Raw genomic sequence first — 72,089 nt, forward strand, 5'->3', positions numbered from 1 at the left:
ACCGGACTCTACAGTTTTCTACTACACTCGATAGTAATTTAGCATCCTTTACGTAAATCCCATTTTCGCAACAAGGCGCGAGCCACAGGGTCAGCCATTTTCCAAGAGATCTCGATCGATGTTGCGAAAATGGGATTTACTAAATTACTATCTAGTGTAGTAGAACACTGTAGCGTCCGGTTCATGGGCTGTCCAATTCAAAGGAATTCTCCCCTACCATATTGACAATATTGTAGTATCTAATACCCAAATGAAATCGGAAATATGCACTCAGTTGAACAGAACAGTTTTTTATTAGAACCACAACAATAGAATAGAATAGGATATGATCTTATAAGACCAAATCTTCAATGGTATGATCTGAAACATGAAAAACTTTTTGCAGAGCTCGAAGCTACATTTAGCGGCTTTCCATTGCAGTTGGGTGGGGTCGCCCATCAGTTTTCAGAAAAAACTGATTATCTTCATGCGAAGAACTGCTGATCCTATCAAAATGCGTGCACTTCATTTCTTTCCAATGTCAATTATAACATTTTCTACGGTAAGTTGGTATTTTTTTCCTAATGAGCAATTTACTATGATATCACTTGGTATTTCAGATAATGAGAAATTCTTGGTCATATTTTGCCGTTCTACAACAAGTTCACAAAAGAATGTGAATCAATCAAGATTCTTTGTTTTATTTATAACCAGCTGGGTTTAGCCACAATTTTAATCAATTATTGTAGTCGATTCTTAGAAATTAAAACGGATGTGCTGAGGGGGAACTTTCCAGCAAAACTGAGGGGAAGTTTTTTTTTCAAATCACCTTTATCTGTCAAGTTCAGAGACGAAATCATGTACGGAAACTCCTTTTTTCCTTATATACCCATTGTGCAGGGTGGGCAAAATTGGTGATACCCGAACTACAACTTTTTAACCCAACGAGAAAGAGGAAAATGAATATGCCTTTCATGTCGTCTTTTTTCGAGAAACTTATAATGGCATCAACTGATGCATTCCTCTTTTATTGATTTGTTTTTGAGCTATAGTCCAAAATTTAAATTTGGGCGATTTCAACTTTGGTCATTATCTCCGTTTCTGTTTGTGCTAGAATGTTGAATCGAAAACATTATACAGGCACTCTTTTGATAGCAATACAGTGGCGTACGACGGTTCGTGATTTTGAAAAAATGTCATGACGATGGCCTAATTAACAAACCACGTAACTCACATTTGTCAGTTTTCATAGGAGACACAAAAAAACTGATTATTTCTTTTATAATTGATAAAGAATTTCTATAATAATTCCTTTTTCCACATACATTAAAATATACTTTATTGAATAATATATAATAATATAATATTAACAAAACTCAATAAATATCAGAAATGCGATTTAGTTGCAGTTACGAGGTTTGTTAATTAGGCCATCGATGAGTGAAATTTCCGAAAAGGAACAATCTTGAATAGGTATAATACCTATTTCTCTCTTGTAATCGAGATAGAAATTTTAGCTGCTCAAATTTGATCTCGAGTGAAAGAAAAACTTACTTGCTAAATTTTTCCGGCTTTCATATTTTATCGCTGTGAAACGAACGTCGTATAGGAAACTTTCTCACTAGAAATGGCATGAGTGGAATAGTCAGTTATGAACAATTTGACTTTGAAATTTTCATAATACATACAACGTGTCCCAAAATTCAACGATAAGCCGGCCCCGTAGGGTGAACATGGTCATGACTACTTCAGGAAAAATGGGAAAAAAGGTACAACTCAATTTTTTATTTAATTACAGAATAACTTATGAAATTCTTCGAAAATTAACCCTCTTCATAATATACTAAGCTATGACCACAATTTTTCAAAAATTTTTGTTATTTTTTTATATCGGCAACTAAAGTAATACTGCTGCCCTCCACAATTCCTAAAACTCCCAGAATACTAGAATACTCATAGTTTTCACACAAAAAATAATCAAAAGATGTTTTTCCCCTAAAATTTCGTTGAGCCCAATTTTCCTCATTGTTTTGTGAAAAAAGTATGGACATTATTGCCGCAAGTTTTTTTAAAAATTTACACAACTAACCAAGATTCTAAAATAGTATAATAATCCAATAAAACATGTCGCAAAAAAAAATAGGTGTACCATTTCTTAAAAAGACTAAATTACTTAATTGTTCTCGTTCATAGTGACAATTTTTATTATGTGCCGAAAAGATTGTGTATAGTCATTTCTTGGAATTTCAATGGGACACGTGTGTAATCGATAATATTTAGAAATTAAAGAGAGAAAGATAGCGACTAGCGAGAGATACAACCTTAAGAAGTTCTTCGTTTAATGAGAATAGCGATGATAGAGAAGTTCCTATTCTCGGAAAAGTCAGTATCTACCAATGGGTATTATTGTTCTGTGGTCAGTTCGTTTTGCTCCTTCGTTTTCCGTAATGGTTTATTGGACTGGAATTATGTGATCTGCAAACTAAACTGACCTGGCATTACTTTGGCTTGTGATTGTGTTTTGTGGATTGGACCTTCGGCATATTCTAGACTTTTTCTACCGGGGTTGCCTCAAGGACAGGATCTATGCGACACCCATCATGACACTGGAAGGCAAAAAATCAGTCAGGCTGCGGCTCATATCAGTGGAAGAAGATTTGCACGAAGCATTAAAAGGTCATTTTTAAGGCGATGTCGTGAGTGTATTGATACTGGTGGCAAGCAATTTATAGCTATTATTACAACTAGGGAAATATATTCATATTTCCCGTGGTGTAATCAATAGTTTTTTTCTGATTGAAATAATCTGTTATGGGGAAATCATTGTTAGATTCTTGTTATTCTTGATGTATGATTAATTCATTCGATCCCCAGTCGCAGAAATATTCACCAAACACGTTATGGCCGAAACTATCGATGTTAAGATCAATGCTACATTTGAAGGAAAAAACTGATGTCAAATTATTCGATGAAGTCGAAGTATTTGTTAAGAACAAAAATAAAGGATACGTTCCTAAAAAATCAGCAGTGTTGTCCCGGGATCAGCTCAAGACATTCTTGAGTGAAGCTCCTAATGACGTTTTTTTGATGTATAAGGTAAAAGTTTCATTTTGATTTCCTCTGTTGATTTTTACATTCACAATTTTGAAGGTTGTTTTAATAATGGAAATCTTTGGCGCCTGCAGAACACAAGAGCTGGTGAATATGCTATCTTCAGATATCGAAGATCGTGGGTCGGTAATCATAATTAAAGTCTCAAAAACTAAGAATGATATAAACAGAATATTCACTATAATTGATGAAGAAGATCTGGGTGCAGCTCGTTTGGTGCGTGAGTATTCGGCGTTGCGTCCGCAAGGCGTTCTTAGGTTCTTCGTAGCTTATAGAGATAAGAAGTGTACTCTTCAGCCTGTCGGCAAAAATACCTTCGGAAAAATTCCGAGTAAGGTTGCTGAATGGTTGGGATTAGATAATCCGAAAATTTATACAGGCCATTGTGGAAGACGAACATCCGCGACTTTGGTTGCCGATGCGGGAGCCTCAATGACAACACTCAAGAGACATGGTGGTTGGAAAAGTTCGTCTGTTGCAGAAGGCTATCTGGCTGACAGTATGCTGCACAAAAATAAGGTAGCGGAGATGATAGCAGGTGTGGAGGGAGAGCCATCTGCAGCATCACAGTCTTTGAAGACCGTTTTGGGAGAATCGTCCGAGACTGCTGCTGCACGGAATGTTCTCAAGAAAACTGTAGTCTCGTCGACGAATAATTATGAACAAGATATTTCTTCTTCCTTTGTATCTGGTGGACAAACTTTCAGTGGAAATTTCAACAATTGCAGTTTCCATTTTGTTACTAAATAAAGAAATAAAATATGATTTGACGTTTTGAAAGAAATATGATATGACGTTTCATATTTCCCTAGGGAAATATGAACTGACATTTCATATTTCCCTAGGGAAATATGAGTGTGTTATGACACATGGTAACTAAGGCGATATATCTCAATATGGGTTCGATCAGAAAAAAAAACACTTATTATAAGGTCTATTATCGAATAAATAAATAAATAAATAAATACCGTTTTTTAATTAATTCAACAACAAAAACCCATTTTTGGCACATAGTTGATTACTACCAACAAGAGCAATTAAGAAATTTCATTATTGTTTCTAATAATATGGATCTTTTTGCGTCTAGTGTTCTTGAAGTATTGTACCATTTTAAAAGCTTGGTTAGTTATGTAAATTTTTAAAAAACTTGCAGCCATAGTGTCCATACTTTTTTTCACAAAACAATGAAGGAAAATGGGCTGAAAGTAAAAATCCTTCAAAATTTTATGGGAAAACCATATTTTGATTATTTTTTGTGTAAAAACTATAAGTATTCTGAGAGTTTCAGGAGTTGTGGTGGGCAGCAGTACTACTTAAGTTGCCGATACAAAAAAATAATATAAATTTTTGAAAAATTGTGACCGTGGTAACTCAAAATATTATGAAGGTTGTTAATTTCCTGAGAATTTCATAAGTCATTTTATAATTGAATGAAAAATTGAGCTGGATTATTTTTCTTATTTTTCCTGAAGTAGTTATGACCATGTCCACCCTACGGCGCCGGCTTATAGTTGAATTTTGCGACACGTTGTATATAGGTCAACGAAGGCGTAGAAGTTCCACATAATTTAATGTAAAGAGTAATTGAGATTCTTATGAAGAAAAAAATTGTGAAAATGAGTGGTCACACTTTTTTAAATATTTCTGGTAGGGAAGAAAAACCCTTGACAATTTCAAATTTATTATGTGGTATTATAAATACTGGTTTCTGGACTGAAAATCTACACAGTGTTTATAAGAAAATCATAAGTTGGACAAAACAAAACTTCAGATTTCCGAATTACAACCTAAATTTATGTTAAAAACCCTATACCTACCTAAATTCTAAACTTTCAAGTAAAGCTTGAAATGGGAGAGAATAGCAATTTCGGACTGTTTTATAGATCTAAGACTTCTGAAACAACAGAAAAAACCCATATAATTTGATATGTTGTTCAATATATTTGACATTTCTGGAATGGTAGTTACCTAATAAACTATTTGATCATGGAAAATCCGTGAACAATATAAATTTTCGATCACTTCCAGAAATGAAACTAGAAAATCCAGTCCAATCCTGAACTTTTTGTTTGAATACTCAAAGCAAATATATCGCGTATATGCAAGATTTTCATATCCCTTCTTACCTCTTGAATTCTGAGAACAGCTCACCTGAATATAAAAAATATGAGGGCGAGGCTTTCAACACTCGTGCCATCAGTTGGGTCCAGCCTCTTCGATTTTATTGCTTCTTCGAGTGTTTACCATCATCACCTCGAGGTGTGAAGAGGTTGATGGAGAGGTGGATTTATTCGTCTCACTTATTTCAGGTCTAAGATATCCGATAATAAGAACACGCGTATTGTGCTTTACTCAAAGCTTGAGAAAATCTACTTTCGAACCATAACGCCTGATAACGTTAAAAAATTCACATAAATTAAGATGTAAAAATAATTACTGGACCCAAAAATCACAAAGTATGAATCTATACCATATACGATCTATATATAATTATATGTGATAGTTGGCGGAAGACCATTTCTTATAAAAAGAATTTGGTTGCTGAAAATATTTGGTCTACCAATATTGAATATTTCACATCTTCTGATTAACATTGAGCGTATACCGAAAAAAGACACGTACTAATAGATATTCGAATTTTTATTTCTATCACCAAGCAAGTATCAAAAAGAAGTATAATTAAAACACTTTATGATAAAGCTAAATTGATGTCATCTACGCCCGAAATTAGAAATAATTAAATTGACTTTTTCTCAAGGATAATCAAAACCCTACAAATTTCATTGAAAAAACAATATTAAATTTAGAAAGAAAAATGTCTAACCAAAATCATAATAATGATCAGGAACAACCAACAAACCGTCAAGAACAACTAAATTTATTGAACGTAATTCCTTATGTTAATGGCCTTTCAGAAAAAATAAGAAGAATCTGTTTCAATATAAGAACTGTATTTAAAAAAAGAAATGACTTAAGATCTATTCTAACAAAAACTAAACCTTTGAATGAAAAACAAAAATAAAAAAATTCTATTTACAACTTTCTCTGTATTTATGGTAAAACGTATTGAGGTGAAACGTCTAGATTTAGAGAAATAAGAAAACGCGAACATAAAAATAATTTTGATGCATTTCTAAAGACCATATTTTAATTTGATTACTATTGAGAGGGTCCTTATTGGTCTGGGTTAAAGAGACTTAATTTAACAAAATGCCGACGTTTCGATTTATTTAACATCGTCTTCGGGGTTATGGTCAGTTGGTCTCCATTGTCATCTTCAGTAATAAATAATCGAAGGATGCTATGATCACAGACATACTACGGAATGTAACTCGAAATAACATAAAAATAATATTAAGAATTGAGAAATTAATAGACCACCGGTCGCAGATCATGTTTGTTCTAATACAGGAGACCACATGATGGATTGGAATAATAAACGTGTATTTTGTTGAATCAAAATAATTATTTGGCCAATTGTTCTGTAGGAGTAGATCATATTTGGATTAATTTACTAAAGAGGGAACTGTCATCCGGTGATTTCAAAATTAAATGAAACAACGTTTCTATGCAGTCTCTGTTTCTATATATTTTAGTTTAGTTTAGTTTAGTTTAGTATATTGACCAAAATTCCTCCAAAAATACAATAAATGAAGGACCCAAAGGAGGCATAAATGCCTGTACATGGGTGGTCCCAAGAAAAAAGAAAAGAAAACACAATTATTCTCCATTTAAGAAAAATCACTTGACCCCCCAACTATCTCAAAACTAAACACATCTTTACAACAACAAAAGATAAACTATGACATTTAAAATAATCAACAACAAAAAATACAATTTTTTAGAGAATTCATGTTACTATCATAGTTTTTATCGCTTCCCTTAAATTCTTCTTTAGGTTGTCACCAACACCAACCATCGACTTCAAATTGTTGGGAAGTTTATTATAGTAAACTTTGGCGTAATAAGAGGAGCTTATTTGACCTATCTTCAGTTTTGTATAGGCAGTTCAACACTTCTATGCCTGGTATTAGTAGGGCAGTTGTTAAATTCATTCCTGAGCTAGCTATAGAGTCTGGTAATAGACTTCATGACGAACACTTGTCTTATCCCAAGTGGTCTATCAGGATCACTTTCATTAACTCCAATAATCTTTAAAATCCGTTTCTGGAGCCGGATCAAGGGTTTAAGTGAACTATCATACAGACCACCCCAGCCAACTATCCCATACACCGCAACACTATGAAAAAGGCCATAGTAAATTTGCAGTACCTGCCTTCTTGAAAGTACCTTCTCAAGCCTAAAAAACACATACATATATCAGGTATTTAGCTCTACTGACTATTTTGTTAACGTGCAAGTTTCATCTTACATTAGCATCATACACTACACCAAGGTATTTATAACTATCAACTTTTGTTAGCAGCTGGTCATTAATGTTTACTGGGATATTTACACTTGGCAGGGTGTCCTTATAATTAGAGAATGGCATGAAAACTGATTTTTCGATGTTTAAAACAAGTTTGTTGACAAAAAGCCAAGAGTATACAGTATTGAGCATCCCAGTAACTGAATGAGCAAGTGTAGTCCAGTCATCACCTGACGTTGGTAGAATTGTATCATCCGCATACGCTATCAGATTATCAAAAAGGCAGAGCAGGTCATTTATAAAAAGGATGAAGAGAGAGGCCCCAAGATAGAACCTTGCGGTACCCCCACATTAGTGACAACTGGTAAACTCCTAACATTATTAACTTTGACACACTGTGTACGATTACAGAGGTATGTGCTAATGAGTGAGAGACAAGTACTTCTTATTCCCATGTTGAATAATTTAGACAGAAGAATTTCATGATTCACAGTGTCAAAAGCCCTCGAAAAGTCTAGGAAAGCAACCATTGTAGGCCGACTTTTATCTAGATTGTCATATATAAACTTACTCAAAAGAGCAATCGCATCATCAGTACTCCTCCCCTTCAAAAATCCAAATTGTCTAGCGCTTATCAACTTGAATTTAACAGCCAATTTAAATATTCTCTTAAATAGGAGTTTCTCAAAAATTTTGGCCAGATTAGAAATCAATGCCATTCAATGCTATAGGTCTATAATTGTTTAGTAGAGTTCTGGATCCGCTTTTGAATACAGGACATATTTCAGCAGATTTGAATTGCCTTGGGCATATGCCTTCAGAAAATATTTTGTTAATAATGCAAACTAACACCGGCGAGATATATGGTGCAGCCAACTTCAGAATGTATGCTTGAATAACATCACACTCCCCTGCTTTGTTTTTAACGTGACTTATAGTTTGGCAAACTTCATTTTCATCCGTAGGTGTCAGAAAAAGAGATTCCTGCGTGAAAGGTATATTTGGAATTAATTGAAGATTTCGAGGTGCCCTTAAGTTAGCTAGCAAACTATCTGGTGCAGAGCTGAAAAAGGAGTTGAAAACGTTAGCTTTACTATAGTCATCACGATACTCCTGGTCTCTTTCTCCTATAACACCTATAGATCTGTTTTTTACTTTCTGATTTAACTTGGAGTTGACATAATGCCACATCTTTTTTGAATCTGAGTTTTGAATAATCCTTTGTTCGTACCTGTATTTGGCAGTCCGAAGCAAACTCTTCAATAACCTTTCATAACTCGTGAATTGATTCTTCTTTTCAGTATTTCCCATGTCCATCTTCCATGCTTCAAACAATTCGTTTTTAGTATTTATAGAATTCAATAGAGCTTGAGTAACCCAGTTTTTCCTTGGCGTTTGTGATTTAGATTTGGTTCTTAGAGATCTGCCTTTAATATGTTGAATCTTTTTAATCAATAAGTCTAGGGCTTCTTCAGAATCTTGCACACTATACAGTTCCGACCAGTTCTCAGATTCACACAATTTAATAAAACAGCTCCTATTTATCAACTCCTTGCGTACACGCATACTTGCGACGTCATAGCCATGCAATGTGAAAATAGTCGGATAGTGATTATGTATTGACATTATATTATTAATGTCAAATAAAAGCTACAATTCAGAAGGTTTTCGGAAATTGATCTTCGTCTGATGAAGGAGTCTGATAAACTATATAAATACTATATAAAATTGATTCAATCACTTCGGGATCTAATATATTGCTCAGTGACGAATATCCGGATGAAAAGTAAATCAGTAAGAAAGGTAAATCAGTAAGAAAAGTGAATCAGTACGAAAGGTACTCACGAAAAGTACACGCCTTCAAAAATAGTCAACTTTTCGTCCGGAAATTGGTACATAAAATGTCATTTTTTGTTCAGGTCGACTAAAAATTCCGTTTCGATCATATTTGACAGACTATCAAGTGAGGGGCCTATCATCAGGAAATATGAATTGATGTAGTCGATAGTGAAAATAGTTCACCTGGTAGGAAAAGCCTAAAATTCAATGTGGCTTTTCCTGAGAGGTAAACATACTATTTTTCCGCAAATCCTTTAGAATTCGACGGATATTAATTGATTACGAAAAAACCGCGAATTATTTCATTCATAAATAAATAATGCTTTGAAATTCGTAATAAAATTGGTTGCGTTACTAAGGAAACGTATTAATGTTGAATTGTCAAACTTGACACATACTTATAAATTTAATTGCTAGTGTTTTCGAAAACAAAACAGTGTAAAATGATAAGTGATGATGAATTTTCCATTTTTGGACTACTTCAGAGATGGCTGAGTCGGGGAACACTGCTTCATTAGAATTATTGGCAAAAAAATCAAGAGAAAAGTAAGAATATACATATAAATGTTTTAATGGACTATCGCAAGATTAAAAACACGAGTTCTTTCTCGGAAAATGTTGTATTGTAATGGCATAACTGTAAATATAAAAAACTGATTTTAAAATGTATTTTGCAATGCATCGAAATTTTCAAAATATAAATTAATTCCTTATAGACAACGTGTTTTCAATCATTTATATAGAACACTAACAATTGTGAAGAAATATAATTTCCTTAAGGAAATGAATATTTCCCAAAAGTTGGGAAATCTTGACTATTTCGTTGAGAAATTTTGTCTGGAATGTCAAAATTTCTTATCAATTTGCGAAAAAATTTATAATTGAACTAAAAACTTCAATATAAGATTTTCACTACCTACCATGAGTTATTTAGGTACGACACGTGTTTCGCTATCAGATTAGCATCTTAAGGTGGGTGACGGTAAAGTTTACCTACACCACCTGAAGATCCATTCTGATAGCGAAACACGTATCGTGACTAAATAACTCATGTATATGTTACGGCTAAAGATAGGTGTGAACATAAACTTAAGATTAGCCGGCTAAACTTAGGTTTAGCTTCGGGTATTTGCTAATGTTAGTTTCTTCTATCTTTAGCCGGCTAAACTTAAGTGTAACCACATCCCATCGGCTAAAAATGTAGAAGGCTTGAGGGGCGCAAATTTTCGGCAATTAAAAGAATATAAAGAAATAGTAATACCAGTATAATCAAATTATTAATGCTATTAATTTTTTGCATGAATTTCACATATTTTAATAGCAGAAAAGCATTCTGTTGAGCAGTTGAGAAATTGGAGAATGAACATATATTTGTTTCAACTGTCTCTCAACGAATTCTTATTGACGAATATAAAAATCTGAACGCTTGATGATAAAATTCGAGACATGCTATTTTGAGTGTGAGGGAAAACTGTAGTGTTAATGATTATTTTTCATCTTGTTATTATTCAAAATCTGAGGGGAATTGAATGAGCAGAAGGAGATAAAGAAGACAAGAATGATGCCGCAGTTAACTCTATAATCTTGATTTGTCTGATAAGCTTTACGATTAATGCACTTGTATCCCCCGGGATGATTCATCAATCGTGGCGACAGGCCATATTTTGGAACCCGTATGTTCAATGACTCGGGAATAAATTTTTAACAAAATCAGCTAGAGAAAGTGTTTTCAACTATGTTCATGTTCATAGTTTTTTTTTGTTCATTTTTGCGAAAGAATTGGTTGGAAAGAAATTGCAACGTTAGAAACTATAGTTCCTATTTCGTAATTTTTCCATAAAACCAATTATTGAATGGTAGGGAAAATATACTTTTGTTTACGGAAAAATTTTTCTATTTCTAATATCTTATTTCTTGTGGGGTCATATTATGGTTTTTCACAAATTAGGCTCGGTTTGAAGAGCATTAATCTCCTAAACAGATTAAAATAACTCGTTAAACGTTGAATTGAAAACCCATGGGCGGCATGTAATACAACCTCAATACATTCGATGCTCTCTTGCATATTTCAATTCTAAAAATTAAAAAAAAAGTGGTCGTGTGTGTTCGTCCTCTCCCATCCGACCATTCATGAGACATCACCTATCTTCGTGTCCATCGAATACATTTTTAGCCGTTCCGTTTTGGGTAATGTGCACATTAGGCGGCTAAAGATTAAATGCCCTGACGCAGATGAATATTTTATCGAACTTTAGCCGATCCTCGAATATAAACCTAAGTTTAGCCGGCTAATCTTAAGTTTATGCTCACACCTATCTTTAGCCTTAACATATACATATTTAATTTTCAGAAAATACGAAAAAATCCTCAGATTTTGCTCGCCAAATGGTTCTGAATTTCGCAATAACCTTAAAATCATTATTCTGTAGCCAACTACCAATTTTCAACGTTTCGTGATTGTGTAGAGCACATCGTAAGGTAAGGGTTCATGTAAAGTAACATGTGATACTAAATTCCATTCACCACGTTGTGATCATGTATACAGGGACTCTGTTTCAATGCAGAATAATGAACTACGTTGTTGAAAAACGTGCTGGGAAATCTTTTAACATTTCAGAGGCGCATTCATAACTTCTCGAATATTTCCACTGGTACAGAAATAGGTGAGGAATTGAAAACTTCAATTTAAATCACCATAGAGTAAATTACAGCACAAGGAATTCATCTATTTTAATAAATCATACCAAATTCTTTGTCGACGACAATAATGATAAGGTGAACAAAGTAGTATATATTGAAGGAAATATATTATAAATTGGACAGGACGTTCATATATTTTCCCATTTCAATAGATCTAGAGAAAAGTGAAATGTATGAATTTCTCAAAAATAATATTCTTCTGCTAAAGTATGTTGGTTTATGGGTGCCTGGAAAGTATTTTCAAATGAAATTTTATAATATCTACTCTATGATTGTTTTAATATGTATCCTGTTTTTGGATTGTTTCTGCGCGTTCCTGAATATGCGAACGCTGGCAGATAATTTGGAGAGGTCATCGTTGTATTTGACTATTTTGTCTATCAAATTATTGGCATGCATAAAAGTTTTAATGTTCGTAAAAAATAGAGACATTATTGATTCCATAATGTATTCTCTCAATGCAAGTGAATTCAGATGGAGGAATGAAAGACAGAAAAAAATTATGAAGAATTCGTTTCATTTATATGATATTGCATTCAAAGGATTTTTTATTGTGAGTATTTTTGCCTGTATATTATTGCTCATTCTTCCTTTGATTATGGAACAGAAGAAGAAGCTGCCTTTTGATGTCTGGTACCCGTATGACTACAAAATTGCTCCTTTGTATATTGTAACTTACGCTCATCAAACTTTAACAGCTTCGTATGTTACGCTGTCTCAATTAGGAATAGATACGTTTTCAGCTGGATTGATGGCCGTTGTTGGTTGCCAATGTGCTCTTTTAGAAGATAGGATGATGAACTTTGATGAAAATATTGTCGATTTTGATCAATTATTTCGAGAAATTGCCGATCATCATGCTCAGATTTTAAAGTGAGTCTTTCAACCTATTATTTCTGGTATGGGCCGTGAGTTAACCTGATTCAGGGATCTGAAAACCGTTAAATATACGGAAAGCCACGGTTCGTTTTGTTGTCATAGGTATAGTCCATTCAAGAATGATTGACATCTGGAGTGGCTATGGAAAATCGAATTTAAGTTGGTAATAGCCCATAAGTTCAGATTTTGTGTTGCGGAATTAAGGTTGGTATTGTGAATAAACGGCGATCCACAGAACAATCTATGCACTGACCGAAGGTAATTTGAGTTTTGTAGAGCTGTTCACATTCTTAATTTAATCCAACAAATTGGAAACATAATTATATCAATTTTGATTGCTGATTAATATGCTCCGAATTTGAATATTTCCTCTTTTCAAAAACTCTTCTTGCTTACATTTAAATATTCCACTTCTGTGATTGAATCTACAGAAATTATTGAAGATCTTTTATGACCAGATTTAAGCTGCGTCTGGACTTTCAAGTCCTACTGGGATGTCAATCATTCTTGAATGGACTATATATGTCTACAAAGGTATTGTTGCCCCTGCCTTATTTTTGAATAAACTTACTTCCATTTCGTTTACACTGTACTTTTTGTTTCGAAGCTTGTATAAAACTGTCAATAATATTATCTTTTTCAACACGAGCCTTCGATTGTTAAAAGGTCGGAGAGGACATCTGTCAACCGTAAAAAAACCGTCTTTATGGACTAGTTGATGCGGTTCATTAGGTTAACCGCATTTTTCAAGATTTTGGTCCGTAACCACGCTATTGCAATTCAGGTACCTTCGGTTAACTCACGGACCCATAGCCTTCGTCTATACCATGTGTACAGGGTACTGGGCCTGTTCCGATATTGCTGGTTTTACTGGCCAGTAATCGAATAACAATAGAACTCGAACGACTGAAATACTGACAGTACTGTTCAGGAATATCGGAACAGACTGTATATATTCTTGAATAGATTCTTCTCCGATTTGGCCTAAAAAACAATATGCAGTTTTCATAATGAGCTAAGTATATGACTCCTGGAATATTAGATTAAACCCGCGACTTATATATTTCATTGTAAAACGCTAGAGAAGTATACTTAGGTATATAAGGGTCACATTCATTTTTATATTAATTCATTACATGCCAGTTAAAACTAATAAGCGTGAGTTATCTTAAAAGTTAAATATAAGCCATCGTGGACATAGAACTTATCGAGATTTACAAAATTGTACTTACGTCCAGTTTCATAATCAAATTTAAAGTCACTTTAAGCCTCAAGCTTCCTTTACGTATAGTTTCATAATCAAATTTGAAATTACTTTAAGATTAAAGCTTCCTTTACTGTTATTTTCAGTAGGGTTGAAGGAAGCTTTAAAATTGAAAGGACTCTAGGTTTGATTATAAAACTGGCGGTTAATCGTTTTCCTCTATCTTTTATAGTTTACACAGCGTCTGCCATGAGATTCTGATATAAACGGTTTTATTAACGACTTATTTATGAAAAATGTTGATATTTTCAAAATATATTCTGTGTAACGTCACTAGTTCAATCTTCGCTGAAATGGATAGTTTTGAAAGCTTCACATCGCGATACGGTGACAAGCGATTGACAGCGATTTGTGGTTGGAACTTTGCCAGAATCTGCTTCCAATATTCACGAAATATTTTCAAACATTTTTCCGTGTGACGTCACCGTTGCAACGCCAAGACACGTATCTTGAAAAATGTTCACGCCAAAATACAGCTTAAATCTTTGCTATGACACAACACATCTGTATTGTAAGTATAAATGGCGCCAGACCAGACAGTCACATAACATAGCAAATATTTAATTCAGTGGATCTTAATAATGCCAATTTTCCGAAGATCACAGATGGCAATCAATTTTGTGCGAATGTTATTGAATTTCATATGTTTATCAACTTAATAGGTGAAAAAAGTCCTCTCTGGGGGAAACAACTTTGTTTTGGTGTAAATCCTTTCATTTTGAGGTTATACATATATGCAGGTTAGTTAAGTTACCTTCTGTTCTTCGTAACCAATTTGAAATGTACAAAAACTATACCGTGCTATAAGGACGAGATAACACCATCTTATATGGTGTTGGCCTCCATCAAGTGGTAACTGAGGCTACTAGAACTACTCGGACCTCTTCAACGTTAATTGACTACATAATAACTTCTGCACCCGATCTGGTTGTGAAAACTTCTGTCCTGCCAGTCCCTCAGGTTAGCGATCATGATCTCGTACACTGTATTTTCAATTTGGCCTTCCAGAAGCCAGGGCCAATTTTCAAGACATCGAGAGATTTTAAGAATATTAACTACGATCAATTTAAATGTGATCTCATGTCTATTCCTCGGAACAATATTTACGACATAGAAACGGTTGATGGAAAAGTTGATTTTCTCACCTCTAATATAATAACTTTATTAGATCTTCATGTTCCATTCAAAACATTCAAAATTTCTAAAAATTATTCACCTTGGCTAACCGATACTTTGCGGGATATGATCAAGACCAGAAACCAGTTACCTACTATCTAAATTTAAGAGATCGGGAGAGATTTCCGACTGGAATATGTACAAACAGCTGAGAAATATTATCACTGCGGCTGTCAAAAAAGAAAAAAAGGCTTATTATAGCAAGTACATTAATTACAGCGGAAATCCCAAAACTACTTGGACACATCTGAAGAAAATGGGTATTGTTCAGCAAAAAAATAAAGTGCTCAGCGCTTCTCTTGCCGATGTTGACCGTATTAATGAACATTTCATTAACTCTGTTCCTGACCTGTCCCCCGATGACGATCTATTGTCTTTTTATGCTGACCGAGATAACTGTTCTGCTTCTTGCTTATTCAGATTCCGTACTGTTGATGAGATTGAAGTTTTGGAATCCATCAAATCAATCAAGAGTAAAGCTGTTGGTTATGATGGCATAAATATACTTACCCTCCACTTGTGTGTACCTCATATACTTCCACATATCACTCATATCCTGAATTATTGTCTGAAAAAATCCGTCTTTCCCAGCCAGTGGAAAAGAGCAGTTGTTCTACCTGTGCCAAAGGTGTCTAATCCAAGGAACTTGAACAATTTACGACCTATAAGCATTTTGCCAACATTGTCCAAAATTTTGGAGAAGATCATGTGCAAACAACTCTGGTCACATTTGAATTCTAATAAGATTATTCCTCCCACCCAGTCTGGTTTTCGAAAAAATCACAGCTGTACCACGGCTTTGCTGAACATCACCGATGACATAATTAGGGCAACTGATAAGGGTAAACTCACTATTCTCGTACTTTTAGACTACTCTAAGGCATTTGACAGTCTCGATCACAAACTGTTAGCAGCAATATTGGCACATGTTGGATTTTGTGATGCTTCGGTTCTCCTTCTTGCTTCTTATCTCGCTGAACATTATCAAGTAGTTTCTTACAATGGCAATTTATCATTTCCTCTCAAAATTCAGAGGGGTGTACCACAGGGGTCGATTCTTGGACCGATATTGTTCCTTATCTACATTTCACAGTTTGAAAAGTTCATTCAATTTCGTTTCATTCATAATTATGCCGATGATACTCAGCTGTATATATCCTTCTTTTTAAATGAATCTTCTCAGGCAATTTCAGCTCTGAACTACGAATTAAATGTTATCAGGGAATTGTCTCATCGGCACTGCCTGCAGCTCAATGTGAATAAGACCGTTGCTATGTTGTTTGGGAGAAAAGGTGACAGGATCAGATTTTTGGATGAGGGTTATTCGATAATGGTTGGTTCAGATATCGTCAATTTATGCGACAAGGCTAAAGATTTGGGAGTCTGGATTGATGTAGATATGCGATTTACGGACCATGTGTCTGCTTGTTTGCAAAAGGCATATGGTAACTTGAGAGTTATTTATAGAAATAGGTCAACTTTGACCCAAAATATTAGAATTCTGCTATGTGAGTCCCTGGTTCTTTCTCACCTTAATTTTGCTGACAGTGTTTATGGTCCCTGTTTGAGCTTCTCTGACAAGCAGAGGATACAGAAACTTCAGAACTCCTGTCTGCGTCTCATATTCGGAATACGAAAATTTGACAGAATTAGCCATACTCTACGTTTTGTCAACTGGCTCAATATGGAGAACAGACGATGTCTTCATGCTACATTATTGTTCATGAAGATATTAATTGGCCGAACTCCCCCGTACCTCTACAATAAGATTACTTTCCGCTCTGATGTTCACAACTTGAATATACGTTTTAAAGGAACCCTTACACCGCCTATATTTAGAACACAATCATTTCGTAGATGTTATTCATACTATGTTACGCGGTGCGTCAATAATTTATCTACTGAAGTCAGGGCGGTTAGTAATCTGAGTCGTCTACGAGCCTTGGTACTCAGCAAGCTTTTGGTTCAACAAAACGCTGTTTTCACGGATTGATGTGTGTAGGAATCGTTTCACTTAAAATTGTTTTTTTTTTACGTTTGGGTGGTTTCACTACTTGCTTTTATTCTTAATAATTGTTATGAGCTATATGTTGTTACACTTTTTTTTTCCTCAATTGGAAGCAATGAATCGAGGGGTTAGATCGAACAGTGCGCTGGATGAAGCGTACTGGATCTCGCCTTTTCAATTTCTTTTTACCTCATATTGTATTTGATTGATTATTTCTAATTCATGAAATTGAATAAAGACCTTTATTACTTTTATTATTATTATTATTATTATTATTATATGTCCTCAAACATTGACTAAACGTTCATTTCATCGTGGAAAATAGTAAAAACTGACATCTTTACAAGAAAGTCATAATCGAAGAGCTTTCCCCATTATCACGAGATAGATTAAGATATTTTCAATAGATAGAGATATATTTTTTATAAAACTCTTATTGAAACACCAAAATATTCTCCGTTCTTTGATGTAAACAAACAGAGGTGCATTGACTTGTTATTCACAAAAATTTACACCAGGGCGCGTATCGCTTGTTTTGAATTCCCAATTGAATCCCAAGAATCGCAGTAGAATGTGCTACATGTGTCTTGGTAGCCTCAACAGCTGAAGGGAATTTAATAAAATGCTTTCAGGTTAGCTAAAAAACTGAACAAGTTGGTCTCTTTTTACGCATTTGCTCAAATGGGTTTATGCGTATTGTTGTTCTGTACTGCCCTATTCCGTTTGTCTGTTGTAAGTATAAAAATTTCAAATAATCTCAAAATCCATTTCTCTATTTGTAGATTGAAACAACGAGTCCGGAATTTCTTGCAGTAATTGTCTACATCGTAGCAGTAAAAATCCAATTATTTTTGTACTGTTGGTTTGGTAATGAGGTGACTGTATACGTAAGTAATGTGCAGTATTTCTTGGCGCATTTTAAGAGTCGTGCGGTAGGCTTTCCTTTGATGCATTCTATAGGATCCGAATGATGTGGCAGTTCTCATATAAACTTGATGAAAGCGACCAACAAATGAAAATTAACCTTAAGGTGCATTTACACCAAACGAGCATTGTTTCCGAACGTTTCAAAACGTTTTGAAATGTTTTCAAACGTTCGAAAACTCAGAATGGGAGGTGTTTCCACAGCCCGCGCCTGTCCGAACGAGCAGTTGTTCTTGATAATTCAACGAGGACTCTCTAAAGTGCACCGACATGGCGCCCTCATTATCTAAAATTGCAATTTCTACTGAATCTATAGTAATCAGAGTCTCTGATAGTAATAATCTCTCAAATGAAAGAACTACGCCAAAGGAGGAGCCTGGGTGAATTCTTTTCTGAAAGGAAGAAATTATACCCAGCTGCTGGATGACTTGAGAGCGGACCAAACTGAACTTTTTAGAAATTTCTGCTGCATGTCATTATCGGACGAAATTGAGGAAAAAGTGTCAAGAAAGACACCAATCATCGAGAGAGCATTCCAGCGTCGGTTAGACTGGCACTAACGATTTTTGGCTACGGTAGGGTGACCAGACGTCCGTCATTGTGACGGACAGTCCGTCAATCGTCTAAGAAGTCCGTCACTGGAAAACGTCCGTCAAAATGTCCGTCAAAATCTTAAATTTAATTCAATTTTCTCAAGATTATTTGAGATGGATATTAAAAAAAGAAAGTGCAAATTTATGGAAGATCTTTCGAAATCAAAACTTGATTCTGAAGTCCAATGTACGAAGTGTTTGGGCCAATTCAGATTGCAATTGGAGAAAGAAGAGATAATGTACGGCATGTTTCAAGTTACGAACATAAAAAAAAATTCAATGCAGCAGCGTCTTCCTCTCTGACCAAATATTTGAGACATTCAAATTTTGGGGATGAAGAAGCTTCTCTAGAAACGCCTGAAGCCCTCTTCTCATTCCACAGTGTAATGCACAACCATTATATTAATATTATTAAATTTTCGTTTTTGTGTTGTAATAGACTTCTTTTATTTCTCTATTTTCAATAAATAGATTTTTTTTATCGCCATACGTTGTAGGAAACTGTGTAGCTGGAATCATATACAGGGTGAGTCTTATAGACTCGTACAAATATTTCACAGTAGAATCTTGAGGTCAAAAGAAACACTTTTTTCCTACACCGTTTTTTTCGAATCGGCTCGGTTTAAAAGATACAGGTTGTTGAAAAATATAAAAAAAAAATGTTATTTCTAGTTCTCACTAACGGCTTTATCGAATGAAATGAATTTGGGGATATAGTTTTCGAGTAATTTGAAGTTCAAAAATAAAAGATATCTGTGAAATTCGAAAAATTGGGTAATTTTGACCGAATGCAACTCTTTTTGAAAGATCCACAGACGTCACAGATTCATTTAGTTATTTTGAAGCATAGACATATAGACATGGACTGTGCCTTCCCTTTCTATATATGTATGGAATACGGTCAAAAAAAGTGACAGAGAGAAACGCACGTCGGGAATGCAGTTGTCTCTTTCTAGAATTTTGATTGGCCTACACTCACCTCTATGTGAACAAAAAAGAGACAGGTAAATTCCCGACGATCATTTCTCTCTTTCTATAAAAAAAGCCAATTTCATGCTGACATTGCTCAGTCCATGTCTCTATGTCTATGTTTTGAAGGTAATTTGTTTTTCCAGGGGTGGCACAGCTCATTATGAAAACCTGAAATGGCTATATCTTCTTATCAGGGCTGAATCGGAAAAAATGGTACAAGAAAAAAATTTTTTTTTTGATCTCAAGAATCTATACTGTTGAAATATTTCTACTATTCAAAGACTCGCCCTGTATATATAAATCAGGTCCATCCGTCATTGAACATTGGATAATCTGGTCAGCCTAGGCTACGGGAGATTCTTATGGAAGTGTCATGTACCTTTACCGAATTTCAAAACCATCAATATCGAAAATTATTACCGTCTGTCTGTGAAGCCATCGTAAATGGACTCCATTTCAAATGGATTGATTAATTATGAAATCACGATTCAAGAGATCTCACCAAAATTCAAAATAAATTAAATACCAATTCCCAATAACTTATCACGGTCCACCGGTGATTTCGATGATATGACGCCAGATGTGCAAGGAAATCCGAATCCCTTTGATGATTCGTCGGTTTACCGACATGAGACGGAACGGGATCGAGCATTTTAAAACGTTTTAAAACAGGCTTCGTAAACTTTATTCGACGTCGATGAGTGTTTACACCGCCTGTGCATATTGCGTGCATTGTTCGCAAACACTGCCTTATAATGAAACGTTACTTTACCGGCATGTGGCGAATGAGCTCGAGCTCTCTGAAACGTTCGAAAACATGGTTTGCGAACTCTGTTCGGCGTCGATGGCTGTTTACACCGCCCCACAGTGGTCCGAAATCCCGAAAAGCTGGCCAAAAGTCCAAAACGAATGTTTTTTTCTAGGGACTTTCAATGATTGGAATAGTTTTGGTAGTATCCCTACTATGTATTATTACCATTAAGAAAGCGAAAACGTCCATATCTGGCTTGGAATCGCCTACCATTTAAGAGTTGTTACGCATGTAAATCGTTCGCTCATCGCGCGTCTAAAATAGGACAAAGTTTAGACACGTGTAGAATCGCGAGAAGTGAACGGATTTTGATTCTATAAAATGGATTTTTCTCTGGAAAAAAGGTAGATTTTGAATGTGTTGCTCGAAATTATTGTAACAGATGTATGATGTTTAAAATCATTAAGGAAAGTAGTGGTATTTTTTTTTTTACTTTCTGAAAAGTCGTGTTAGAAAAAGCCATAAGTCAAAACCCCCAACGAACCCCACCCTGAAACTGAATGTAAACTGTTGCTTAGATATCTCATCAAAACATATCCAAAAATTGGCTGCTTCTGACTGCAACTTTGATTTTGGGGATAACGTTTACGCGATGATGTGTGCCTAGGTTGGTTCTTGTTTAGGATATGTTTTTTTTTTCTTTTGAATAAGACGACTTAGCGATTCCAAATAAATAAACGAAAATTCGTGTCAGGTGTTACTTCGATATTTCAATTCTATCCTCACCACCCCACACACCCCCCAACCCCGTGAATAAAAAAAATGGCGATTTTAAAATTTGTGAAATTTTTTTTATTTTTTAATTTTTTTTACATTTTGATTTCGAATTCTTAATCAGCGTCCCGGAAACCCCTGAGTACAATTTTTTACCCGAATTGAATACGATTCCGAAAAAAATTTCCGCCATATTGGATCCACCATTTTTTTTCTACATTTCGAGTTCGCATTCGTAATTAGCGACCTCGAAAACCCCCGAGTACAGACCTTTACCCGAATTGAGTACGTTTTCGTTAAAACTTCCGCCATTTTGGATCCGCCATTTTGTGTTTCCACTTTTTGTCTTCAAATTTGTAATCAGCGACACCGAAAACCCCTAAATACAGACTTCCACCCGAATCGAAAACGTTTTTGACTTTTGGCCAGCTTTTCGGGGTTTCGGACCACTGTGCGCCCGTACTACTGTTTGCAAACAGTGTTCGCGAATAATGCTCGTTTGGTATAAATGCGCCTTTAGAAGAAGTTACCACTAAACTGCAGATCAGTGGACCTTTAAGTGACTGATGAGGAAATTCATCATCAGTTGAAGATTTTTTTTGTAATAGCGAATTTTGTACTTGTAAACTGTCACTTCGAAAGTTCCTAAATGATCATATTCGATCGAAATTAGTTCTACATCTTAGTACACAAGCGAAGTTGAAGCTCAACTCATTCAGCACTAGAAAATTTTTGGTAGAATCAAAGGTTCAACCTTGTACGAACAGGAGTGAATCTTGGAGAAGGTGATAAACCAGGTTATCCAGGTGATAACCTTACAGCGTTTAAGTATCTCTGGAATCGTGTAATCGGATAGTATCTCACATTTCGATGAAGTGTTATCTGAAACACTCTTATTTCGATCAAAAGTAAATTAGTATTTTTAATGGTATTGAAGATTCAGACCACCTTATGGAATGATAAATAACAAACTGTGAAAGTTTGGATAGCACTGACGTTAGTGAAGGGCTTTTGCGCGCTTCTTCAAATTCATAACTGAAGCAGCCGCCCATTCAGGACTAAACTTATCTATCCCTGATTGTATTCCAGCAGAAAAGATTTATTCTCCCAATACTTATTTCTAAAAATATACATCCGATCTGATTGAAAATTTCGCTCTAAAATGAAGTCTTGAAGCTTCGTGCCAAATTGGAGTGTTAATTTCGATTATTTGCTTGGATTAAAGTAGGAAAAGAAATAAATTGACTGAATTGACGTTTTCATTGGCATCAAAAACGAATCAATACCTCGGAATAATCCTTTCCAGGGGGAATGATTAGTTTTTTGATGATGATGGTGATTAGATGAATGTTTTCAATAAATCTTTTTTGCAGAGCTCCAGACTGCATCTAGCAGCATTTCATTGCAATTGGATAGGTTCGCCTATAAGTTTTCAGAAAAAACTGATCCTCTTCTTGGGCAAGACTGCTAATCCAATCAAAATAAGGGCAATTAATTTCATTCCAATGTCGATTTTGACATTCTCTACGGTGAGATGATTTTTTTTTCATTGAGAAACGACGATGCAATATAAAATTTCAGATCATGAAGAATTCTTGGTCATATTTTGCTGTTCTACAGCAAGTACACAACAGAATGTGAATGAATTAACAAATCAATCAGGAGTACTTCAGTGTGGTATTTGTTTGTGAATGTGAATGAACTGATTTTTCATTGACATTCAATATTCATTTTATCAAATATTTATTCCTTTCACTGTATTGTCACATAAGATAATAATAAATTGTGCACCTATATATTATGTATTATTTATGGAAAATTGTTTGCGTATTGAAGAAATTATATCATTGAATTCAACTTTATTAGTTTTCTTCCATATACTTGTTATATAGGGTTCCCCATAATATTTTATTTTATTAATTCACTAAATGAGTTGTTCTCTGTGGGAATATTTTCTGTAGTTTTTGGGATTTAAGTCAACTATTAATCAAGTAGGTGACTGTCAAAAATAAGTTTTAAATCAATAATTTCGTGTAACTTCTTTTTTTTACGAGAAGTTTGTTAGTTTTCAGCAATAGTTATTTGAATTATTAAACTTTTTGCTTTGAGACATTATTTCCACATCCGTTTGAACTTTCGAACAATGTCTTTTGTGTAGAAACTTACATAAGAAAGAGGCAATTGGATAGAAGAAGTTAGGCGTTCTGTTAACCAAAAAAATTTCAATTCAAATATTGAAATGTGTAGCCTATTATGGGGAACCTTGTATATAGAAAGACTAATTATATTATTAATGTTATTTCTTTGATTCCATTCAAGAGCTTATCAACACATAGGGAAAATCAATTCTTAATTGGGAACATAATAATAATAATAATAATAATAATAATGGCTCTTGACGATCTTGAAGATTTACAAGGTGGATCCCAATATTGTTAAGTTCCTGAAAAACGCCATGTCAACCTGGCGTACTAGTCTTCAAATGAAAGCAGCAGATTGCTCCATTACAACAGGACCTATTCCAATAAGACGAGGAATTTTCCAAGGAGACTCGCTGAGCCCTCTGTGGTTCTGCATGGCCCTGAATCCCTTGTCTCATAGATTGAATTCTACGGACTACGGATTTTCCATCAAAAACGGCAGTAGAACTATGATGAAACTGAATCATCTTCTTTACATGGACGACTTGAAACTCTTCGCATCTACCAAAAAACAAATGCAACTGATGCTGAAAATGGTGGAAGGATTCTCGGAAGACATCAAAATGAAGTTTGGACTAGAAAAATGTCGACTGCTTAACATAACGAGAGGGAAAATAGAAGATGGTACGTTCAAACTCAAGGAAGGTGCAGAAATTGAAGCATTAAAGGAAGGAGACACATACAAGTATCTAGGCATAAAACAGGCAAGAAAAATCAATCAGACCCAGATGAAGAAAGAATTAACGGAGGAGTTCACCCGAAGATTGAGGAGGATAATGAGAACTGGTCTTAACAGCAAGAATCTGATAAAAGCGATAAACACCTACGCTTGCTCGGCGCTTAGCTATTCATTTGGTATGATCTCGTGGACGACCACCGATTTAGCAGCTTTACAGAGAAAAATAAGGACGATGCTGACTAAACACAATAAACATCACCCCAAAAGCTCAATAGAACGGACAGAGCTGCCACGACATCTTGGGGGTAGAGGAATTGTTGATTTGTCCAACCTTATGTCCCAGGAAATTGAAGGACTTCGAGAATATTTCTTGAGCAAGGCTGCTTCGTCAGAACTCCATCGAGTGGTTTGTGTTGCTGATATTTCTACACCATTAAAGCTACAACAGGATCACTTGGAAACCGTCGAACACTCTGCAGAAAGTAAAATGCAGAAACTGATTGGCAAACCTTTGCATGGGAGGCACCAGAACGAGGTCAACCATGATTACGTCGACATATCTGCGTCGAACTACTGGTTGACTTCCGGAAGGTTGTTTCCTGAGACAGAGGGCTTCATGCTCGCCATCCAGGATCAGGTGATTCCAACAAGAAATTACATGAAGTACATCGCCAAGGATGCCTCAGTGGCGGACGATAGCTGTCGTTATGGCTGTGCGACACATGAAACTATCCAGCACATCACCGGCGGATGTCAGAAGTTCGCGGGCACGGAGTACAAAAATAGACATGATGCTGTTGCCAAGATTCTTCACCAAGAATTGGCACTAAAACACCAACTTCTAGCTTCGAAAAAGGTGCCTTATTACAATTACCATCCGGATGCTGTGCTGGAAAACGAACATCACAAGCTCTACTGGGATCGCACGGTTCTCACAGACCGAAAAATAACCCACAATAGACCAGACCTCATATTGCTCAATAAGGATGAGGACAGAGCACTATTCATAGACGTGGCAATTCCAAATAATACCAATCTTCTAGATAGGCACACTGAAAAAATTTCAAAATACAGAGATCTCGAGGAACAAACCAGAAGACAGTGGAAGCTGAAAGATATCAAGACCATCCCTATTGTCATTTCATCTACAGGCCTGATACCGAAGAAACTACTAGAGAACTTGAGGAAACTTCAGTTGGACGAAAATATCTATAGAGTCATGCAGAAAGCGGTACTGCTCGGAACGGCGAGAACTGTACGCAAGTACATGGGGAATGCAGAGGAACACCGTCTGCTCCGACAGGAAGTGCGGGTGGAGCAGGAATCCAACCTACAGCAGGGAGGCGAGGAGCGACCCGGACCCGACCACCACCACGAGCCCGAAAACCTGGAAAGGGCTCCAACAGAGCTTAATCCTTTTGATATCTGAGATATCTGGGATAAGTGAATTTTCCTCTGGAGAGGAGTGTGAAAGCCGCAAGGCTAAAGTCATAATAATAAATAATAATAAACCCGCACGGGGGTACTACTTAGTAGTATACGGGTGTGACAACCCCGCGGACCCCGGTCACTCTCAGCCGATGTCGGAAAGAAATCAGCTAAGCCTCGGAAAACAGTCGCTGCTTGGGGATCGTCAGGGCACGTCTGGAGTTGGTGCTGGACGTGACAGCATGCGGGACACCAACGGCAGAACGCTGAGAAGGCGGGCGCCTGCCACACAAAAAGCTACGCCTTTAGACGAGGAGGACATCGACGAGGAGAGAGTTCAGGTTGTCGGTCGCATAGGGATTCAAAGCTCGCAAGAGCACCCCGTAGTCGGAACCGGCAGCCGAAACAGGACAGCACAAAGGGGACGCCACAAGTGGACGCCCGAGCAGCATAGCCTGCTGTCTGCGCTATACAGAAGATCAGGACCCGACAGAAGGGGATACATGAATAGGCTGCATGGTCTGTGGTGCGAAAATTGTCCAGACCTCAACTACATGACGCAGCAAAACCTGAGAGATCAGATCAGTCATCTCAAAAGAAGAGGAATCTTGCAGCGGTCTCGAGAGCAAGGAAGGTTGGAACAACAAGCTGAGGAGCAGGTGACAGATGCTTTGAGCCAACATCAGCAATTGACGGTTGACATAACTCAAGAACAAGCTGTAGCCCTTTTGAGTGATATCGCGGGCCGAACCAGGACTGGTACACGCCCCAACAGGCCAATAACGGAACATGTGAGAGATGTTCCAGATATAGAACGCGCTGAAGAGCAGGTGACAGATGCTCCGGACCAACAACACCAAGCGATGACTCAAAGAAGTGAAGCTGCAGCCCTGGAAGCAAGGCCAAGAACGGAACAAGTGAGAGAAGTTCCAGAGATAGAACTAGCTGGAGAGCAGGTGACAGATGCTCCAGACCGACAGCAACAAAGGCCAAGGACAGTGAGAGATTCATCAGAGTTAGTCGACAATACAAAAGAGGCATTTGAGGCTGCCGTTGGAGACCCACTGATCAAACCCACCCGGATAAAATCAAGACACAAGGCTGAAGATCTAGCCGTTTTGAATAGCATCATTCAAGATCATCTTAACGGGACCTGTTCACTGGAAGAGGTGGAGGCTGCAGTGAGAGCAGCCGCTTATCTACTATGTCCACCGAAAAGAACAGCTGCGAATAATAATAATAATAAGCATAGGAAAAGGCTAAATCGACTTGACATCAAAATAAAATCAATGAGGCAGCAGGCATCTTGGTACCAATGTGTCAAAGATGTTATGAAAGGAAAAACTAAACCGAGCAAGAGAATGAGGGAGATGATTGAGGAGCTTCGTGCTATACATGGTACCGTTAACTTGCCCACAGTCCATCTACTGAAGCAGAAAGCTGTAGATAAAATAAGATCACTGGCAGCAGCACGAAAGAAATTGATAAGGAGAAAAAGATGGATCGAAGATAACAACACCTTCACCGCGGAACCATCGAAATTATTTCAACCTCAACAGCAAGAGGTGCAAAACCCACCATCACCTCAGGACGTCGAAGAGTTTTGGAAAAGCCTGTACGAACAACCAGCAAAAACCAGGGATACTCCAGCACTTCCCAGATTACAGCAGATGTGTGATCAAACCCTACAGCAGAACGACGAACTTTCTGAAATATCAGCCGAAGATATTAGACAAGCCCTTAAGAACAAGAATGATTTCACAGCACCCGGACCAGACGGTATTCAGAACTACTGGTGGAAGAGCTTTCCGGCTACACATAAACACCTGGCAAGATTATTCAGCGGAATGCTGATTCGCCGTGAGCCCATTCCTTCATGGTTGGTGGAGGGTAGGACAGTGCTGATACCAAAATCAGGACTTAGGGCAACCCAAGAACTATCGCCCAATCACTTGCCTCAATACACTGTACAAGATACTCACAAGTGTTATTCAAGATCGAATTCTGAGGGTTATTGGACCAGTGTGGGACAGTATCTACGAACAGAGGGGAGCAAAGAAAGGAGTGCAAGGATGCAAGGACAACTTGCTGATCGACAAGAGCGTATGCCTAGACGCCAGACATTACAAGCGCGACCTACATACATCATGGTTAGACTACGCGAAAGCATTTGACACCTCGCCGCACGACCTGATCATACGGCTATTAAAAATGCTGAAAGTCCACCCTAACATCATCCATGCAATAGAAAGCATCATTGCGTTGTGGAAAACGAAGTTTGCCATCCGAGCAGAGGGACGAACCGTTTATACGGGATGGGTGAGGTACAGAAGGGGAGTGTTCCAGGGAGATTCGCTAAGCCCGTTATTATTCTGCATAACACTCATGCCACTATCAATAGAGCTGAGGGCAAGCAGAATAGGATACAAGGCCGGTCCACCAGGCAGAAGGAACCACCTGATCTCCCATCTTATGTACGTGGACGACTTGAAACTCTACGCTCCCTCCAGGACCGCACTACAGCAACTATTGAATATCGTTTCCGAGTACACCTCTGCAATGGGAATGTCATTTGGTTTGGACAAGTGTGCTGTTTTTCATCTCCGCAGGGGAAGGGTTGATGATCCAGGAGAAGATATCCAACTGGAAGATGGAATGACTTTTCGACGTCTGGAAGACGGAGAAACTTATAAGTTTCTCGGGATGAAACAGAGGGGAGTACTGGAGACAACCCAGATAAAGGACGCCTTATCAGCCAGCTACAAGAAGAAGCTGAGAGACATCTGGAAATCACAGCTGTCAGGAAAGAACAAAGTATCAGCTACAAATATGCTAGCCATCCCGATACTTACCTACTCTTTCGGGGTGGTAAACTGGACGGTGAACGAACTCCTCGATCTTGATAGGTCAACAAGAAAAACGATGAACATGAATCGTAGCCTTCACCCAAATAGCTCGATTCAGAGGATATATCTTCCCCGAAGCCAGGGGGGTAGAGGATTGCAATGTTTGGAATATCAACACTATCAACAAACATTGGAAACAGCAGCAAGGGTCCTAAGAAGTGAAGATCCGCTTCTGAAGTTTGTAGCTCAGCATGAACTCGCGAACCACGGAGACTTCCTATTCCGAGCTGCACAGAGAGCCTTGGAGAAGCTCGGTATAACCGGCGTGTCGATCGATCCTGAGCGTGCTGGAGCACCGATCACTCAAGCGGACCAAAGAAGGCTAGCAAGACTGATCCGGAAGTCTCAGTCGAATACATTGCTCGAACATCATATGAGTAAGAGCCTGCACTCCATATTTTTCAGGAGTTTAAAAGACCAAGATCTGTCGGAAGAATTGTCTTTCGCCTTTCTAAAGTCGGCTAGCCTTAAGTCAGAGACGGAGGGATTTGTGATGGCGTGTCAGGATGGAGTAATAAATACCAGATGGTATAAAAAGAACATCATGAAAATGGACACCCCAACAACGTGCAGAGCGTGCCATAGTCAACAAGAAACGATTATGCACCGCCTGCAGAGTCCATGCTCCATCGGGGTATATAGAGAGACACAACGCGGCTCTCCGAGTTCTCTACTTCCATCTGAGAGCGGCATATGAGAGACAAAGAACCGCTGCTACCATATGTGCCTCTGGAGATTGAAGCGGTGGTCCAGAACGAGAAAGCTCGAATATACTGGAACTATCCTGTCTCAACAACACGGCAGATCAATGCAATAAAGCCAGACATACTTCTTTTGGACAAAGAGCTGAAGGAATTGTTCGTCGTGGAATTCTCATCCCCTGCAGAAAACAACATGGTGATGAAGGAAGAGCAGAAAAGGCAAAAATACAAAGATCTTGTTTTCGAGCTTGGAACTATGTACCCGGGTCATAAAGTCAGGATGGTTGTACTGATCATAGGATGTCTCGGAGGAATGAGAGCCAACTACGTGGAAGAATTGAAGATTATTCCGGCCTGCAGATCTTGGGCCGAGATACTAGCGCACAGAATGCAGAAGGCGGTGTTGCTTGGGTCACTGCATATCATCAGATCCTATGAACTCTAGATGCCACTTGCAGCTCATCTCTTTTGTTAAGGGACGCTGCAAGGGCCGGACGAAGAACTTCTCCGTCGAAAGTGTGAGGGGTTTTTAGTGAGTAGCCAAACAAGATCTCGGAGTCTCACACTACCTAGAGTGCGGACCCTCTGGGCGCCCATAAAGGGTTTTCCCCTCACACGAAGGAAAAAAAAAAAAAAAAAATAATAATAATGTCTGGCCTGCCTGGCAGCTATCAAGTAGATGGCCTGCCGGGTAGCCATCGTAACGACGTAGACGGTGCAGCCAGCCACGCCTGCTGTCCGCAGTCCCATTCCTTTATCCTCTCTCTTTCACATCCTTTATGGGGGTGCTCTTTCTGCTCCCATTTCTCTACCCCTCACCCAAACCGAGAAAGGGGAGCACAAACCCATGGAAATGGTGATTACGAGAAGCCTCGGAAACAAGTCGCTGCCTGGGGATCGTCAGGGCATGTCTGGAGCCGGCGCTGGACATGACAGCATGCGGGACGTCGGTGGCAGGATGTTGAGGAAGCGGGCTCCTGCTGCAAAAGAAGCTACAGCTCCAAAGCAACAACAGCAACCAACGAGTCCAATTCAATTGCCGACTCGAACCGCTGAAGGTGCTGCGCAGAATATTCAGCCAGTGCTCACCCAAGCGGGGTTAGTTAGAAAGCGCATGAAGTGGACAACGTCCATGAATGAAACTATTGTGCGCATATATAACTCCATCACGGGACTAGGGCAGAACACGAACAACTATAGGAAAAGGCTCCATGAGGAATTCTGCAACGCCTACCCAAATATAAATGTCACTGAACAAAGGGTGGCAGACCAGTACCGCGTAATTCTGAGAAATGAACTAATACCAATGGCCAGAATCGACGCAATTAAACAAGAACTTCAGCGTCCGCCAGTAACAGAGAGCGACACCAACACCTCTGATGAGATTCACATGCCTGGGCAACAACAGCCAGAAGAAATTGACGCTGAAAGTCCATCTTGCAACCCAAGTGAGGCAGAACATCAGGACGATAGGGAAGAGCTCCACCGACAAATTGACTCTGAGATGAGGAGATACTTTGCCGAATTGGAAGGAACAGATCCTCTTCATCGAATAGCACCTCCCCGACTCAATACATCCAAGAAACTGTCACTCATAATCGACATCTTGAATAAGGACGTTTTACCTGAGTACCTACAGAATGGAAGTTCATTGGAATATCTTCATCTAGTTTTTTACTGTGCAGCGCTAACGACGGCTAAAACCATAGGGGCAAAAATTCGCCGAACGAACAACGATGGTCCAAAATTACACAAATTATATGCGCCACCATGGCAGAAACGTCTTCAACACAAAACAGAGAGACTAAGAAGAGACATTGGACGACTGACGGAGTACGTGAACGGGAATCGCGGAAGGAAGGTTGTGAAAGCTGCCAAAGAAATCATGGATAGAAACAGAACACACACAGAACGAGAGACGGAGAATGCTACAGCTCACCACTGCCTCGACACTCTGAAGCAAAAGCTAAGTCTGTATGCAGAACGCCTGAGAAGATATAAAAGCAATTATAGCCGGAAAAGAGACAACAATTCATTCGAAAAGTCGGAAGAATCTTTCTACCGGTCACTCACATCGTCTGATGGAGAAAATGGAAAGTTACCACCAAAAGAAGCCATTGAACAATTCTGGACCGAACAATTATCAACGAAACCTCAGTTCAATGGAGATACCGGATGGATTGAAGATGAAAAGTCTGAAGCTGTAAAATATGAGCCGATGCAACATGACATAATCACAATTGAAGAAGTAAAATCAGCTATCAGAGGACTACACAACTGGAAAACACCTGGGCCTGATGGATTACAGAACTTCTGGATCAAGAAACTTTGGATCATGCATGACAAATTGACCTCCGCAATAAATGATGTCATTGAAAATCCTGAAAGAATGCCAATATTCCTTACACATGGCACAACGTACCTGTTACCTAAAGGCCAAAGGAATACAGAAGACCCATCCAAATACCGACCAATCACATGTCTTCCAACGATGTACGAATTAATCACATCGTGCATTTCAAATCGAATTCACAACCATTGCGAAAGGAATAACATCATCGCCATGCAACAAAAAGGATGCACCAAAGAGAGCAGAGGGTGCAAAGAACAGCTAATAATTGATTCAGTTATCTGCAATCAAGCGTTCTCCAAGCGAAGAAATCTTTACGCTGCGTACATAGACTACAAGAAAGCATTCGATTCCATACCTCACGAATGGCTCTTGACTATCTTGAACATTTACAAGGTGGATCCCAATATTGTTAAGTTCCTGAAAAACGCTATGTCAACCTGGCGTACTAGTCTTCAAATGAAAGCAGCAGATGGCTCCATTAGGACAGGACCTATTCCAATAAGACGCGGAATTTTCCAAGGGGATTCGCTGAGCCCTCTGTGGTTCTGCATGGCTCTGAATCCCTTGTCTCATAGATTGAACTCTACGGACTACGGATTTGCCATCAAAAGCGGCAGTAGAACTATGATGAAACTGAATCATCTCCTTTACATGGACGATTAGAAACTCTTCGCATCTACCAAAAAACAAATGCAACAGATGCTGAAAATGGTGGAAGGATTCTCGGAAGACATCAAAATGAAGTTTGGATTAGAAAAATGTCGACTGCTCAACATAACGAGAGGGAAAATAGAAGATGGTACGTTCAAACTCAGGGAAGGTGCAGAAATTGAAGCATTGAAGGAAGGAGACACATACAAGTATCTGGGCATAAAACAGGCAAGAAAAATCAATCAGAGCCAGATGAAGAAAGAACTAACGGAGGAGTTCACCCGAAGATTGAGAAGAATAATGAGAACTGGCCTTAACAGCAAGAATCTGATAAAAGCTATCAATACCTACGCTTGCTCGGCGCTGAGCTACTCATTCGGTATCATCTCTTGGACCACCACCGATTTAGCAGCCTTACAAAGAAAAATAAGGACGATGCTCACTAAACACAATAAACATCACCCCAAAAGCTCAATAGAACGGACCGAGCTGCCACGACATCTTGGGGGTAGAGGAATTGTTGATTTGTCCAACCGTATGACCCAGGAAATTGAAGGACTTCGAAAATATTTTCTGAGCAAGGCTGCTTCGTCAGAACTCCATCGAGTAGTTTGTGTTGCTGATACTTCTACACCGTTAAAGCTACAGCAGGACCACTTGGAAACCGTCGAACACTCTGCAGAAAGTAAAATGCAGAAACTGATTGGCAAACCTTTGCATGGGAGGCACCAGAACGAGGTCAACCATGATTACGTCGACATATCTGCGTCGAACTACTGGTTGACTTCCGGAAGGTTGTTTCCTGAGACAGAGGGCTTCATGCTTGCCATCCAGGATCAGGTGATTCCAACTAAGAACTACATGAAATATATCGCCAAGGATGCCTCAGTGGCGGATGATAGCTGTCGTTATGGCTGTGCGACACATGAAACTATCCAGCACATCACCGGGGGATGTCAGAAGTTCGCGGGCACGGAGTACAAAAATAGACATGATGCCGTTGCGAAGATTCTTTACCAAGAATTGGCACTAAAACACCAACTTCTAAGTTCGAAAAAGGTTTCTTATTACAATTACCATCCGGATGCTGTATTGGAAAATGAACATCACAAGCTGTATTGGGATCGCACGGTTCTCACAGACCGGAAAATAACCCACAATAGACCAGACCTCATATTGCTCAATAAGGATGAGGACACAGCACTTTTCATCGATGTGGCGATTCCAAATAATAACAATCTTCTAGATAGGCACACTGAAAAAATTTCAAAGTACAGAGATCTCGAGGAGCAAACCAGGATACAGTGGAAGCTGAAAGATGTCAAGACCATCCCTATTGTCAAATCATCTACAGGCCTGATACCGAAGAAACTACTAGAGAACTTGAGGAAACTTCAGCTGGACGAAAATATCTATAGAGTGATGCAGAAGGCGGTACTGCTGGGAACGGCGAGAACTGTACGCAAGTACATGGGAAATTCAGAGGAACACCGTCTGCTCCGACAGGAAGTGCGGACGGAGCAGGAATCCAACCTACAGCAGGGAGCCGAGGAGCGACCCGAACCCGACCAACACCACGAGCCCGAAAACCTGGAAAGGGCTCCAACAGAGCTTAATCCTTTTGATATCTGAGATATCTGGGATAAGTGAATTTTCGTCTGGAGAGGAGTGTGAAAGCCGCAAGGCTAAAGTCATAATAATAATAATAATTCAGCACATCACCGGGGGATGTCAGAAGTTCGCGGGCACGGAGTACAAAAATAGACATGATGCTGTTGCCAAGATTCTTCACCAAGAATTGGCACTAAAACACCAACTTCTAACTTCGAAAATGGTTCCTTATTACAATTACCATCCGGATGCTGTGCTGGAAAATGAACATCACAAGCTCTACTGGGATCGAACGGTTCTCACAGACCGGAAAATAACCCGCAATAGGCCAGACCTCATATTGCTCAATAAGGATGAGGACACAGCACTATTCATCGACGTGGCAATTCCAAATAATAACAATCTCCTAGATAGGCACACTGAAAAAAATTCAAAATACAGAGATCTCGAGGAACAAACCAGAAGACAGTGGAAGCTGAAAGATATAAAGACCATCCCTATTGTCATTTCATCTACAGGCCTGATACCGAAGAAACTACTAGAGAACTTGAGGAGACTTCAGTTGGACGAAAATGTTTATAAAGTCATGCAGAAGGCGGTACTGCTCGGAACGGCGAGAACTGTACGCAAGTACATGGGGAATGCAGAGGAACACCGTCTGCTCCGACAGGAAGTGCGGGTGGAGCAGGAATCCAACCTACAGCAGGAAGCCGAGGAGCGACCCGGACCCGACCACCACCACGAGCCCGAAAACCTGGAAAGGGCTCCAACAGAGCTTAATCCTTTTGATATCTGAGATATCTGGGATAAGTGAATTTTCCTCTGGAGAGGAGTGTGAAAGCCGCAAGGCTAAAGTCATAAATTTATTTCCACAGACGGAATATGTACAGTATAGTAAAGTGTGATCAATATAGTATAAAAAGTATAAAAAACATAAATACAAATACAAGCATCATGACAAGCATCATGTAGTTGAACTACAATTCTACTACAAGGGAAAATTGAAATTGAAATATTCGTGCAGTAAATAAAACGCATTCTGCCTCAACAGCAATTAAAGATGAAAAGAAGATATAAAATTAGGGAAACAACATCTAGTCCAATTCAAGAATGAATGAATCTTGGGAGACTATGGAAAATCGAATTTAAGTTGGTATAAATCATAGATTGAATAGATGGAACATAAGCTATTTTCCAGACTGTTTATTTTTCCAATAATTCCCACTCCATGCAACCACCAATGAAATGAATTTTCGCTTGTATTCCCCTCCTGATCGCTTCAAAATTTCTAAGACGGCGTGTGTATTTGTAATTGTCAAAATATTATTTCAATCATTCACGTCGTAATATTTTGGAAAATATGCAACGATGTACCGTAAAAAAGTGTGTTTGAAATAAAAGTGCATTTATACATGAAAGAGGAAAGCGATTCACTTATTCCGGTAAGTTTTTGATATTTTATTCTTGTTTGAGTACACGACTTTATGAAATCAGGGGAGGGAGTTAGGGGACGCCAGGGTCGAATTCTGTTTGAATACGATCTAATGATTTGTGCTTACATTGAAATGTTGAGTTTGTACATTAAAATAATTGATTTAAATTTTAGTTTTCCAAGAAATAAAACCAGACGACCAGACCAGACTGGGTCTTGAAAACAATTTACACTTCTCTTGTAATTTACACTCCAGACTTCAGTTTAATGAGAGAAATCGACTTTTACTGATAATTTGAAAAAGATGCCATCCCGAGTGAGGTAAGATAGGTACATTACCACTTTTTTAACTCGCTTTCTTGTTTGAATATCACTTTGTTTGGAATTTTGCAAATGATTTCTAACAACTTCTAGTTTTGAGGTGAACTTGAAATTTGGTAGATTCTCTTTCTCCTATAATAAATCATGCTTTTTTATATAAACATCCTTCCTGGTTTCAAGATGAACAGTAGAACGAGATTTTAATTGCTTTAACAATGCTTTAATTATAGCCAATACTGTGCCTGTCATCAGTACTGGAGTTTTTGAAGAAAATGGAAGGAAAATGGAATCAAAATCATCAAACATGAATGCCATTTCAGGATTTGCAGAAATGAAAGTGTCTTGTAGTTCAAGAATAAAACAAGTAAGATACATACCCACCCAGGGTGGTACAAAAAATTCTCTAAACTACTATGGTTAATAGAACTCGTCTTAGGAATGAAAATCTATAAAAATGAGTAAAGGTCATGTTTTGAGGCACACGGCGTTGAACATTTTTTGATAATCAAAAAAGTTTTCTTCATTTGTAAAATGTATTTCAATGGCAATGTAAAAATTATGCTACTACTGTAATTATGAACACAATATTATGACCATTCAAATGGAGCTCGGATATTCCCATTATTTTTATGAGTTATTGAATGAAAATGTCTGTTATCAGGATATTTCGAAGTGAAATTTCAGTTGAAAAATTTTTGCAGGAATAAACACGCGGAGAACAGAAATTGAAAAACAGCTAATTGAAGTCGAAACCGATTTAAGACGACGAGTGTGTCGTCAGTACTTCAAGAAATAATTTGCTACCCTACAAGCCGTTGTCTATTCATTGGGAGGAAAAATTGAAGATGAAAGCTTGAAAAGCCGAGACAAATACCTTATGAAAAATTTCATTGAAGACAGCTGCATGCATAAAAAACATAAATATGGCAATGACCTCAAACAATTTGCTTTAAAGTAACATTATTATTCAGTTAAAGTTTACAGTTTCGTTAAAATTGCTCTTAATTATGATGCGCTTCAACACCCAAAAGCACTTTTGAGGTGGTATGAAAATTTGAAGGGGGAAGCAGGTTGTTGAAGTATTTGAGTTGCTGAAAATGAAAGTTTAAAACACTGCTTATTAGTTGATATGCAATATAACTTAATTGAATTTATAACTGCCCATAAAAGAAAAAAAATGATGCTTTATCACGAATTTAGGGATTATTACATGGGTAACTCTATGCAATAAGAAATCATTTCTTTTTGATTTCACAATCATTGGTAGATGTTTATAGTATAACATTATTTTTTCATTCCGCCTAATCTGTTCAAAAGACTTGAGAATTTCTTCAATGAACAAACTCTTTCAGATTCTCATTATACAAATTCCATAAAATTCAGCTGCTTCCACTTCTATTGATCTGAGAATTAACCATTTTGAAGGGAATTAATTTGATGAAAGTAATTTTTAGTTTTTAGTATATACTTATACTAAACATATACTTATACATATACTGTATGTAGGTTAAGGTCATATTGACCATTAGTGTATGGTAACATTGTATTCAAAATAAATTATTTTTCACACAAGGTGTTTTGGTATTACTAGTTCTATATCCCTTTGAATAGTTGTCATAAAGAAAATACTCGAAATCTTTGCATTAAAACATACTTATTTTCCATTCGATATGAAATTATTGCCGACTATCTGAAATATTCAGTGCAAGTAGTTCTGAATCAGCCCCTGTCCAGTTCCCCCACCCAGGGAATCCAAATTCATATTTATGGCAGTATTTCGTGAATGCGTTTTTGTCGAAATGCTCTATCTCCTGTTTTATTAATCTATGGTATAAATACTTAGTAGAGTAACAAATTATCGCCTGTAGGTTTGAGACAACAATAGTTACTGGCGGAACAGTCAGGTTCGGGGCAAATTAGAACTTTCTTTAACTCACTTTGACATTCACAAACTTTTTAATAGCTTCTTCAGGATCCCAAAAATACAAGTAGTGTAACTCTCATAAACGATAATTTACAAGATAAAAACTCACGTTTAAGTTGAGGTTATTCAAGTTAAGCCATCTCCACTTTACTTCAGAAGAAATCTTTACCATCAATGACAGTTTCTTTATAAAAATTATATACTTGGACAATAATCAAATCATAAATGCGATTACCATCAATACAATCTCAAATTGTTAATAAAAAAAATATATATTCTTTTGATACAGAGCATTACAATTTTTAACAGCAAACAATAATTATAGCATGTATATGAGATACAGTTTCAGCAGAGGTAAGCGTAAACGGGTACCATACAATTTTGAGTATGATACAAGAGCTCAGAGAAAAACCCCAGTAAAAAAAACCATTTCTCCCCGTGAGCGGATTTTAAGAAATGAAATTGTTTACGAAATAAGCTGAAATATTTTATATTGGAGGCCATCTCTCACTGCAAAAATTTATCCTTTCTTCTAAAAAAAAAGAAATCCATTAAGTCTTCTCCAAGAAATCAGAAATTTAAATCTGAAATAAACAGAAATCAAAAGCAGAAAAATGTAAAATAATAAAATTCACCACCCAAACTCAAAAACGATGCGGAAAATGTACGTAAGTTATTGTGTTATTCCTTTTGAGTTAATAGTTTTTGTACCTTCTTGCTATTTTACAATAATATGTAATAATAATTTTTTCATCACTAGAAATTAAGATTACCTACATCTTACATCCCCTACAATAGTCTGGGTCACTAATGAAGCTACTGAAACAATGAAGCATTCTGTAGGAATCGAATACGTTGTTTTTTTTTGTTCATGTTTATTTCAAGGTCTAGTGCCCAAAATTGCGATGTGTGTTCTTAGATTCTGGTGAGTATTGAAATTTTTCAATTTCGAAAAAAAAAATGACTGTTTCTTCGAGTTACCCAAGCTGGTTCTCAATGTGATTGTCTTAGTGATTTTAATCGGTCATAAAATATTCACTATGTACAATGAGCCAACAAAATACACTAAATAATGTATGCATATACGCTCTGTTGATTCCACTATATAATTAGGAATCGCAGATTATAATGATATAACCATATAGTCTCAATTCCAAATGACTGTTTATTTAAATGATGGGGATGATAATAACTGCTTCTCAAATGAAACCATCTCTCATATACCTACTGTGTCAGTATGTCATATTGTTATATATGTTTGAATGTTCTTGTCAGCTATCAATGATGTCGAAGTTCGATTTCAGGTCAAACCTCAGAAATAATATAATTTTGTTAAAATTGGTTGGATTGTGGCATTCTGATCAGTTTTCACCCAACAAACGGATGTACATGGTTTACTCATTTCTGGTAGTTGTGTTTTTCACACTGTTGGACCAATTTTTTATGTTTATGAATATATCGGCAAGTGCTGGAGATATGGAACAATTTTCGTCGTTCTTGACTGTTTTGAGCCAAAAAACGATAGCTGTTGTGAAACTTATATTCTTCCTAATAAATACGAATACTATTGAGTTAGTGATGTATCAACTGAGCTCCGAAGAATTTCAATCCCAAAATGAGAGGCAGTTTTGTCTGATAAAAGAAGCAATGAAAATATTTAATACACTTTTTAAGTTTTTCTTCAGTATTTGTACTTTAACTGTCATTATGTTCTTGATGTCACCGATATTGTTGAATGAAAGGAAAATGCCATTTGAACAATGGTATCCCTTCAGCTACGATAGCAGTCCCTGGTTCGAAATCGCGTATCTTCACCAAATAATTGGAACACTGTTGAATAGTTCTACGAATGTTGCAGTTGACACGTTTTCTGTGGGTAAATATCAACTGATTTTGAGTTCAAAATATTTGTAACCGTCTTAGCCGAATTTGTTTCAGCTACCGTGCTGATTTTAAATCCGGACAAGGAGTTTTTTTTGCGAGAAAGAAATATCCGCGACCACTTGAATGTAGTCATTCCAACAAAATGTGGCATACAAATATGTTACTCTTGATGCTAAGGAATTAGGTTACAGATTTTTGAAAAAGTTAACAACTATGAGCTAAATTTAACCACGTCATAACCCCTTAGCCCTTGTTTGGGTCATCCAAAAATCTCTACGCTTAAAGAAAAATTATAGAGTTTGGAAATAGATACATATATAATATTCCTGTAGCAAGAGAAGCTTTCATATAGGTAGTTGATCTGCCAGGGAGAATAAATTGAACTCACTGGATATTTCAACTTTGGTCATTCCGTTTCTGTTTGTGCTAGGATGCTGAAATAAAATCATTATGGAGACACTTTTTTGATAGCAATCCAGTGGCGTACTATGATTTTTTACTACAGGTTTATTGGCTGAGTTATAACATAATGTTGTGTTTTTTCTTATAAAAACAGTAGTTTAAAATGACTCAGAAAGAATCCTCATTTTTCTACCAATTCAGAAATATATCATACATCGTCCTCAGTCCTTCTAAGTCATTTCAAACTATACTGTTTTCATAAGAAAAAACACATCTTTATATGATAGCTCAGCAAATATACCTGTTGGAAAAATCATAGTACGCCACTGGATTGCTATCAAAAAAGTGTCTGTATAATGTTTTTAGATTATAATGAGATAGAGGAATGCAGTTGATGGCATTATCAGTTCAGGTATCACCAATTTTGCCAACCCTGTACAAGGACATTATCAGAAAGATGAAATTTTCAGGAAGTGTAGTTCGTTTCTCACTCTGATTCTGATGGAAAAATTCTACAGGAATGTACCGCATATCCATTCTAGTTTTCATCAAAAAATTAGATCCTGTAACAACATAGGTTTCTTCAACTGAAGACTAAATTGACTACATCAAAACATCGCCAAAAATCAAATAATCTTGAAATGGGTATTTAATTATTCATTTCACATGTTTAGCCTCCTTGTTAATCTCGGGCGAAATTGTATTTCGTACAATCGGTGTCAAAATTTCAAGATGAGAATCTGCTGTAGTAGGGCTTTTTCCAATATTCAAAATGAATCAAAAGTGTATCAGAAGAAAGGGATACATTGAAAACATACTCAGTTCAACTGATGTATACAGGGTGTCTGTAAACAAATGCGAAGGACTAAGAGAGATTATTTCTCGATGAAAATAAGCAGGAGTATAAATTTTTTTCGAAATCGACCTCCCTTCCAAGAAACAGCCTTTGACGATGACGAGTTGACAGTTTTTAATTTTTTTTTTTGCGGGTTCTAAAAAACACTGAGTCATAAAACTATACATAATAAGTATATGAAGCACTCAGTAGATGTTATTCACACAATTTTTTTAGATCTCATAACTACCATAACAACATGTATTTTAGCGGGAGGTAGTAGTCATTCTATGGAACACTTTTATACGATGAAATGGAATGAACAATGATCAGAACTGTTTGTAAGTTTTTATTTATTCCGAGAAAAGGATTGACTGTATCGAAAAATTTTTTTCCAAAATGGAATGGGAAACCGTAAGAGAATTTTATTTTTCGAAAATCTATGCCACGAAAACCATAAGGGGTTGTTATTTTAAACCCCCAATAATAAAGTTATGAGATCTAAAAAAATTGTGTGAGTGACATCTACTTAGTGCTTCATAATATGTATAGTTTTATGAGTCAGAGTTTTTTAGAACCCGTAAAAACTGTCAACTCGCCATCGCATTCCAAAGGTTTTATCTTGGAGGGGAGGTCGATTTAGAAAAAAATTTATAGAAACCACCCCTGCTTATTTTCATCGAGGAATCATTTCCCTTAGTCCTTCGCATTTGTTTACAGACACCCTGTATAAACCACCATCTTCTATATCTATAGGGTTAGAATCTTTTTTTATATTTTTCTTCACAAGATGTTTTTATTCTAGGGCTTATGGTTATACTAGGAGCTCAGTGTGAATTATTGGAAGATAAATTTCTGCATTTTCGGGAGCTAGTTCAAAAAAATATCTCACCAGTGGAGGAATATTCCTATGACCAAGAACTGTTTTATAATGAAATATTCCACAAGTTGATACAGCACCATCAACAAATATTAGTGTGAGGAAAACAAATTATTTGTCTTTATTTTCCATTCTCGTACCCCGTATTTGGAATACAACGGTTTCTATGAAATTCTACTAAAAAAAATCAGATTTCACTAAGAAAATTAGAACCCAAGCTAAAAAGATTTTGTTTTTCTTGCTTTATTCGTTGAGTTTAAAACTCCAACCCCTTGAAGTATTTCCCTCAGAACTTTTCGATGGATAGGGATATTGGGACAATTTTTGCAGCTGTGCACAACTCATTCCATTTTATGTTTTTCATCTTTCTGTCATTTTTATCCCAAAAGCGATCGATTTTGTGTGAATAGAAGCTGAACAAAAAACAAAAACTAATTTCAAGAGTTTCACGAATTATTAGAGTCAACTACGGATATGTTCTCTTCTTTTGAATAAAGTCAGTTTTTTTTTCAGCCTTAATTTGGATTACCTACTGCCAGACATAATTCTATATTCAATTTTAAGTATTGTACCAAGCAGGAATAATTTCTTCAAGTTGATTTTTTGATAATGCGGTTACATCAAGAATAAAACGATTAACGATTACATTTGAAAGGAATTTCGCGAACCTGAATCCAAAAATGAAATAATGAGACCTATACTCTTTTACATGTCTTGGTTTAGCATCAACAGAGTAAAATGAGATGATCGATGTATTATCGATACACATTTCGAAAACTTCGTATCAATCTTGCCGACTAATATTATTATTAGTCGGCAAGATTGAATGACTATATCACAATTATTTGTGATATAGTCATTCATACGACTGGCTGACATGAAAAACTCCATAACTATTATTTGGGTGAATTTATGAATTAAAATAAGCATTGGTTTTCAATGTTTTTCACTGAATTTTTTTCACTGAAATTTTTAATGGTTCTCGGTAGGAATAATGCAGAATATTATTCGATGTATAAAAGTTATAATTATTTATTAGCTAATAGAAAGCTAAGTTTAGATTTAAATTTCTTCTTTGAATGCAATATTTTTCAGATTTTCAAGAAGATTGAATCGAATGTTCAACTACTATACATTCATCCAGATGGCTCTTTGCATTCTCCTATTTTGTACAGCTATGTACCGTCTTTCAATTGTAAGCTAAAACTCACTTATCTATATAGAAATATCTTATGGCTTATTATTGTAGGTGGAGTTCGACAATTTGGATTTCCTACCTATCTTAGCCTTTATTGGTACTATAAGTATTCAACTATTTTTGTATTGTTGGTTCGGAAATGAAGTTAACCACAAGGTAACTGCCGCCCCTTTTTTCAATATTGAATTGATTCTGCATTTAAATGCGCTTTTTCTTCTTAAAATAAAACGTTCTTCAATTTGTACCTACTTTGGCAATTCAATAGAAATGTCAACCAAATGGATCTTTCAAATCTCATGAGCGATTTGAATATGGCCAACGATAAATGGTCAAATTTTCTGGCAGCGCTGAAAACTTTGCAAAACGTTGGTTCAGGTACTTCACTGGCTCATTCAAATTCCAATTAAAAAGGATATTTTTTTCATATCAACAAAAATGAATCGACAAAGGAACATCGTAATCTCATTATGATTTTTTTGTCTTTCAATTGAAAATGCCTAGTTTCAACATTCTTTTTTCGGATAAATGACTACTGCTATTTAAGTAGATCGAGAAGACTAAGATTCGAATCTTGTGAAATATTTTTTAATATTCGGAATAGTTGATATTTGCTCATCGGAATGTTGAAGATATATATATATATATATATATATATATATATATATATGAACCCGTAGTGCGCTGCTACCTCCGTTAAGTTCATTGGGCGACCTGACCTCCGGGTGAAGCAGTTATATAATTGGAATAATTTTTGTTTATATATGTAGAGGGGAAGGTAAATAACAGGGGTACCTAAAGAGGGGAAAAGATTTTCATCGACAAATTTTTCTTCAAACGAATCAGACCTTACTACCTCCGCATATATTTCTTATTAGTAGTGCGCTCTCACCTCCCGCAACGTTGCCAGATTTTAGGAGGACAGAAAGTAAGACAGCTCGAATTCTACTCATATATAGAATACAGCTGCTCTTCCGATTCATTCACACATATTGAAACCTGTAAATAGTTCGAGAACGATACTAATATTAATAAACTTCATACGCTGATAATTGATTGATAAGGTTCGTGATCTCGGTGTGAATGAATTTGGACAGTTTTGAATAAATATGCTTATGTCTACGATACTTCGTCCGATAGGGGAGTTTAATACCATATAGGTCCCAAAATGAATGATGCATGAAAATGAAATTTTTCGTGACATATAAGATTAATTCAAAAGACAATTTTACCGAATTTGTTCTGGTATGAAATAGTAGTCTAATTTTTGGGCATTATATTAACGACATCAGGAACTCCATATAAATGTTTTTCCCGAATGAATCGATAAAGATATACGTTTTACTTTCAGCTTCTATACTTCATTCACCTTCATTTTAGCACTGGATTGGCCATGAAAATTGGATACCTTTCACTCTGTATGATACGAAAATGTTGGGTTAAGACGCTTGTCAAAACATTCTTGAGTTTTAAATCAGTGCTACGTAGTCCGTTCTACGTGAGACTCTCAGTAATTACGTATTTCATGACAATGTTTAATCACTTCGGAAAATATCAAGTCGAAAATATGTAACGAACATAATTGACGTTTATACAAACTGATTGAAGACATACCAAATCTATTTATTTATATGGAAAATACAAGTGATCAGTAGCTTGAGGAGAGTTACTGTTGTTTATCTTCTTTGGCTGGAGGTTGAAGACGTTACATCAGTTGTAGAATTCAAAAAAATCAACCCGAAGATGAAATGCATTTGATGCAGTGTTAGCATTGAGTTGAATAATCAAAGGTGGTAGGGAATGGGTATCTCTTGAAGAAATGAACGGATAATTACAAGAATGTTGAATTCTTCAACAAAAATCATCTTGCGTGAATGGTAGTCAAAATAATTAGAAGAAGTTTGAAGCAAGAGGAGCTTCACCTCACAAAACAACTGGCTCGTATTCATGTCTGTTTATTTTCAATACATTGATATAATGATAATAATTATACAGGGTGTGGCGTAATGGATGGTAATATGGATCCTGCGGGTAGAGGACTCTATGGCGCTTCAGATAAATATATTTTACGTTTGGTAAAAGTGCCTTGGTTTTCGAGATATAATTATATAAATAATAATAATAACTGGATATTGACATTTTTCATCATAGCGCATCAAAAGAAACTCCTTGATTTAATGGCATTTCTTAATTGCTCGAGGAGTCTTTTGCGATTTTTCAGTACACAGGGTGTTTCACAAGTAAACGGACAAACGAAAACCGTGAATAGAGGGCATTGAGCTGAGTTCAAAAACACCTCATATGTGTGTCTTGGGCATTCCGTTTCCGATATACAGAGGAGTTTATTCAAATTTCCCGAATTTTCGTTCAGCTATAACTCCAAATAATTTAGTTGTATTCGGCTAAAAACTCATTATCCGCTTAAGCTTGTAAGTTTCAATAAAACAGAACATTAAAAGTTGACGAACACAGCACCGGACTCATTGAGGCCATATTCGAACTTAAACTCATGCAAAACACTCTGTTTGTAGTTTTTTTCGTCATAATTTTCAATTTTTCAGGTATCTGCATTTATTTTCTCAAAATCAATGAAAGTTTGGTATGCTTTATCAGTGGATAATTTTTAATGAATAATTGTTTGGTGGTGAAATGCCTCTAGAAAAAACCAGCGCAGCATATTGACTTTTACTTCATAATAATTATTGGTATGAATATGATCGCCAATCAGAAGTGGAAATAACTTGATATCTTCCGAATGAATCGCTTTTTATGGACAACGTGGACCTGAAGTAATTTTTCGAATTGATTTTCACATCATTGATGAATATGATCGCCAATCAAATGTGGAAATCTAAAAATGGAATTGGAAATGTTCAAATGAATTCTTTCTTTCTCAAAATATGTCTTGCATTTGTTTTTGATATTTATAGCATATCTGGTTATTCAGATAAATCATTCACAGTGATAATAAGCTTTATTATTGATAATGAACAAAAATAGCAATAAAAAACTACGCTATCATGAAAATAATAATTATAACTTGATATCTTCCGAATGAATCGCTTTTTATGGACAACGTGGACCTGAAGTAATTTTCCGAATTGATTTTCACCTCATTTGGTCTTTTAGTGAAGGTAATGATTGGCACTTCGAATAAGTATGATAAATGCACTTTCGAGTTCTTCACTTATTCCGTTATATTCATTATTGGATCTATGGAAATCTATGGATTGGTCTGGTCTTATTACAATTTGTTATTGAAACATTGATGATATTCATGCACTAGCAAAAGTATTTATCAGTATTTCAGGTCATTTCATTAGAAGGGTAGGACCCCAACATTGGACTGCTAGATCTCCAGATCTGACACCCCGCGATTTCTTTCTTTGTTTTCATTCACACAACTAGTTGTCCAAAGAAAAATAGATTAATTCTGAAGATCAAGTTTTAATATTTAGTTTGAAGATAGCGTAGTTTTTCCATCCATATTTGTGCATTATCAATTTTGAAACATTTTATCATTGTGAATGACTATTTTGAAGACCGAAAATGGTATAATTGTTGAACACATTCATTTCATTTCTTTGAAAAAAAAATTAAGAATTTCTATTTTTCATGAAGTGCTCTATTCCTTGAAGGCGTCTGACCAAAACAATTACTTCTAAAACATGATCAACAGGTGGCGCAACCCAAAAATCAATTCATTTTGAGACAATAATGATGCAGATAACAAAAAAGTTTAAATTATGATTAAAAAACTACATACACGTTGTTTTTATGAGTTTGAAGTTAAGTAAAGCCTCACTGAGCCCGGTCCTGATTTTTGTCGAATTTAAATGCTCTGTTTCAATGAAATTAACAACTCAAGGCTAAATATAAATTTTCAGTCGACTTGATAGAGAATTTCAGGACTTATAGCCGAACGGAAATTCGAGAAATTTCAAAAAACACTGAAGAAACCTATATATAGGGTGCCCCAAAACTATTGAAACAAACGTCATACCACGATAGAGTAGATCAAATACTATCGAATGACACCAACATTAGTTGAGCGAAAATGTACGGTTTCTGAGAAAACCTAACCTAAAGTTGCCGATTTTCGAACTATTTTTTCAATCACAAGGCAAATTTGTGATTAAGGATAGCGTTTTTACACCATATTATCACCCCTGTTTAATCTGAGTATTGAAAATCATGTAGAAAAAACAATTGTTTCAATTAACATCAACTTAGGTCGAGACTTAGGTTATGGTTATCGATTAACTACTTAAAATAATTTCAATTAGGGGAGATAAAACAATAATCTTAGTTCAATATAATTTAGAATCGATATCCTTCTTCACAAACTGGCCCTGTTATTAAGAAAAATAGTTCGAAAATCGGGAACTTTAGGTGTTTTAATAAAATTCTGATTATTTTGGAAACGGTACGTTTTCGTTGAACTAATGTTGGTGTCATTCGATAATATTTGGTTTACTCTATCGTGGTGTGACGTTTGATTCACTAGTTTTGGGACACCCTGTATATGGGGTGATTTTGAACTCCGCACAATGCCCTCAATTCACGGTTTTCATTTGTCTGTTTACTCGTGAAACACCCTGTATACTCCTTGTACTCTGAAAATTTTGAAACAAATGCCTCACCCTCATATGAAAATTCAAATTCTTCTTGTTGTGAGAAACGTTCATCCAGAGACTCTGGTTCATCCCCCCGACCCTGGTTACATTGCCCGTTGAAAATGAAATCGGCATCTGTTTACTGCAAAACACGTGTTAATGCTGATACGAAGGGTTCAAACTTCTCTACCTGATTCGAGCTTTTTAGGAACGAATGGCTCAAGATGAGTTCGAGTAACATTTCGTTTTGCGTGTTATATTGGATAAAATTGAATTTATGCCATGGACGATTCGAGAATTATTGATGTCCAGAATGCTCTAGAATGATGAAAATTTTCAGATTTCATTGAAACTCTTGCGGAAACTGTCTCGTATATTGTCAAGTTTAGATTTTAATTCATTCAGAACTTTGAAGTTCGACAAATAATGATGTAAATAATTCAATATTATATTTGCCTCAAGACTCGAAACTTTTCGAGAAACGATTTATTTAATTATTTGATGACGAATAAATCAATTATGTGTGTTGATATTATATTTTCATTCATTGAAGAATATTTAGAATAATGAAGTTCAACAAATGATACGAACAAGATACTTATTCAATTAACCTCATGATCCGAAACATTTCAGAATTTATTTCGTGTTTAGATAATCCGCTGCATATCGTTGTTCACAATACGACTGTCAATTTAGGACCAATTATAGAACGATTTAATTAATAGATCAATAGCTTTCGAAAATGTTGGTCAGTCTATGACTGACAACTCATTTTGTCAAATGACGGATTTCAGTATCAGACTGCTATATTAGTATGATGAGAGTTCAAAAAAATTTGTATGGACTACAGAATTCAGATGGTTGATATTCCGTGTCGCTAACAGTCAATCACATTTCCTTCAGCGTAGTTGTTGTTTTGAAGAAAAAGTAGTAGATTCTCGCAAAATCCGAAACTCTACATGTATAGCAGTTGTTCAGTTCGGGATTAAAGTTTGTCCTAGATTGATTTTGACATTTCAGTTCAGTTCTGTCAGATCAATCTAGGATCATCTTAAATCTCGGCCTAATCCTGAAGTGATCAACCGGGCCTTATAGTAATAGCAACGTAGCATTAATTAAGTCGGTACATTATTGTTATAATACTAATTTTTTATAGTGGAGAATAGTGGATTCTCCTCGGTAGTTATTCACGAAATTCATTTTATTATGTTTTTTTAGGGTGAATCGGCCCGAAATCTTGGATCCCCCCGACCTTCTAGTTTCGTATACTTCTATGACAATAGCATAAAAACTCAAATTTCAACATTTTCACAGAAATTTTTGAATTTAAGGGAGAGACACATTGAAAAAATCGATAGCAATTTACCGCCTAAACTACGAGCTTGCCGAAGTTGAAACTGGTAACAATCTACTCAGTGCTTCTGTAAAAAAAATTAAAACCTGTGAACTCGTCATCGCCTTCCAAAGGCTGTATTTTGGAAGGGCTGTCGATTTGGAAGAAAATTTATAGGAACTACCCCCGATTATTTTCATTAAGGAATCATCTCCCTTAGTTCTTCGCATTTGTTCATAGATATCCTGTATATAGATATATTTTATCTATGTACCTACTTATTTTGGATAGTAGAAGTTTAGTTTCGAAGACCAAAACAAAAATGTCAATTGCACCTGATTTGTTGATTATAAGAATCATTTATTTTGAATAATAAAACAGCATGCGAAAATACTTAAATTAACTTTTGTCTTTCTCCTTTCATCATGCCTCCATCATAGTGTCCGCTGTTCATCATAGCTTTTGGGAATTTACCAATCAATCATATGTATCCGAGTATGTATCTATATTATTAAATTCATTTTGTAGATTCATCATGTCTTGACAAGAACATGGTTGCAATTTCAAAATATGTTGACTCGAGGCCTTCTAAAGACTTCAATTTTGTTTAATTTTTCCCTTACATCCTTTATGATCTATCGAAAAATGAAATCTGTTTTGAATAATTCTTCATAAAATCTCACTTGTTTCGATATAATTGGTAATTTTCTTTATGATACATCACTAAAAAATTCAAACCAGAGAGATGGTACGGGTTTTTTAAATTTTCGGGAAAATCCAATATTTCAAACATAATCGATAATATGAGAGATGTTTCCGAGCAAAGTATTCCTCAAAATCATTGAGCAATCCGATTCAAAGAAAATATACAGAGCGTTCGATCTGGAATAACACATCAATGACCAACATTGGGTTCAGCCGACGTTCATTTCTTTTATATTGTAAAATTTATCGCATTTTTTCTCTCGATTCTGAAATAATTTGAATTAATCTGAAAATGTTCGGAATCGCTTATTCTCATTGAATATTCATCACTATCTATTACGGTAGTGCCGATCCTAGCAGGTATGCAGCGCTTGTCCGGCACGCGGTCGCCCAAATAAAAGGGATGGCCTCAGACAGCCACCTTCATTTGTCAGTCAGTGTCAATTATTGAGTATTACTTTCTAACTCCAATTATCCAAATTTTGAATGAGACGACGAAAAATATTAAATGAAACTGAATTTTTCAATCTTGTCAAATCGAATATTCCTTGTTCCCTTTCACCGAAAAAAAGAAAAACAAAAGAATGCTTGCTTCAGAAGAACGTGATGTAAAGATCGAACAAACCACCATCTGAGAGCAATTATCGTTATCGATAGGGACTCGAGATAGGAATGTCTAGGGTTTGTAAAAATTACCAGATTTTGAAATAGAATCGCGTGGTCGTAAAAACAAAAACGGCTAGGGTTCAATTATGATGCTTCCTAAAGTTACTGCATGCGTGTACTTAAAAATGTAAATTGCATTTTTATTGTGTAGATTAGATAACATAAAAATCTGTAGAGAAGATGTCGGAGGGCAGGGACATCATCATCCAAATGGGAGATTATAGATTCTCATTTACAGGGTGTTTTTAAAGTTTGAGTGGAGTGGAAATTAAAACAACTCTATCTCCTGAACGGAATCGCCTATTCATCCGAAATTTGGAATGGAGATAGTTTCCATGAGGTTCCAGAAAACTGCAATCAATATCATTCTTTTTGCAGGACAGTAAATTTGGACAGTCGTTGTCGTTAAAATTTCGCGAAATCACCCAATGAATTTCATGATTTCTCGATATCTGCGTAAACTGTAAATTTTATTTATTCAATTTCTTGATAGTGACAATAAGTTTTTTCTCGTGTTGATATTTAACATTCTATTCTTCTCATACCGAAGTGAATTTTGAATCTTTACGAATTTAATCAATTAAATATACATTATTGAATGTTTATTCCAATTTTCATTTGATCCAATACAAGAAAAAATCAAAGGTGCGGTGCGTTCTATAAAATAACATCAAATAAAATCATCTCTGCAACCAAAGATGTAGGAACAATTAATTCTTTAATGCAATTCATTAAGATATAAAATTCACTTCATCATGGGATGAAAACGATCACTTTATATTTTATTTTTACCAATTAAATTACTTAAAAATAAATAATTGTTGAAGAACCATCCTCGAGTTACTCTTCAGAAAACTGATCTAAGTAGTCGATCAAATGAAAACTAAAATTAACATTCAATAGTGATTCAATTGATTAAATCCATAAAAATTCAAAATTCACTTCGTTATGAGATCAATAGGATGTTGAATATCGACACGATAGAAAAAATTATTGTCGCTATCAAGACGAAAAATCAGTTTCTGGAACCTCATAGAAGCTATCTTCATATCAAATTTCGGATGAATATCTCCGTTCAGGAGATAGAGTGGTTTCAATTTCCATTTAAATTTGAAAAACACCCTGTAAATCAGAATCTAGAACTCTTAGATACTACATGTGGGGGTTCTTCGTAATCCTCGAGGTGTTCTCTATCTCACATTAAAATGTTTTTCATCTTATCTGGGACACCGTATATATGTAAAAAAAAGTATATAATAATAAAACAACAAAAATAACATAGCTCAGCTGAAGGCCCAGGTAGGTAATGAATTATTTCGCCAAATTCAGAATTATAGAGATATATTGAATTGATGTGACTGATACTGGATGAAGATCCACAATTGAACTCAAAATAGATAATACGATTTTACAAAATTAGTTTTGAACCACGACACAATAACATCTTCAGGTGGGTGAAGGTAAGCTCAGTTTACCCAGTAGTGGAATTAATAGTATTCCAAATCTTATGACCATGAAGGTCTTTCGACTAGGTTCGGCCTTCCAAGTGAAGATTCTTCTGTTCTTCAGTTGTTTGAGAAACCCTCATGTTGGGGAATCATCTCCCATAGATAGATCAGTGGTTATTCATTAGAAAATAGGAAAAAGAAATTCAAAAATTTCTCACACTTCATTGAAAATTCGTCAATATTTCCTATCAGTGGTTATCAAACCGGCCGAAACAAGGCAACATTTGGCCCGATAAAATCATGCAGAAACCAGAGACGGAATAGCTTGAAATATCTCCAATTGTACAAATTCGTGATTCGTGTTGGCGTAGATTCAGGGTTTTTAGCCCGATATGTATTTTAACAAGTGTTTGAAACAATGAATAATTTTTCTCCTGTTGTGTTATCTTGCAGGTAGTTGTACATTCTTGACAAAAAACTATCTGGTATCATCCATTTAAGCCGTTTCCCTACATAGAGCATTACGCTCTTGTGAGTGATACACTTTTTGTAGTGCTATCGATGTTGATATAAATGAATATCGAAAGTTCGAGCTGAAAGAAAGTTCCTCATAGTATATATAGATATAATTTACCTCTAGGTGTACCTAGAAAAGCTCCTTCCTGTTATTCTATGTTCTAAGAACATTACTGATTTATTCGTTATTCTAATGAGTGGTATTATCTATATAGATCATTTTCATAGAAAGAATCACTATTATGTACAAGATTCAAATCGATTTGTTTTCAAGTAAGTAATTAAATCGCCAAATTCAGAATTATGGTGTTAGCTTGAGATGAAAGAAGTTCAACGGATGCATAGATACACACGATGAAATGTATACAGTCATAATCCCATTCGAGAGAGCTAAGATTGGTTTTCTTTCACGTGATTCTTTCCCCTACAAAAGAATGCGATAAAAATTGTTGAGATATGCCGCCTGGATTGCAATTATGGAGGAGATAGCGCGCTGCGCCTCTGTTTACTTAATTCCTCCGTATACTGATATTCCGCCTGTCTACATCTGCTTGTACGGTACAACGTTGCCATTTTCGGAGGTGCTAACCAGCAAAGAGTCCCGCAGAGCAATTCTTCTATATACAGCTCGGCACACTAGCGCCAGTGATATACACTCGAACTAAAAGATTGTTCAGTACATAAACGGGGTGCGATGTGACCTCAAAACGATTTTTTGATATGTTGATCCCTGAAGCCTCCTGAATCTAACAAGCTAAAAAACAAGGCAAAACGATGTCACCTCCGATTTCGGAGGTGACATCGATATATATGAGGTAAGAGCGTTAAACGAGTTACTATTTTGGAGGTGGTATTAACACTTTATAACTATATATATATATATATATATATATATATATATATATATATATATATATATATATATATATATATATATATATATATATATATATATATATATAGAAGAATCAATCTATACAGAATATAAATTAGGGCACAAAAGAAGTAACAGCAATAAAAGCCTACCCATATCTGGCACAAACTACCCTCCAGTCCTCTTAAAGGAACATGACAAAATCCTAATTATACATGAAAAGTTGCGTAATTTAAATTGAAAAGTGCCTGTTCGAACATTTTCTCACAAAATAGTGAACAATGATATGAATTATATGCGTTACTTCTTGCTTCGCCTGTATATAGAATTAACAACATAACAACAATAAATAGTTATTAAGAGCTGAATAGCATTTTCCATTTCTTCTGTTGCAGAGCTCGAAATTGCATTGGGCTGCCTATCAAAGTGACTGGGTAGGATCTCCTATGAGTTTCCAGAAAAAACTCTGTGTTTTTATGCGTAAGACCAAGGAACCTATTCAAATTTATGCCCTATCGTTTTTTCCTCTGAACACAGTTACGTTTACTTCGGTGAGTCAGTATTAATTTGAAAAGATTCACATATTTCATTGGATTTGTGCAAAAGTTAATTCATTCATAAAACTTAATGATTGCACTTACTGAAAAGATTTAGGTTCAAAACAATGAAAGGGATAAATGGAAAGGAAATGTCCTGGGACTAAATTACCTGAATTATTATGTAGAGTGAGATTTTGACTTGTACATATATTTTAACTGTAGATTTTTGAGGTCAAAAGAATCACTTTTTCGCCTTACCAATTCCTCCGATTTGACCTAGATAAAAAATAAAGCCAATTTAAGTTTTCATAATGAGCTATGCCACTCCTATGGAAACAAAATTCCCTTCAGAATATCAAGCCAAATCTATGAAATCTTTAATCTGTGGAACTTTTAAACAGAATTGCATTCAGCCCAAGTACTCGAATTTCACAGACAATTTTTATCCAGATAATATGAGAAATACTTTCATTTTCCAAAATGGCCAGGGTCAGATATTTATTACTGAGCGTTCAACTCACTTTGATCTGCTTATTTTTATGATATGTAATTATTGTAATGGTCATAATGAAGAAACTGAAAGATTTGTGTGAGATTTTGTGTTCATCATCCATCCGATAAAATCCTTTGTGAGATATAACTGATAATTACATTTTTTTAATATGGATATTCAACAGCCTGTATATTTTCAATCGAGCGGAAAAAAAATAGTGAATTTCCTGTTAAAATATATGTGAAAGACCAAAACTCACGTCTTTTGTACTTTTCAAACACTGTGTAGGTATATCTTATTATAATATGAACATATCAAAATAATTTAAAATTATCTGGTAGTAAGTTGTCACAAATCTCTCGACTCTCGCAATGAAGGAAGGGGTTCACTTTCAAATCAATTTTAATATTTATAACCATTGTAAAAGGCAAAAGCTAAGGGTAGATAGAAGACATAAAGGTGAGTCAGAATAACCTATATTCAAAGAGTCTATCTCTCTCTATAATCAAAATACTGAGTGTTTTACTTATTTTCTCCAATTACCCATAACTTTAACCTAACCTATATTCAAAAAGTCTATCTCTCTCTATAATCATGATGTGTTTCACTTATTTTCTCCAATTACCCATAACTTTGGAACCACCCTATATATTTTGATGATATTCGATACGTTTATTCTCAGCAACAACTAGTTTATACTGACATAGTAATTGATTTTTTTTAGGGCCGGCCTAGGAAAAACTTGATAATATAATTGAACCCAAAAACACTCTGTATATCAAAGTTACTTATATTTTATATGATATTCGAGAAAAGGAGGAAAAACTGAAAGGAACAAGGTATTTCTCGTACTTCAGCATGCGATTTCAATACTCATAAACCTAGTCAAATCGGAATTTTCAGACAACGTAATAACCAAGATTTTATATAACACAGTCTTATTCGATATTTTAGCTATTTTAATTGATTTTTCAGCTTCTCATCAGGAATGCACTTACTTTTTGGGTCACAAACTTGGACCGATTTGTAATTTGTATTTGGATTAATTTGTGATAATTTTAAATAATTTTGGCACTGAAAAAGTTAACATTTACTTGTTAGATATACGACTTCTGCTTTCGTAGTGTTTCACACTAATTTCGGCCCAAAAAGTTGAATTGGTAAAATTAATGAAAACCGAATGAAATTAATTTGTTTTTTTTAAATCGTGGTTACTATGTTGTCTGGATATTCATATTTGACTAGATCAATTAAGTATTGATTTTTTTTTTTTTTTTTTTGGTGTAGCAGGGGGAAAATCTGCAAGACAGACGAACCACCCTCATCTCCTGAGGGGGAACAGTGTGGGGTTTCTCACTCTCCTGAGCTCGAGACCCACTAAAAACCCTACTGCTTCTTGAATTTTGGTTCCGGGCATTTGCCTATAAACCGTTCATCTCTTGGTCGGTTTTCTTCTCGCACACTATCGTGCTGGGATTTATGTGTTTATCCTCTATTGGATTAACACTTTATTGAATTTTTCAATAAGTTTCTGTTGTTATTTTAATCTCTTTTTAATTGATCTCTTGGTCTCCTTCGGTAAATTCGCATTCTCCTTTTGTCTTCCTCTGGGTCGTAGTCCACTAGTCTCCTGAGTTCTTGATTCGGATGGTTTTTCGCTGTTTCGAATAATTTCTCTGCTTTTCTGTTCATGAATTCCGTTATGGTTTCCCATTTCAGGTCCTTATAAATCTGTCTATTCCTGACAAACCAAGGTGCATCTATTGCACATCGTAGCAGCTTGTTTTCAGTGGCCTGAATTCTTTTGATATGGCTCTTTGCCGCGAAACCCCAGGCAACTGATCCATAAGTCAGTTGAGGCCTAGCAACGGCTTTGATTATCTTCAATTTTGTCTCTTTCGACATGTGGCTTCTTCTTCCTATCAGAGGATAAAGTCTATTCATCGCTGCTTTCGTTTTGTCGATTGCTTGTTTGATATGACTTTTCCAAGTAAGTCCTTTGTCAAGTGTTATTCCTAAATATTTGGCTTCATTTTTCCAGTCGATTTCTTCGCCGTCAACATCCAGTTTCGTTGTGGGTCGCAGTCTTCTCTTCTGTAGTAATATTGCTTGGCTCTTTTGTCCATTGAGCTTGATTTTCCACTTTATGCACCAGTCATTTGTTTCGTCAATCGACTCTTGTAGAACTCGTTCTATTATTTCAGGATTTCGGTGTCGAGTTGCTATGCCTGTGTCGTCAGCATATAACGTTAGCATGGTTCTTGGATTTTTCGGAATATCGTGGATGTATATGTTGTACAGAAGTGGCCCAAGTACTGATCCTTGGGGTACTCCAGCCTCTATATCTCTTGTTGAGGAGCATTCTCCTCCCACTTTCACGTAAAATCTTCTATTTTTGAGATAATTCCGTATCAACTTGCATATTTTGATCGAATATCCAGCACATCTCATCTTATATATTAATCCTTCATGCCATACTCTGTCGAATGCTCTGGCGACGTCTAGTAAAACAAGACCTGTAGCTTGTTTATTTTGGAATCCCTCTGTTATGTACTCTGTGAGCCTTAATAATTGTTGTTCTGTTGAATGCTCTCTTCTGAATCCGAACTGTTCTGGTGGAATTAGTTTCAGATTTTCGGTTTCCTCATTTAGCCTCGTGGCGATAATTCTTTCTACTACTTTTCCTAAAGCTGACAGTAGACTTATCGGTCTGTAGTATTAAGTATTGAAACTGCATTTTCCTTTAGTTTTTCTTTTTTCGATTATCCTATCAAATTCAAGGAATTGTGAAATTGTTTTTTTAGGATAAGCTTTATTTTTCAACTTTTTCTAGGCCGGACCTGAAATGAAAAATAAATAAATTTCTATAATTGTTGAGGAGAATAAACGCACTAAATATCATCAAAATATATAATTGAAGGAGTTACCAAAATCAATAGAACACCTTGTATCTTGGTTATAAGGAGAGAGACTCTTGATATAGAAGTTTTTCTGACTTACCTCAATTTACCCTTAGCTTTCCCCCATTTATGTACCTTGTATAACATTATTTGTAAGAGAAAATCTGGAGAACAGAAAATGTCTTAAATTCAAAGTTTACAATAATTATTTTGGTATAATTGAGTATTAAGCACCTATGGGGTGTAGTGTGAATAGTGGCACAAGCTGGCAACTTCTAACAAGAGTTGGCTTCTTATAATGTGTCGAAATTAATTTCAAAGAAGCTTCATTCATTATTGTCAAAATTGAATGTCGTGGTTTGTTCAGTCTCATTGGTAAATAATTCTTTTCACGTTTCAGGTCATGCGTTCTTCATGGTCATTCTTTCTGCTTTTGCATCAAATAAATGAATGAAGATTGAATAAAGGAAATATATAACATCATCAGCTGACCACCACATATGCATATTTACAAGCAAATTACATAGCACCAAGGATTTGGACCAGAAGTTTTTCTCAAAATCAAATGGACAGATTTATTTATAAATATAGCTTATACACCAATAGTTCATTTCAATTCATTATAAGTAATAATATATATTCTTATCGGCAAAACAAAGCTATTGATTCTCGAACAGTTTACCATCATTTTCATTTCTCGTTCAGATAATGGAGGGAATTTTTGTCGAACAAATTGATTGAATGCCAAAATTCGAAAGTGTTATTGCATTTCCCAAACTAATAAGTTATAAAATTAAAAGACTCACCTACCTTCTACTTTGTTGTTTGTTCAAATATGCAAGCAGAAATACGAAGGATTCTTCAGCGATGAAAATTAATAGAGGTAATTCATATAATCTTTTTCGAAAGCAGCCTCCCTTCCAAAATGCTTCCCCTAAAATATGTTAACGAGTTGACGGTATTCATTTTTCACTGTTCTGACAAACACAGGGTAATAATGTACAGGGTGTTCCAAATTTGATGTCCAGTAGGGGATCTCGGAAATAAGAATGGCTAGAGCAAAACCATCGACACATTTCCTAGCTCTTTTCAGAGAAACAGAGAATGGTGAAAACCTTAGCTTCCTACGATCCTTTGTTTTTGAATTATTAGCAAAAAATGAGATTTTGACGATTTCGAAAAGTTCTCATAACTCTTTAGTCTTCGAAGATACAGATCTGAGACTGCACTTTTTCACGTAGAACCCACTAACGAGCTCAAAAATTTTCTTTTTGTTCTAGATTTCGAACTATAGGCAAAGTTTTGTTTTTTTAAATGCAAACTATTATTGAATTTGTTATTTTTGAATTGTAAAAAATCGTTTAACCGTAGATTCTACGTATAGTGCCTGTAGATGGTTCAAGTTTCAGATCTCTATCTTCAAAGATAAAAAAGTTATGAGAAATTTTCCCATAAAAATCTCAATTTTTGCTGATAACTCAAAAACGATGGACTGTAGGAGGCTAGGGTTTTCACCATTCTTTGTTTCTCTGAAAAAGAGTTTTATCGGTTCTCCTCTAGATCTTCTAGTTTATCAGATTCTCTCACTGGACATTGTATTTGGGACATCCTGTACAGGGTGTTTCACGAATAAACGGGTAAACGAAAAACGTAAATAGAGGGCTTTAAGCTTAGTTAAAAAACACCTCATTTGAGTCTTCGCTAGTCCGTTTTCCATATCAGGGTGTTTTCCCAAATTTCACGAAGGTTGGTTTCGCCATAACTCTTGAATTTTTGATCAATTCGACTGAAAATTAATTATCAGTACGAGTCAAAGTCTCACTCTGTATATTGCTCCGAAGACCAATAGGAAAATAGATTTTCAGAAAAAAATTGTTATTTCTGAATAAGTTTCGTCAAGTGTATCTAGTTCCTCACGCAGCGAAGGTGTCATTTCAGATAACATCTAACTTCCTAAGCGCCAGTATATCGATAATAAAATTTTAGGTCACTTCTAAAAGAAAAACCGACCCTGTTGTGATCTGAAGTGGTCAATAAAATGTTATGATATTTAATTGAGCAACCCAACGTCAAAGGACCGACTTGGCACAAAAACAATGGACCACCCGACAAAAGTATCTAAGGTACAAAGAGCGGTATTTTCGTCACTACCACCTCACAACCTCCTAATGGCCGAACAAATAAATTCGTCTGATATATCGAGAACTACAAGTTGACACGTTTTATCATGGAGGTGAGAAGTGACAGATCGAGAGTTTTAATAGAATTTGAAGATGGCCGCTCACGTTTCAAAATATTTGACACGCCACCGCTTACATGGCTGTACTACATAACTACATAGTAAGTTAATGTACCGAAAGGTTTTTTCTGGCTTTGGGGAACCACCCAATATTATATGCTATATGAAAGGAATGTTAGGAGCAATTAATTGAACAAAATTTATTACTCTGGAATTTGAAATATATAGTTTTATTTCAATCAAAGGAATAAACAAGATTTTATATTTTAAGTTGGGTATAACGCAAAAAATTTAAAATTTAATTAATTAACCGTAAGAAGAATATAAGAATAACTGATTGAAGAAGTGAACACTCACAATCGGGTTGTGGTTCTGGCAGCAATAGAAAGATAGAAAATTCATAGAAAATAATATTCACAATCAATCACCCTGTACTTACATTTGAAAATGTATGAGTAATCCAGTGCTTCGCCGAAAATCTATCAATTCCATGAGATGAAAATATTTGTATATCACAGTTGAATAGTTTATGTCAATACCATGCTCAATAGAGTTTATACAGATTAAAAGGTTGAATTTGAAAGTTTTTTTTTTGTTTTGATCCTTGAAAATAAACTTTCATCACATAATCTGAGGAGGAAATGCTTCGGTCTTTCTCCTGTCCATAAAATGTGTAAATAATATTTCTTCAGTTTTCTTATACTATTTTCGGTATAGTGTATCATTATTTGGATTTTGACTTTCTCTCTTATTTCTGTAGATATTAAAATTTTTCGTAATAACTTTTGTTATATGTTACATATTTATTGCTGCTTCATTATTTTTATTGACATAAAGATCGAATAATGGGATGCAGCCATTAATTTATTACTTTTACTCTTTTCTCTGAACTCGAGCTTTTGTTGATCGGTATATTTTATTTTCCTCAGAGGAACTACAGATGAAACAATTAGACTATCCCAAATTGCTAGATTTTGGCTGTTTCAGGTATCTTCTTCTAGACTATATAGGAAAAAACGTTGAAAGGAGTAGATTTTAGTGATAAGTCCATTAGTGGAAACTGTTTACGATCATTTGTCTTGAAGATATAACCAAATTTTGATATGTTGTCGATTTCGAAAATTATTTTCGAAAATATCAAATATCTAAGAACTTTAAAAACTTTATACTGGTACTTTTTCATTGCGAATGCTACAAAAGATTCATTTTTTTAATCTCTTGTACGAAGGGTGGAAAACTCAAAAACGAGTGCATTCTATTTTTCTCATATCACACAAGAAAATTAGCTTTTCTTAAATGAATATTAAAATGTCGATATATTACTTACATCTTCAAGGCAAAATCAGCATGAAAAGGTGAATGAGATGAAATTTTTGCTCAAGATTATTCCCAAAAAGAATCATTGCCAGAGATATAGTCAACTTTCATATCAGAACGATATGAAACCACAAAAATACATCACATTTCAAATTGAATAGTTCATTCAGGAATCAAGGGATGGAAACACATGGTCCTATTGCCTGGCCAGCAAAATCACCGGACCTCAATCCTTTGGATTTCTTCGTATGGGGATATGTTAAAATAAAATGATTTGGAGCAGAGAGTCAGGAATGCCATCAGAGACATTTCTCGCGTTATGATGTTGAAATACAGTGAATTTTGTCAAAAAAGATGTCGAATTTGTTTACAGAATATATGGTAGTCAATTTGACAAGTTTTTATGAGTTATATTGAAATTGAGCAAGAAAATTCTGTGCGATATTTATTCAAATTGTGTATAATATGAATTAGGTGAATGATTTTATTGAAATTAGGTATAGATGTTTCAGCTAACAAATGAAATTCAATGAACGGAAAGTTTTAATCATAGAGATGGAGATTTATTGAGAGTGAACAATTTTGTGGGGTCGTTGCAATTTGATTTTGCCTTGAGTAAGGAAGTAATATATCGACATACGCTGTAAAGCTATCTTTTTTTGTATAATCAAAAAAAGATACCATGCGTATTTATAATAAAGAAGTAATTTATTTGCCACCCTCATTACAAGAATATAGTGTCGTAAGTGCCATAAGAAAGATCTTATCGCTTTTAGATATTTGCGAACATAAAAAATTTATGGTACATTTTCTACATCTACAAAATATCGAAACAGAATTATATTTTCAAGAAAAATGAAGATATCGTGAAGCGGTTTCCGCCAAAGGACTTTTCACGAAAATCAAACCCAGGAATACTCGGAAGGTTTCTACCTATCTATTCTGGCCTAGACGTACCAGAAATGGTCAGAATTAATCAGTTTGGGATACCCTATACAGGGTGATTGTTTATATTTTACCCAATAGCTATCTCAGATAATATTGGTCGTACGAAAACGTTCAAATGAGCAAATTTGTAGTATTTTTTATGGGCATTAAGAATTCAGTACTAGGAAATGCATAAATGCATCGTAAACCTAAACATTTTATTTTTCAAATGGTACACCCAGTATTTTATTTTCCTAATCGGTAAAGCTCTTTCTTCTGATTTGAAATATACATATATACTTTATTGAGGTTATCTCTGGTAGTTTTCTGAAAATATAGATATTTTCGTCTACATCTAAGGCAGCTGTGGAACGCCACACGACAACTATGCGATTTCTCTATATCAAACGAACCGTGGAAAATAAAACAACTCATATTTATTCTACTTATTTATTAACTAAAAGTTGAATTAAGTGTTCGAAATGCTTTTATGCATTTCCTACAACTGAATTCTTAATGACCATAAAAAATACTACAAATTTCAAACGTTTTCGTACGACCAATATTGATTGAGATAGCTATTGGGTAAAATATAAACAATCACCTGGTACATACAGGAATAATAATTCCAGAAATAAGTACCTCATGAACAGTATTAGGTGTTTTTTTTTAGTTCTCCTAACAAGGATAAAATGAATGATCGAAAGCTTGGTTTAGGAAAACAAACCAAAACTTAATTAAATTAGGGATATACCTATACCTTACCTACACACAATTATTAGATCAGCATACATATTACTTCTTCAATTAAAATGTAGTTGAAGGCAAGAAGATGTAAAATTATTTTTGTCAACTGTGAAACAATTCAAATTATTAATTATTATTAATGTAGGTGTCAAAATAATTTTTTGGTTCATTATTTTGATGATTTGATATTTCCAATATCAAATGATTTGATTCGATGAAGATATGTAAAGTACCTAATCATTACGTCATGGATTTTAGTATTTTATTAAAAATATAATATTTAAGTATGACTATGGAATCATAATACGTGGGCACCTGTAAGTATAGTGATGAGCAAATATTCTTGACATCGACTAAGTTGTCGATGCATATTATATTTATTCATTTATGGGAATAATTCAGAACGTGCCACCACAATGGATATTCGAATGATATCACGGAGTACCTACCTATTGAAGTGCACATCATACAGGAAACCTGCCACTAGTTTTCATCACCCCACACCCATTCGACCATGGGCAAGCTTTAATAAATCTTTATTTACCATGACATAGTTGGCCAACGTGAGTTTACTCGGTCCATCATTCGTCGACACCAGAAAGTTCTAATAAAGAGTGTCAACAAAAGCGTAAGATACCCATCCTTAATGCCCCTCAAAAAACAAGTTGGAGGAGCTAATGAAGCAATATTATGGCCGACTGCATCAATATATTTACCCAAGATGTACGTTGAAGAAACAAGGCATATCTCGGATGATTGAGTAAATACATCAACCAAGAAGACTGCATTCTTTGTTCAATATCATTTTCTCTATTTCATTACTTGCTGTGAGGTGTGAATTAATCCTGTACATAAGTGAATGTGGGTTGGGCCTCGTAAAAAAAAGGAGAGCTGGTTGTTCTTTTCTTTCAATGTGAATCGTATTCCTGATGAACTCTCGATGGCGTCAGTCCAAAGGAATTTCAGAATTTCATTTCTACTATGACTCTGAAATTCAACATAATCTCTTATCATCAATATATAAAGGGTGTATTTAAATGTGAGGCTTTTTTTAACAGAAGGTAGAACTGGTCAAAATGAAGCGTTGCACCAAATATCACCTATACAAAACTTTCAAAATGACAAAGTTGAAAAAAAATTGAAAATGATTACTGAAATGGATCCTAATACGATCCTAGACCGTTTGTTGGCTGAATTATCGCAAAGCAATGGAAAAAACTTACCGATTCGACCATGTGGTTTCGTTTAGGATATTGGCGCGTTCGGTATTTACCTTGTAATGAAAATAGAAACTTAGGATTGCCGAATTGTTCTCATGACTTTTTAGTAACTCACACAATTTTATGAAATGGCTCATTTCTATACCAACTGAAAGAGACTCATTTCACAAGTGGAAAAAATAGAATAATACTTCAAAATCTCACCAATAAAATTCGTCTAACATAAGCACTTTCAAGAAAGTGCCTCGATTATCAAAATTTTTTTTCACCCTAAATTGTACGATACAAAAATTATGATTTTCTCAAGAGTGACCTGATGCATCTAATCCGATGAACTTGGTAATGAACCAGCCAGATGTTTATGTTTATGTTTTGTTTCTAAAGCCGGAGTCACCTTCCGCAGTCCATACTTGAAATTCAATGAAATTTTGTCGAACTTTTAGGGGTTGTACCTCAGCTATCTTGGATATTTTATATAGACAATTTTTGGTGAAACGACTTATTCCGATGAGTTCTATCTTCTGTCAAATAAAAGCCTTAACTTTCTAAACACCCTGTATGTATACGAATAAAACGCTTTCCATTCAACAAAATAAATAAAATTTCACATGAAACACGGAGGAAGTCATATGATTCGAGACCGTGGATGATTGGCACTCAAAATGATTTAAAACGTTTTTTGCATCTGCAGCTCTTGAAAATCCGGATGAGGCTTTGTTTAGCATGTCGCCTGTGTTACGTTCGGTGTTGTTCAGTTTCTTTTTTTTATTTGTGATTTGATGGCAACATTTTGAATTTTTTGAAAATCCACCTAGTTTTTGAAAAAATATTATATGTTGATGAAGATATAATTCATAATCACTACATATTTTAAAACGCTTCTTGCTATCTGTCAGTCGCTATGTATGCTTAGAATGCTTAGATCTTCAAAACTACGCAACGGATGTTGATGAAGTTTTTTCCAATAGATAGAGTTATTCAAGAGAAGGGTTTATATGAATAATTTGTTAATGATTTCGGTTGAAATATGACTATAATTATTGAAAAGTCGAAAGGAGTCAATTTCTGTCTGGCTATTATGGACAACGCTGAGAAAAATGACCAACTAGAATTCTATAGATCTCAGAAAGTTCTATAAAAAAGTCCACGATGCCATATATCCCAAGGAAAACGCATAAAAATCAGATTCACATTGTGAATTTGATTCGAAAATATGTTTCACTTGAAGAGTTCTTTCGACTCACTTGAAATAAATGAATATGACCCTCATCTTCGGCACAGAAAAAAAAAGCTCTTTGCAGCATCTTCCTTCAACGTACACTGAGAGAACGAAATAGTGAAATTACAGTGAAAATCTTGGGTTATTTGTGACCAACGATAATCACTGGAATTTCACAAGGAATATTTTGAAACGAAAACCTTGTAAAATCACAGAAAATATAAATCACAAGTTGGTTGTGATTTCACATGAAATTTTTTCTAATGATTTTTCTAGAAACTAAACCTGTGAATACTCATTGTGAAATCACAATGGAATTTTATGGTATCAACTGTAAAATTACATTTATTCTGTGAATTCGCAAAGGATTTTTACAGAAATAAATTGTAAAATTAAAAAATTTTGGAAAATTACAGGATTCATTGTGGAATCACCTCTTGTTCTCGCGAAAATACGTCGTGAAATTTAGCATCAATTAGACCGTAAAATACTATAATGTTGTGAATAAACAGAGCAGATTCACAGAATTTAATTGTAAATTTCAAGTATTTGTTGAAATTCCAGATTTCATTGTAGAAATACCCCACACCCTTTTAAAATTACTTCGTGAAATAACCATGAAAATTACTGGATAATTGTCTTTATTTTGTTATTCATCAAAGTAGTTGTACAGAACTAAATTTGGCACAATCACTGCCTAAAATATACATCAATATGGAAAAAAACATTAAATTAATTAAAAATAACAACTACACCATAAAATATAGTCATCAATATGGGGAACAACAGATATGAAACATTATATCAGTTAAAAAACAAATACAACATGAAATTAATATAATCTTCAATATAAAAAGCAATATGAAACATTACATCAAACAAAAACAACAACCACAAATATCATCCAAAATGATTAAACATTTTTTTCAAAATATAAAAAAAAATCAACATAATTGTGAAGCATTCAACTGTGAAATATCAGCTTCTGAAAATATTGATATGAGTGTGCGCTTATTTAGCGGTTCATATCATAAGAGTATAAACTTAAAATTCAAAAACAAAGTATACCTAGTCTTTTTCCAACAAAAAAGACACAATCTTCTGGAATAGATAAATTTATGAATTTGTTTTCTATAAAACTTGCTTTTGTCGTGCTTGACTTACTTCCAGAATCCGGATGAATGTTGAAATGCATCCTTCGGAACATCTCCATAGATTAAATTGAGGGCCTCCATGAATACATAGGTTGTAAACACATATCGTTTTTCCATAAAGAATTCGTATCGGTGGTTTATTCCTGAAAAAAAAAATTAAATAAGTAGGAATCCAATAGGCAATATTTCGATACAGAATAAATGAATAATAAGTTGTATGCATGCGGTGTTCAATTTTTTTCATTAGTATCTGCCAAAGGAAAACCACAAATCGAAAAAATAAACATCGCTTTCAAAAAATTATAACTATCTACTTACCAGTATTCCAGTATGTATTACTTTTGTCACACACTTGAAACCTTGAAGGAACTTGGAAGGCAGAAATACTTGGAACTTGAAAGAACTAAATCATATTAAACAAAAAACTGAACCATGTATAACTCTTCGCACTTCAGAGTTCTTGAAGACACAGTGGATCATTCCAGAATGAATTGGGTTATGGGGTAAGTTAGTGAGTATCTACGATAGGATATGGGATTGGGCAACGAGCAGGTGCCAGTTGCAGGAAAGGTTTTGATTGGCCACAGAATGAATCTGGAAGCAGATAAAAGTTGTGATTTTACAATTGCATTATGAAATTCCATTGAAGCTGTGAATTCGAATCCAGCCGAGCGACGTCACGTACCGCATAGGTGGAAAATGACTTGATATTTGCAATCATATTGTAATATTACGCTCAAGCTATGAATGTGTTTAACACATTTTTAAAATAGATATTTTACAAAAATACCCAGATTTACGAGTTTTGTCAGCAGTAGATACCTACTCAAAATATTTTCTGACCAAGTGACAGAATTTGTTTTTCGATTATGGTTGAGGAGGAATGCAGGAACCTATATTCTCCTATATGAATTATACAAAGAATAGAATAAGATATATTTTATTTATATCTTCAGAAATGTATTCATATAAAGAACAAGTCGAGAAAAAAATTTCTACAAAAAACGTCATTGTGGACTGTCTCAATGCGATGAATAAATTAGACAAAAAGTCATCTGTATGGACTCTATGTTGTACTGATGGATCAAAATTAGAAAGAGGTACAGGCATTGGGGTGTGTGGACACAGATCAATATAAGGCAGCAGTCCAAAATGAGGAGGGGAGGAAGCATTAAAAAAAATCCTGTACACACACTCCTAGACATGCACAGAATAGTTATAACAACAAAAAAATTCTTTCCTTTACCGATCTACACCAGAAAGCTCCTGGAGCTGCCATTAGATGAGCTTCTGAAAAGTCAGCTTCAGATGAGACTCTTCGTGGATCGGAAAAAGAACAGCACAATTTTGGCCTTCGTAAGATCATCAGTTGTTTATTAAATTTCAAGCGGCATCTTTGGAACGCTCTAATGGAAACCGATTGATCTTTTTTTTATTCTGTTTCCATATTCGAGAGAAATATTTTGACCATAATAAATTTCAACAATTTCGCGTAAGATTTTTCTCTTGCTGTAGACATGTAAATAAAAAGTGTTCTATCCTTGAAGGAAATTGTGCCGCGATATCATGTTGTACAATTATATTTTTTCGTGGTAATTTCACAACCGCCGTAATAACACATTGTATAAGCACATTTGTGAAGGAATTTTAAAATTAAAAGGGTTCTGCATTGTAATTCTACAACACAACATTTTTTTCTTCGCAAATTCACAATAAAAATTCTCAAATCACAATAACTTTGTGAAATAACGTTGTGAAATCACATTTTCATGTGATAATTCACAAAATTATTGTGATTCAAAAAAAATTTAGATCACAATAATGTTGTGAAATTACCGTTTCATGTTGAAATTCGCAAATTTATTGTAATATTGCATTGCAGTTGTAATTTTTCAGGTGAATATTACAACCCTTGTGATATCACAGAGAATTAACACATATTTTCTGTAAATTTCATATTCACTGTAAAAATACATGATAGTTTTACATTTTTCATGAAATTTCGCAACACCCTTGTAGAAACATCCAGATATTAGTTGTGAAAAAAATAATCCAACCGTGTAACTGTAACCTGTCCAGCTAATATGTGGGTAATTTCACATTGTAACCTCAAGATTTTTCTCAGTGTATAGTTCTCGACATATAGAAGGTTGAAAAGTTACGAGTCCCCACCACTCGGCATTATGAAGCCGCCCATACACATTTTGTTCATCTTGAGAATTTGGAGACCACACACCCCTGGAGTTTCATCGGATGTAGTGGCACATACGCCGAGGTTTACCTCTTGAGTCGCACAACAAAGTTAGACATTTGCGGCCAGCATAGGGCGAGCTTTACTGTTTACTGCTTTACTTCGTGTTCAAATCGATACTGTCGGAGCGAATGTTTATGTTGGAAAGTTGTGATCGCGATTTTTTAAGGTTGATAGGTGTTTTTATTTTTTTCCAATTTACTTTCTCAAGTATGTCTGATAAAAAAGTCCATTCAAGTCAAATCAAAGAAAATGACGAAAAGGTGGTTGTCCCTTTATCCTTAGATTATGAAAATCATATTCCTCTAGGAGTAGGAGAGTCGGAAATAACTGTTGTCTATGACGAGAGTCGTCAGTGGATACATATTTCTCAATAAAAAACGTAGGCATGATTCTCTTCTTTCTGAGTAAACTATCAGAGGTAGAGAAAAATGATAACCACAATTTTGTTAAGCGCGACATAATCTATGAAAATGTCCAGGATGAACTGAAAATATTGATATTTTATGAGCCTGGAAGTGTTTTCTGAAATGAACAAACCCATAAAATTTGATCGAAATCGGACCTTGCATTCCAGAGTTATGGCTATCGCAAATTTATGCCAATGTTCATGAATCACCTCGTATCTCTGAAACTAATAGCCTTAGGCCTGCCGCAGACATGCAATTTTTAGTTTTGCAACTGTTTAGTTGCAGAAGTGAGTTCAATGCATTTATATGGGTCCGCGCAGACATGCAACTGAAAAGTTTTGCGATCGAATAGTTTCAGCCTCGACACAAACTAAGCGATTGCGTATGTGTGCGCCCTCGAACCGCTTGCAATCAAACTTTTGCGCAACTATCGCGAAACTGAAAAGTTGCATGTCTGCGGCAGGCCTTAGGATACAAGATACAAAACAAGCAACTTTTCTGAATGGCCTGGATGACCTGAATTCATATTAGGCTATGGCCAACGACTCATGAAACACCCTGTACATATTGCTTTTATATGTTTCTGAAGTTCTGTTGATTGCCCTTCAAGAAGAACGTTCATCATGAACCTCGAATACGTTTACGGAAGTTACATCAGTGTTTTTTCTATATCGATAAGTTTATTCATCCCATCACCTAAAAATAGAAAATATAGACAAATTTCTTGAACAGACGTTGTGAAATAGAAAGAGTAGTTTCTAATTTCATTATTCTTTACTACCCTTAATTATTAAATATTTATCAAGAAATGCAATTATATGGGATTTATAGATTGCATCATATAGTGGAAAACTACAAACATAGAAATTATTCTGATCATTTTTTCTGCTCCAAGTTTGTCATAAGATATTTTTTCTCCTGGTCATAGGACATAGGTTTTCACCGGTCATATGACATAGATTTCACTGGTGGCCGGTCATCTCTCTTAATGAATCACCCTGTATCTGTTTGCATCCGGAAGACAAATTCGTCTTTCGACTTTTCATTTGTGTTAGGTGGGTACATCTGCTTCTGTGGCTGCTGTCCATCTCCACAATCTCTAGCATCTTCTATCAGTCGGTTGAAGTCAATGTCAAGAAAATGAATTGGATTCGAATTGGCTCAATCAAACACGGTGAATATTCAATGAAGCAGATGTGTGTTGGAAGGCAGACGGTTTCTTAGGACGATTTTTAATATTCACGGAAGTATAATGAAGAATTAATTCAAATGGCTATGGAATTTTAAATGTTGATATTCTGCGCTTGATCGTAATGCTTAGCTGCTACAATAACATTCTGTCATTTTTCTGGTTATCATTCAAATTTGATGAAAGTACCAACTGAGCGTTTCGGTATTTCCAAGAATGTGCTAAAAATTTTGTTTCACCTTACAACATTTAATATCGAATATGTTAGAGGTTAATGTCGTTAAGATGTGTACACATTTTCACATTGCCTAAAAGGTAAGCGCCACGTTAAGACAAGACACAAAACAAAAACCTTTAAAAATCCAACTTTTTTAACACATGTTATTATATTCAAGATTTCTTCTGGGCATTTTTTCTCTGTAACATCTGAAGTTATTCCGAAAGTACTTATTCACTCTGTACTTTTATGGTACAATCGCTACTAATTCACGTTCAACACACGCTTAAAATTGTCACACTGTAATTTAAACTTGTACGATTTGAATATTTCCAGAACAATAGGTACAAATACCTCAATGAATATAAATGTCCTCATGTCCCAGAGCGTTCAATTAGACCGACTCGACTCATATGGACTGAAAGAAATACCTAGTAGTATGGAAATTTATCTTCGCATTTACACCAACAGATTTTTCAGACAATCTCTTTTTTCCATAAGGTAGAACAAAATATCGCCTGTTCGTTTTTTTGCACGTTTTTTCCATGAGAACATCATTCTGCCTTATGACTGTGGTTCAAAATCGAGGGTGTGATGATTTTGTAAAAAAAGAGTAGTGAACTGTATTACCAGATAATTGAGTTGAAGATGGTATAAAAACATTTATTGAATATAGTTTACAATAATAAAATGAATAAGTTACCTGCATGAAGATAATACAGTTATAAAAACAAATATTAACAAATTAACAACATCTATGGACTCAGAGAGACATTATTCAACTAAAAACAGAGATAATAAAGAAAAGTCGCTTGAGGTCAAACTTAGACTTTGAGAAAGTTCAATAAATTTGAAAATAACACAACGTTTACAGTGACAGAGCAATCAGTGAAAATTGATTGCGAGAGCCTCTTTATTCCATCAGAAAAACAGAAGGTTTAAATAATGAATTTTAAGGAGAAGAGCCAGAATTATAATCAATATGAGAAGAGCAAGAATATCATAATTAATCTGAGAAAAGCAAGAATATAATTATAATTAATATGAGTAACGTTGGTCTTGAAGAGTGCTTAAATTTATCAATGAATACAATATTTACAGGGACGAACTGCTTACAAGTAAGCCTGATTAGAACGTCCATCATAAAAATAGAAGATTCAAATGATAAATTATGAGATGTACAAAACGATAGTACTAATGAGGGAAATCACTAATCGTTGGTTTTGGGAAGACCAGAAGGCTTGAAAACTAACATTTATATCGACAATTGGAAGCGGGAGTGTCACAAGGATCGGTACTTGGACCTCTGCTTTTGATCATCTACGCATATGATATCCCATACAAATATGCTAACACTATGACGCAGATGAGTTACTTAAATGATGCATAAAATGGAAAATCCAGATAAATGGAATAGAGACACAAGCAATATTACTACAAAAGAGGAGGTTGAGGATTGAAGAAAACCTTGAAGTTAATGGAGAAGAAATTTAATGAAAAAATAAAGCCACTTACCTAGGATTGAAGCTAGACAGAGGTCTTAAATCACATCATCTGTGGTTGATAAAACAAAAGCCTCAATGAGTAGACTTCATCCATTCATGGTAGAAGGAGCCAAATGAACAAGAACATCAAGTTGACGATGATTGAAACCATCGCGATACTTACATATGGATCAATGGCATGGGGCTTCGCAGCCAAAACCCACATCAAGAGAATACGGGCCACTGAGAATATACTCCTTAAAATGGATGTACCCTGGTTTGTTAGAAATGAATGAATCTACAAGGACTGAAATGAGAAAGACTTACAGAATTCATGAAGAGAAAGGCTTGATTTTTGATACACCTACAGTAAGTCCGTCAGTAATTCAGTACATGTTCGTTCCAATTTGTGTTTTTCTTGTTCAGATTCTCCAACTATTGATTGGCATGATGTTTCTTCTGCATGGATAGTTTTTCCACAAATATAGGGGAAATTATGAATATAATCAGTTTTTTTTTCATTAATTGCTTCGGTCAGTAAAGAACTTAGATGAAAAAGAATAAATAGATATAACGTCTTCATCAGTTCCACTTAAAACTGTTCTTTAATTATAATAATAATAATAATAATAATGTTTATTTGCAACAACAATATAAAATGTACAAAACAAGGTACATACAATATACGATGTAATAATTACGTCCAAATAAACGGAAAATATTATTAGCCCATTAGAACATCACTGTTGTGCATGGGCAATACACTTTTTATATGTTTAGAATCTTAGACGCCTATTTCTAGCATTCGTGGTGCTTGCACCTATCTCATGTTACAACAAACACATAATTATACAACAAAATATAGTTTTATCCTCTTTTTAAA

The 72,089-nt window shown here is 35.5% G+C and overlaps 3 protein-coding genes across 3 annotated transcripts in view; all 3 read left to right on the forward strand.

Moving 5' to 3' along the window:
- LOC123317001 (odorant receptor 4-like) overlaps positions 1-708 on the forward strand; it is a 6,803-nt gene extending 6,095 nt beyond the window's left edge. The window contains exons 4-5 of the mRNA XM_044903338.1: positions 386-541; positions 600-708. Coding sequence (XP_044759273.1) covers positions 386-541; positions 600-659 — 216 coding nt within the window. The 3' untranslated portion in view covers positions 660-708. The remainder of the gene's footprint in view (positions 1-385; positions 542-599) is intronic.
- Positions 709-9,721: 9,013 nt separating this feature from the next.
- On the forward strand, positions 9,722-57,323 carry LOC123322777 (odorant receptor 4-like). Its single transcript, XM_044910794.1, has 6 exons — positions 9,722-9,844; positions 41,473-41,644; positions 42,643-42,742; positions 42,797-42,901; positions 53,296-53,451; positions 57,233-57,323. Exons 2-6 carry the CDS (start codon positions 41,478-41,480, stop codon positions 57,284-57,286), a joined length of 582 nt encoding a protein of 193 aa, XP_044766729.1. The 5' UTR covers positions 9,722-9,844; positions 41,473-41,477; the 3' UTR covers positions 57,287-57,323.
- Positions 12,444-23,086, forward strand: LOC123322715 (odorant receptor 4-like). Its single transcript, XM_044910704.1, has 6 exons — positions 12,444-12,462; positions 12,541-12,871; positions 17,958-18,057; positions 18,108-18,212; positions 22,713-22,868; positions 22,921-23,086. The coding sequence occupies exons 1-6, from the start codon at positions 12,444-12,446 to the stop codon at positions 22,978-22,980; spliced, it is 771 nt and encodes a 256-aa protein (XP_044766639.1). The 3' UTR covers positions 22,981-23,086.
- Positions 57,324-72,089: the final 14,766 nt, after the last annotated feature.

This window comes from Coccinella septempunctata, chromosome 1 (genome assembly GCF_907165205.1).
Source record: "Coccinella septempunctata chromosome 1, icCocSept1.1, whole genome shotgun sequence".
NCBI lineage: Eukaryota > Metazoa > Arthropoda > Insecta > Coleoptera > Coccinellidae > Coccinella > Coccinella septempunctata.

Coding starts and splice junctions, on each gene's coding strand:
- LOC123322777 (XM_044910794.1), top strand. CDS start 41,478: ATGGTTATACTAGGAGCTCAGTGTGAATTATTGGAAGATAAATTTCTG. Junction 42,743..42,796: donor CTATGTACCGTCTTTCAATT/GTAAGCTAAAAC, acceptor TTATTATTGTAG/GTGGAGTTCGACAATTTGGA. Junction 53,452..57,232: donor ACACAGTTACGTTTACTTCG/GTGAGTCAGTAT, acceptor TTCACGTTTCAG/GTCATGCGTTCTTCATGGTC.
- LOC123322715 (XM_044910704.1), top strand. Junction 12,872..17,957: donor CATCATGCTCAGATTTTAAA/GTGAGTCTTTCA, acceptor AAATGCTTTCAG/GTTAGCTAAAAAACTGAACA. Junction 18,058..18,107: donor CCCTATTCCGTTTGTCTGTT/GTAAGTATAAAA, acceptor CTCTATTTGTAG/ATTGAAACAACGAGTCCGGA.